Genomic DNA, 71933 nt, shown 5'->3' on the forward strand with positions numbered 1-71933 from the left:
ACTTGTGGAATTTCAAATTATTTATACATATTACAAACAATTTTATAACTATTTTAAAAAAATAGGGATTTTTAATTTTTAGTAGATTTTTTTACATTTTTAAGACACATTTTTTACTATTTTTCATGTTAAAAAAACTTTGCAGTACTGGGTTTCAGCGTTTGCAGTATCACGTTGAGAATTAACTTAAAAACTATATATGTAATTTGCTATAAAATATTTTGTTTTTAGTAATTAAATAAGTAATAAAAACCCGTTACCAACGCGTTGATCAATTCATTGTAATTGTCAACAAGTCGTTGTAACGGTTTGTGGTCAAAATAAATAAACTAAAAAAGCCACTTTCAATTACTGAATCGAAAAAAACTAAATGACAGTTTCGACATGATGAATCGGCAAGATTTGTGTTATAAATTTTTAGAGGCTAAGTGGGAAAAGAAGATTAACAGTATTGTAGATAACGAGGATGAAATTATTTTGAAGGGTTTTAATATATTGGATGAGAATAAAAGGTATTTAATGAAAAACCTTAGAAAGAAATGAAAAAAGAAAAACAGAACTAGAACAAGGTTTGAGGCTAAGTATCAGAGCTGTATGGATGGCGATGTCAAGCGGGTAGAGAATATTTAACCTGTAGATCTACCTGTTAAACCTGGTGGTTAAATAACAATATATAACAATATATAACAATATATGTATATAATAGTCATTTAGTAAATATTGACATGATAAAAATAACATTCAAGTAATGGGGTTTGCAGCATTTCATTTACATCGAATACATATAACGCATTCTATGCAAATGTAATGTGGTAAACGCCAATATTTGAATGTTATCTTTATTACGTCAATATTTAAATGACTACAGTTCTCTTCAACAAGAATGGGTAGAAAATCGTATGAAGTTATGCATCCTCAAGAGTGATTTCATAGACTGCAAAACCACTGTTTTCGAGCAAGAATGTATAACATCTAGTTAAATTCTTTTAAAGACTAGAGTATTAAAAAATAGTATACAGATATTAAGTGCTATGTATAAAAATGAGTGGATGTTCAACCTCCTGCACCCCTTCCCAAGAGATTATAATTGAGCTTCTAATCTTCAAGGGATTATGTTCTTTTTAATAAGAATTAGATAAATTGTTTTCTCTTTGTCCGATACGATCCTTAAGAAAATTCCACTTAAAGTGGAATTTTCTTCTGGATTGTGTAACAGGAAATTTTCTTGTGGATCGTATAACATGGAAAACATAGCAATGCAAATTATCCAAGAATGATTATCACAATATGTTAAGAAAACAAAGAAGTTCTTTTTTATGAGCTAAACCATATCAAAGGACAGGTTGTACTCACTTCTGTATAATTCAGATCCAGTGATCAGCCTGCTGCGACGCAGAAAAAAATTAGAATTGTATTAGTTAAACTTCTACTCATAAAAAATTTATAGCTTGTATGAACTTGTTTTGTTTCTTTGGTTTCATAATTTAAAAAAACTTTATTTTTTATTAATGAAACGCTAATAAACTCGCAATTTCAAAAATCTCTAAAACAAATAAATTAAAGTGTAAATACAAATTAACTTTAAAAAATTAGATTATAACCAAAATAATTTAATTGAAACAATTGTAAGTGAAACAATTTTTCATTTGTTTTTATAAGTTTAAAGTTGATAATAATAATTTTTGGATCTGTTAGTGTAAAAGCAAATCGAGCAATTGTTTGTGGCATTTCATTCTTTATTAACTGAAACAAACATTTTTTTTATATCTAAAAATATATAAGAATATTTATAAATCGTCGTAGGGACGCATCTGACAAAAAGGTAGGGAGGGCTATAACCCCCTCCCCAGTGCCACCTCCACGCCTATAAATATATGAAAAAGTGCTAAATTTTCTGTATTTTACAATATTAGTTACATGTTGTTAATTTACAAATATATTTACAATATTACAATAATACAATAAATAAAAAACCATCGATAATAACGACCGGCGAATATGCGTTCGAATTCGGATTATGAAGTTTACTTAAAAGAAAAGTTGACTTCGGCTTCGACTTCAAAGCCAAATTTGAAATAGAAATTCGAGCTTCAGTTAAATTCGGTAACAATTGCAAAATTTCATATAGCTTATAGTTAAATTCGAAAGTTATTAATTTTTATCAAATGAAAAAAAAGATAACAATTATAATTTATATGATAAATAGAGGTGTCTCACAGATTCGTTAACCGAAAATTCTTTTTTAAGTACGAAGTTTTGTTTATTTATAACTTTTTAATTTTATCGCTTTAAAAAATTTCCTAATGATAAAAATATTTGAGCATTTAGCATAACATTCTTCGCGGTCTTCTTCCTTTATAAAATTGAAGATCAAAACTTTTCAATGAACAACGGTAATGCACTTTTGTTATATTCTTTTAAGAACTTTATTAGTTGTAAGGATTGCATGAACTCGATTTTTCATTATTGTTGCATTTTTAGATTTTTGTTTTGGACACAAATTGTTCTTGTTTTTCATTATATTTTGAAATGGTTTGTTACGAGCTTGCTATTTAAAAAAGTAATGATTTTGGTTCATAAAAAATGGATACTTAAAATTTACTTTCATTATTTTCATAAAAGTAATTAGTTTATATATAATGTTATGCAAAATGTTTTTGACAAAAAAGTTTGTCATCCATGTACGATTTTTTTTTTTTAAGGTTTTTAATTTTCTTTAATTTATGAAAATTTTGATTAATAATATTGTAAACAACTAATATTTATATTATGCGCATATTATCAATCAAAATGCGTGATAAATCAGTTAAACTCGATATAAAAGTCCGAATTTGGCTTGGTTAAACGTGGTTTCAAAGTACAAAATTAAATTTAAATTCAGAGTTAAATTCGGAGTACATATTTGTCTTCCAGTTAAATTCTTAAATAGTCAACCTGTACACAATTTTATTAACGAATGATGATAGAATTGTGAAATGCAATAAATCTTAATTAAAATGTAACAGTTCCTTTACAATTCTTTATAGAATTTAATTAGTACAAACAGAATAGTAAACTTGTTTTTGAAGTATTATGACTTGGAGCTGATTTAGCAAACAAATAACAATGAAGCGCGAGTAAAAAAGAAAACAAAAAACGATAAAAAAAATTTAAAGAAGAAAAAGGAAAACGTTGTTTAATGGATTTGGTTGCCTTAGGTCAAGTGGAAACCTATTCAAAATAATACAAATGAGGAAAAACATAATGTTGTTGGTTACAAATTAGTAGAAAATAAAAAATCATTAAACATCTCTTTATCTAAATTATAAAACATAAAATACAGTTGAGTACTAATTTTTAATTTATTTATCTAATATAATTAATTTAGAATTAAAAAGTATTTTGACGCCTTATCGTTACAAATTAGTTGATAGTGTTACAGTCGTTTGCTTTGTATTTGAAAAAACAAAACAAAAATGCTGACGCAGAGAATATACGACAAAGTATTAGTAAAATTCTTATAAGATCTCTAAAATAGAAATTACCAGACAATACAACAAAGCATCAAAGATTTGCTTTAAATAATTTAAAAAAAAGACACTCTAAGAGTTATCCAGTTGATAAAGGTTCAGGATTTGTCGTAATTAACGAATCAGATGCTTTTAACCCAGTGGGCACGGTACGTTTGTAAAACGTTTATAAAACGTTTTTTAGACGTTTTTATAAGGTTTAAACCTAATAAAAACGTCCAAAGAACGTTTTAAAAACGTACTGTGCCCACTGGGAAGAAATTAGATGATAAAATTAAAAAATCGGTAATTATCAATTATGACTCTACACAAACCATCACAACAAAATTTCAGAAGTTTTTACGTAAGTTGAGGAAAGAAAACAAATTTGATAAAAAAAAAACTTATTTTCAATTATACCCTTTTGATTGCATTCCTTCACGACTATATGGCGTCATAAAATCTTATAAATCAGATAAAAACTTTCCAATGAGACCAGTGGTTTCCACTATCGGTACTCTGCCTTATGGTTCTTCAGAATATCTAGTTAAAATAATACAACCAACTTTGAATAAAAATAAAACAAGGTTACTGAACTCCTCTTCATTTTTCAACGAACCGAAATCCTGGGTAATTTCCCCAAATTAAATTCAAGTCTCGTTTAATGTGATAGCTTTGTACCTCTCGATTCCAATGAGAGAGCTATTCCTGTAATTTTTTTTATTAATATTATTTTTTTGTTCATTTAACAATATTTTCTGGTAAAAATGTCGTTGGTACATAATATATGAGAACACGGAAACTCGAAAGAGGATTGTAAGATCTTATCACCGAGAATCTCAATTATAATACACCGTTTAACAAAACAATAAAAAGATCAAATCAAATATTTTAAATTACATTTAGATAACACTTATAAAGAGAAACGAGATCAGAAGAGCTCGAAAATATTATCTATTGAGAAAATAACTTTTTTTAGTTTGTTTTTGAAAGTAGAAAAATTCCAACTTTGGGAAAAATCAAAACTTTTTAAAACTTTTTGGTTCCACAAAAAAGCTCCGCAATAAGATATAAAAAACCTTCCAAAATTTGTATGCGAATAATATTGATAAATAAAATTGTCATTTCTTAGATCATATTTTTTTTGGGCTTTATTGCATATAAATTTTGAAAAGATATAGGAGTTAAGTTTATCTTACATTTAAATATAAAGCAAAGAATGATAAAAACATTTAGTTGGTATATATTAAAAATATTCATTTTGAATAAAAGTGGTTTTGCATGAGTAAAACGATCTTTAAAGTTTATTAGTCTTCCTTGATGCTTCTGTTGCCGATAAAGAGAATTTAATTGACTTTTTTTAGCACTATCTCATGCGATATTTGAATAATTTAGATGGTATTGAATAAGTGAGTAATAAAGTTGAATTAATGCGTGTCTATTTACAAAACTTCTCGCTTTATATAATACTCCAATATTTTTTGAAACTTTGTTGCGCAAGGTTTCAATATGATTTATTCATGTAAGGTTTTCATCAATAAAAACACCAAGAAAAAGTATAACTTTTGATTGTTTTATTTGATTATTATCTATATATATTTTAGGCATATCATTTGGTAAAAGATATTTTTTGGATTTTGGATGAAATAGAGTCCATTTAGTTTTTCTATGTTAATTGATAACTTATTTGACTTAAACCATTTTGAAACTTTAATTAGCTCTATGTTTATGTCATTAAATAGTGTTATGATATTATTGCTAGACAGAAAAAAGTTTATGTCATCAGCAAACATTACTGTTTTTAAATTTGAGGCATTATAAAAATTATTAATATAAATGAGAAAAAGAAGTGGTCCTAGTATAGACCCTTAGGGGACACCACATGTTATATCTAGTAAATTTGTAGTAGAGGATACATCAATTTGCACATTCTGTTTACAATCGCCTAAAAAGTTCTTAAGTAATTTTAGAAAATTACCACAGATTCCATAATTTTTTGGTTTTTAATAAGAATCTCATGTTCTATCGTATCGAAGGCTTTTGATAGATCTATGAACACTGCAAGAGTAAATTGTGATTTTTCAAACGATTTTATTATTGAAATACTCAACAATGATAAAGATGATCTTGCGAATAGAACTAAGTTAACCCTTACTGATATTCACTCACTAATTGAACTCTGTCTAGGCTAATGCTACTTTTCATATAAAAAATTAGTACTTAGATGTCTTTTATGTTTTATATATTAAATAAATAAACTACCAAGTACTATAAGAAATGTCATTGAAACAATTAAATACCTCAAATTATAATCAATATGCAGACAAGCCACAAAAAAATAAAAGAGAAGAGGCAGTCCTTTATTTTCCTAAAGCATTTATTGAAAAGTTAATTGCAAAAACGACAATTAAATTATACTGCGTAGCAACATTAATGCAGGAAAGTTTTTAAGCTGTTTTTTTCTAACGTTAACCAACTGGTTTAAAAAAAGTGAATATAGCGCAGCTATGAAATGAAAAACATTAAAACACGTTTTACTTTTGTTTTATTGCATAACAAGTAAAATAACAAACAAATTTTTAAAACCCAATGCTTTTATATGTTATTAAAACATAAATTTTGCAATCAATTTTTTCTAATATTACTGTTTTATTTTATTAACATTCGGCTGTATGCGTGTGTAAAAAACAAAAAAGCTTAGGAAGACGTGGATCTAGAACCACAGACATTCCGTTTACGAAGTCAACGTCTTATGGGTGGGTAGTTCCGTGTCAAAACAACAAAAATTTAAAAAAATAACCCACTATCTCTAAATGACTTAATTTTTGCAGCAAAGATACTTAACTACGCTAAAAAGAACTCCTTAAAGTTGTTTCAAACAAATCGGAATATTTTAGAAGTTATGTTTGAAATTCAAAACTTAGTAACATTTTTACTAATCCCCTAGCAATGTCCTTAGTAATAAGTAAATGTCGATACATGCGTTGTTACCTTAACTATATTATTTCGTAATTTGAAATTTTTCACATATCATTAGATGCTAAAGCATAAAATTATACTAAGAAATAATAATTTTTTATATTTATTAATAAATCAATAAGAGTAAATCGGCGTTTTTAATAAAATTTATAAGTAAACATGCTTACTATAAGAAGAATTACAGAAAAGGTTATGATCTATATATTTCCAAACTTCATATTCTTAAAGTATATATAAATATCACAAAGAAAAAAAAAAAAAAACTGAGCTATTTTTTGACTTACTAATCTAAAAAATTTAATTTTTATTTTTGATTGAATGTATATTGAGATTGAGACAGAAGATTGATAGGTATTTATGTTTAGGCACAACCAGAAAGTAAGAGTTCTTACTTATGAGTAAAACTACAATGTGCATATTTAATAAACTCAATTAAAAATATTTAAATATTAAAAACAGGTATTTTCGCTCAGAGCTAGTCAAAAAATAAGAGGTATTTTCACTTAGGTGTAAAACTGCAATATCCATGACATACATGTCCATAAATAAACTCAATTTTAAATATCAAAACACATTAATTCTTCGAATTCCATGTTTTTATGAATTGGCAAACTTTTTAGTGAACTTCAAATATTCCTTTGTTTTTCTTTGAACGGTAAAACAAAACAAAACTAGGTAACTTTATTTAACAAAAGCAAAATATTGTCATATACATATCATAGACATAGGCAAACTGTAGATTCTACGTAATAACTAATAAAAGGAAGCAAGCAAACATCTTTTAAGATTCAAAGCCCATGTTGGTGCATAAATTAAAATTCCACATCAACTTTGCACATCACCTTGCATCTCACAATTTTTAAACTTGTAAGCAAAACTAGGCATAGTGTCATCACTGCAGTATTACATCTTAACTTCATTTCAACATACAGGAATAAATTCATGAAAGTCTCTTATTTCTGGTATTGTTTTACATTTTTAAATCGTTCAGATTGTAATAATCTTGATTCTACCAAACTTTCATTTGAAATGAAAATAAAGTTTATACCTTTGATGTTGTTAGTGCAATATGTAAACATACCATGTGAGTTTAATATTTGATTTGTAGAAATTCTCTGCAAACTAGCATTAGCTACAAGTCGTTTAACTGTTCCTCCTATACCATCACAAGGTTGCTTTCCATGGCTGGTTGCAAAGAAAACCCATTTTGCATCTATTCTAAAGTCTAATTTATGCAGACATAGGTTAAAAATATTTTTGCCATTTTTATATTGAGATGAACAGCCATCAGAAAAGAAGATCACATTTACAATGCTGAGTATCTTTTGCTTCAGATTATTGATAATTGATTTTTGTACCTCGTAAACCATTGGTACATCATGATTGTTATCATCTGATATAATGCAATATGAAGTGCAATGCAACACTTGATTTTCTTTAAAGTACACAACTGCTGGATGAAGTGTGCACTGAAGATTATTCCAATGGAAACCTTGTACTTCATCCTGCACAACAAAACTATAGTTTTCTGCAAAATCTCTTAGAATTATAACGCTATTTGATAGCAGTTCTTCTTTGAGATTTTTAAAATATTTAGATTGGCATTTAGAAATATATGAATGCGCTGTTAGCTTGACTAGTTTTTCCATCACCATATTTACATAATCTGGTATGCTTACAAGCTGTATAACTGTAAATCTGATTTACCAGTAGTAAGCCATTGGTTAAATTCTTCCTCAAACTGCCCTATTAGTTCGCATAGCTTTTCTTCTAATTTAGTTGTATTTTTTGGACATTGTGTACATCAATGTATGCATTCTTTGTTTTGCATATTACAAACAATAAATTTACATAGTTCAATCAATTTTAATGGGTAGGAGAATTAACTTCATGTTTTGATGGTAGATACAAACGCACACATAATGGGTTTCTGATGAGATTGGAAAAACACACCATTTAGGTCTTAAAATACAAAACTTTGAAAAACCTAACTTTACATGTAGATATAGAATTTTAAATTAGACAAATAACTCTTTTAAGCTTGATAAAAGTAGTCGCTTTTGCATATGAACTTTCTAACTAACACTTACAAAATCCTTTTGACCAGGCATCTGGCGAGAGTTTTCACCATCTTTATAAAAAATTTTCACTTAAGTATTTATTTGATCAGGCAGCATTTTACCTCGCTTAGTTTGTGGAACTGCAAGAAATCCTTCCTTCTTTACTAAAGATCTAGATTTTATTATTAGATACTTTGAAACACCAAAATACTCACTAGCTGCTTCAATTGACCATTCTTGTAGGCACAAAGTCAAAACTTGAATTTTGTCCCTAAGTGAACAGCATTTTTCAGGTTTATCTTTTATTAAAACTAACATTTTTTTAAACTGAACAACTTTTTTTTTAAATCAAGAATATATTCATTATCGAAAACTTCAACTTCTGCCGATGGAACTTTTAAAGAACTTGATAACTTTTCTTTGAAAACTGTTGTAATAGTTTTAATTTTTTTTTCCCAATACTCATACGATTCGCAAATGACTTTCCGTGAAGCTTGACTGGTGACACGCCAATTATACTGAGACAATTAGAAAGTTCTTGTCTGTTTTTATTTATATCAGCTTCTTGTTGAACGTTAAATACGTTTTCTTTATTTATAATTTCATTTGTGTAATCATCAGCAATATCAATGTTATCAGTATTTATTTGAGTGAAAGCTTTTCATTTGACTAAGCAATTTGTACAAAGTTTTTGACCAGGTACAATATTGAACCTGTTGTTTAAAGCTATTGTTTTTAACATGACTTCTCTGAGAGATGCTAAATTGAAAAATATAATTTAATAAAATAAAATGTGCCTAGTATTAATAAACATAAAGAACTTAAAATTATGACAAAGTAGCATTTATAAAAAACTTTATGACAAGCTTTACTAACCTTTGCACGGTCTTTTGTGAACTAACAGCAGATCACAGCATTTATTATGAAACACAGGGAACTTCTCAAGACTTGATGATGAAAACATAAGTCAATAATCAAAACAGGAGAAACACCAGACCTCAGTGCAACTAAATTTTGCTCATCTGGAGCAAAATCTTGAAAAAAGTTTATTCCAATGTGGTTTGTAAACTTTAACTTGTGACAATTTAATTTTAAAATCAACCCAACTGAGCATTGTGATGTTCCAGCCATTATAAAAATATTTAATTTCAATATTTTATTTTTCTAAAACCAACATTAAATAAACAATAATTTCTCACATGAGTATTATAACAAAACTCAAATGTTAAAACCAATTGCTCCGTTTAGTTAATTAAATGGAGCAATTGGTTTTAACATTTGAGTATTAATAATAATACCTATGCGAGAAATTATCATTTTTTTGTGAGAAATCATTTTAGTTATCTCTATATGGAGATTATAACCAAAACGGTAAATAAAAATGCAAAAATAAAATTGTAAAAATAAAACAATAATAAAATAGATATGTGCATTAAAAAAAGTAAAATAATTTTTGCTTCTTACAGATATTTATATATAAACTAATATGGTAAAAATTTAAAATGAATAGATCTATACCTTTTCTGCAATTAATCTTAAAACTAGACATATTTACTGAAATATTATTGTTAAAAAAAAACCGGTTTGCATTTCAAAGTTTTTAATAAAATAACTATAATTAATGATATAATAACTTTAAGTAATGATTTTTTATTTCTTTCTTCAAAAGATTCTATACCTATTAAATTTTGTCAACGTATGGTTAATGTAACGTAGGGTATGCTTTAACATTTTAGTGTTGCTATAGACGTTGCTAAGAGCGCGGAGAATTAAAAAAGGTGTAAAATCTCAAACTTCAAAGACTCTTAACTCTTAAAATAATGAAATGGGCTCCAAATCATTTTTGATTATTCCTAACGACACTATTATCTGCATTTGTGCCAAAAGTCAAGTATTTCTGAGATGGTGGGTTATTTCGACTTGTTGTTTTGACATGGAATTACCCTTATCCAAATACGCACATAAAAGTACGAAAACAATTAATATACTTATTTCGAAAATTAATATTCTTTTTTTATATAAAAAATAAACTTAATTAAAATTAACTAAATTAATTAACTTATTACGTAAATAATTATTGAATATTGTATTGTCATCAAGCAAGAGTATGCATGCAAAATTTGAAGAAAATCTATCTTCGGGAAGCAGTGGCGGATACAAAGGGGGTAAGGGGGTAACTAACCCCCTTCCCCTACCTTCCCTAAGAATATCAAACTTCAAAATATTATTAAAAAATTTGTAAAAGAAAAAACAAAATACAAAAAATTATTCTGCAGCTAACTATTTACTTTTTTTAAATAAAACAAATACTAAAACTGAAGCAAAACCAAAACCATTTCATAGCATTACAAAAAAAATCTATTGTTGCAATTTCAACATTTTTACAATATCGAAGAAAAACGATGAAAGTTTCGAAACATTTTAATGTTATCATCATTAATTCATTCTATTATATAATTAGATAACAATTAAAAACAGTAAAATTACTATCGTTCTATTTTGAAAAATTTCTAAAACCGTTTTTTAAAATCTTACGAAAAAAAATATTTAGATTTGGTTTTATTAGTAAATTTTTTTTATTAATTTAATTTTAATTTGTAGTATAATTTATATACGCGATGCCGTTTTTGGTAGTTAAAATTTTAATTAAAAAGCATTTATTTTTCAACAATTGAAGCTGCAACACTTCAATTTATATTACACTTATATACTCTTCAAGTTGTATTAAAGTGAGATACAAAGAATTTTTTTTTAAATAGTAACTGAATAAATTTCTTTTACTTTCTTATTTAGAAAACAAAAGTGTGGTTAATACTATTTTAAATAAATAAACGACAAATGATTTTTACTATTTTTAATGAAATTATTTTTATTAGCTACAATGTCCAACAGGGTAAAGAGGACAAGCTCTTTAGATGACCATTTTGTCAAAAGAATTAAAATTCTACCAATAGAGGACTATGCTGGTCCTATCGTTTTGCCTTTATCTTCGGTGTCATTATCCGAATGATTTAATTGTGCATTTATTGGTAGGGCTGAAAATAATCAAATTACAATGAAACTTTGTCCTTTTTCTCCAGAACCTGGACTTGGTATGGAAGCTGCTAATTTTACAAGTAAAACTAATGCAGAAATTAATAGATTCTATACCTGCGACAAAAGATGATAGCTGTTTGCCTATAGACATATGGGCATTTTTAACACGTCAGGTAACTGAACAAGATAAATACCGAATATTGAAATGCAATTGGTTTCCTAGTTCAAATTTCAAATACCCATATTCTGTGCATTGAAAGAAGAGTAAGAATGTTAATTGCTTTTTGTCCGAGAAATATATACAGAAATTCCCGTGGATAATGATTTCAGAATGCCTTTATGGAATTTTTTGTAAGTATTGCTTTCTTTTTGCAAAAGTTGGGGTAATACACGGTCAAGTGCAATTACTCAAGAGCCTTATGTTAGGTGAAAACAACGGAGCAGTCGAGAAATTACAGAAGATCCTACCAAACGCAATAAAAAGTCTATGTTACAACCATGCTTTAAACTTTTCAATTTCCAAATGTTCGTCTGTGCGAGCTGTAAGAAGTACAATTGGCACAATGAAAGAAGTAATATCATTTTTTTAAGCTTCGCCAAAGCAAACGTTCTTAAATATATAAACAAGGGAATGCTTACAAGCTTATGCGAAACGAGATGGATTGAACGGCATGATTCTGTGTTAAGTTTTAAATCTTGTTTAATAAATATAGTAGAAACACTTGATTTGATATCTCAGTGGAATGAACGGGATTTTTCAACAAAGGCCGCATTACTTAAAAATGCAATATTTGAGCCCTTATTTGTAATAACACTTTGTTCATTAGCCAATGTGTTAAATACCACAGTCTCTATAAGTGAGACTCTTTAAAAAAATTATTGGATAAGGAATATGCTAAAACTATTCTTAAACATACCATAAGGATATTAAATAAAAGACGACAAAACGAAGAAAACTTTAATGCTATATTTATGACTGCATCAAAGTTACTAGAAGACTTAGGTTTAAAAATCAAGATTCCATAAGTTACAGGAAAACAAACTAATTGCGCAAACCTCAATACCAATGATCCTCTAACTTACTATAGAGTCAATGTTTATTTGCCGTTACTTGATAGCATACTTGTAGATTTACAGTTCAGATTTTCTGATGAAACCTTGAACTCTTTTGAATTATTTATAGCAATACCTAGAAATTTATTAAATAAAACTAAGACAGAATTAACAGCATCCATAACTAATATACTGAGTTTTATGAAAGGGCTGCCCAACATAAATACTATTGAAGAGAATGTACAATTAATGAAAGTTTTTTCAGAATTTTAATTTGAAAGCTAAAATGGAAAGACACAATCAAAAAGCAACAAGACCTACTTGAATGTGCACTGGAAGCATACAAGCAATGTGATGGTAATATCTTCCCTTTAATTAAATGTATTTTGCAACTGCTTTGCACCCTTCCTGTTAGCGTTGCTTTGGAAGAACAAAGTTTCTCGGATTTAAAAAAACTTAAAATTTGGTTAAGATCCAAATAGGACAAGAACGATTAAATGGATAAGCTATGATGCATATCCAAAGAGATTGCATTATAAATGTCGAAAAGATTATTGATAGTTTTGCATCTTCGAAAACTAGAAAGCTCAGTTTTATATTGTTGTTTGTTAAATTTATAAAAGTCTTTATTAAAAAAAAGAATATACTAAACATATTATTTTGTCTTTTGTTGCGCATTACAGACAGGGTCAGACTTACCTATAGGCAGACAAGACTGCAGCCTGTGCACCATGATTTTAGCGGGCTCAATTTTTAAATGGGGTATCGTTGAAAAAAAATTGTGGTATTTAGGAGTGTTTAGGGCCCTCAAAATTTTTTCTGCCTAGGGCTCTCGACGATATGAATCCGTCCCTTATAGCAGACTAAATATTTATTTTCAACGTTTGATTTTTTTAAGATATTTAAATACAGATACATTCAATATATTTATTAGCAAACTTTTGTAAAAATATTCTAAATAATCAAATAAAAAAGTGGTTTATCTGAAGAAAAAAAAAGCAGTTTTTTTTGTTGATCAAACTACCCCCTCCCCCCTAGGACAATGACCCGGATCCGCCACTGTCAGGAAGTGACTCAAAATGTGATCGCAAGAAACCAATAGGCAGACGACGAGTTAATAAAAGCTTTGGTAAAAACTAAGTACTTTTTTCAACCATTTTGTTTTTACTGTATGTTTTAGCATTCGTTTTTACTAATATATATTTTTTTATTCCTATAAATTATCTAGTTTAATATGAATCAAAAAAGAAGTATGGGCCTGAAAATAAACGTATTAAAAAACTAAAACAGTTTTTACGTATGATTTTACGTGTTAAAACGTATGTAAAATCATCTGCAAAAGAATGTGTGATATTTTTATAAAAAAGGCAGTCAGACGCAAAATGAAAACTTATGCAAGCCTTCACTAGAACAACCGCAAGTAATTTTTCATGACGATATATCAACATCTTTTGAAAACGATATTTCCTCTGACTTATTCGCCGAAAATTTTTACATACTTCACGGGAAAAAAATAGTCGGGCGAAAAATCGTCTACATCTTTTATTGCGACTAGTAATCATCAACAAAAAGACACTCAAATAGTTGAAGAACGCTCGAAAATGCGTTGATAACACTCATTTGTGTTATCAACGCATTTTCGAGCGTTCTTCAACTATGCAAATGTCATTACGTCTACAATTAACATAAAGGCTGTTGAGCAAAAGATAATAAAGATGTCACCTGAAATCAAAACTCAATACATCTCAAAACATACTATACCAACAGAATTTCCAAAATATATTCGACCAAGTGGATGGGCGAATGTCAATTGGGCATGCTATTCTGTTGTAAAGCAAGATTTGTTTTGCGGTCCATGTGCTTTGTTTTTAAAAGAAAGAAATAATAAGGGGTCTTTGGTTAACATACCCTTTAATAATTAAAATAAGCTTTAAATATTTAATAACCCAGTCGGCATTTCTAGTATTGTAAATACTCGGAGTATTGATCACGTATAACATACCGCCGTTGATACCAGAAAAATACGCATTTAGTTTTAAGTTTCGAATTCGAGTTCAATACCACTTATTTATCAAAAATACGTATTATTTAATATTTGATCAAAATCGGATACGATATCGTACCCGATTTTGATCAAATATCAACATTTAACGGAAAAACGAAAATCTTTGCTTTAAAGCGCATGCTTAAACTGAAATTGTGAAAGCAAAATTTAAATTAAAAAGTTTTCTCTTGAGAAATTTAGTAAAAAGTTTGTCTGGAATGAAAAGTTATAGTCAGGAATACATGAAAAGTTGTATGAAGAGATATCGTACTGCTAAAGCAGTATCGCATATCTCCAATACAGTTACATTACTTTTTTGTACTAAAACTTTATCATAAAAATATTTATTACTACTTTTAAATTTATTTAGTTTTATGAAGTCCTAAATTAATATAATTCAAATATATTATAAATCCTATCATTTCATACCTTGCTTATTTTATTATGTTGATTATTATTTTATTAACATTTCTGTTATGATATTACCTTTGTTTTGTACTGTTTTATAAAATTTAGAAAAATAAATTAAAATTTCGAGCCAACACTGACATTTTATTGTTGCTAAACATTAAATTTTGTTATTAAGATTGCAGTTCTTCTATCTGTTTTTTGCTCTTTATTCAATAAGTATTTGATTTAAATTAAATATGATTATAATTTGATATTTTATTACGAGATATATGTTTTTATATATGAATATATATATGAATCTTTTTAGATTTTTTATGTTATTTTTAAATTTTTTGTTCGCGTAATTCAAGTTATATATGTTTATAGTTTGCATATATGTTTATATTATGTTCAAAGTTAAAAAGTTTTTTGATAAATATATGTATGTGGTAATATGTGTTATGTAATTGTTTTATAAATGTGTCATTAAAATAGTATAAAATGTATTTATTGTGTATATAAATATTATATGAGGTGTTTATATATGTTACATAAAGTTAAATAAATGTATTGTGTTTTATAGTTATTATATATGTTTATATAATGTTGTTTCCATGTTTTCAAAGTGTGTGACTTGGCAAACATGTTGAGCAAGATTTAGCATAAAGTTTTTATTTGTTACAAATGTTGTTACATTTGGCTTACCTTTATGTTGGTGTCTATTGTTATATCAGATATATTGATTTTCGATTCATATTTGGTGTTTTTCTTTGTATTTACTTATCCATTACACTTTTTCATTTCAGATTTATCATATGATAGATTTATGCAATATAAAAGAACAAATGTATGTAAATTTTTATGAATTTTTTCTAGGCTTTTCTAAATGTGTTTCTTATTCACATTTTATTTTACAAGCAAAGTCTGCAAGCAAATTTGAGCTGAAATATTTTTTTAGCTTTTAATGAGAATTGGCGTTATTCTTTGTTTAATTTAATTTGTTAAAATATAGTAGTTCTAACAAATAAATGTTTGTTTGTTCTTGGTTTTTTACTTATCTGTTTTCAGATTCTTATAAACTAGGCAACTCAGCTAAGCAAGTTTTGTTTTATTTTTTAGTGCTATTGGAAAGAGCTGAAAGTTATTTTTTAGAGTGATTGAAAAGAACTGAAATGTTTTTTTAGTTACTTCACACGGTGTAACTGATACTGGTTTGAGTAAGTTTACTATTTTGTTTTATTTTATATTGGATTTATTTTATATTTGATATATATTATAATAAATATATATTTTGTGTATTTAACATGGAAAACTGACTGTAATTTGTTGACACGAAAGTTTATAAACTTAAATCTGCCTATATTTCAGTATATATATATATATATATATATATATATATATATATATATATATATATATATATATATATATATATATATATATATATATATATATATATATATATATATATATATATATATATATATAATTACTTTAGAGTAAAATATACTGACTGATATTGCTTCAATTTTTTATACAAGATTGTGCATTTATTATTTTTGTTCATTAAGGTAAGAATAATTTTGTGCATTGTAGATTCTTTGTTAAATTAAAAATAATTGATGTAAATAAATATTGTTTAATATTTTTGATAAACAACTTATGTATATAAACATATAAAAAGATAATGGATTTTAATAAATCTTAAGTTTAAATAAAGTCTTTGATTAGAAAAGATCACAATTTGTAAGATTCTTTTACGATCATTTATTCAATTGTAACAATAGTAAGATTACTGGTAATATGTTTAATGATAACAGTGAAATTGAAATAGATAGTATTAGGCTCAACAAAGTTATTAATGTAAAATGCTAATAGGCAACTTGAAAATAGTTGTCAAATGAAAAAAATAGATCTAGGCAGGATGAGATTAATCGTTGTTGAAATGTAAGAAATGCAACTCGGCGTGCAGAAAACTTACTTGACAGAATTCAGTGTCAAGAAGTGTTCATGTCTGTTAATTTGATTTTACTTTAGACACTTCAGAACAAAGCAAAGTATGAGTTTAACTATTTATAGTAACAATTAACACTTTTAAATCTAAATAATTTGATTTTTTTTTTATAATTTCTATCATAATTACAAATTCTACAAAATTCTTTTTTTCATTTTTTTTTTTCTTAGTTTGTCTTCTCTTTGTCATCTTTTGATTAGTTAGCTAACTGTTGAAACATGGTTTTAATTTTGTAAATTTAGTATGATGTGAAATTTACTCTATTAATCATTAGTCAACAGTTAGAGAGAAGCTGGAGCTTAATTAAGAAATGCTGGAAATTAGCTTTTAATCAAGGTAAAAATAATTTTGTTTACTGGTAACATAATAAAATCAGTTACTACTATTTATTCCGTGCTTTTTTACATTTGTTAACATGCTGCTTTGGAAACACTTTCTTTTTCTCTCTCTCTCTCTCTCTCTTAGATGAGAGGGAGATTTAATAAAACTTATGTAATTACTGAGCTCTTATGTATTTCTTAATACCGCAAATGATAATGAGCATTTATAGGAAATATTTTACGAGTTGCTTACTATTTTATGATATAGTTGCTCAAATTGTTTAACTATAATTATCCCTTGATTGTCCAAATATTGTAATAAATAAAATCTTTTTAGTCGAAGTATTTAAGTTAATAAAATATCTTATTAAGTTCACACTAAAAAATAAAGGTAGAAATTTTTAGTTAAGGTAGAATATGTGATATACCCTTAGTAAGGTATAATTTTCTACCTTATAAGGTAGAAAATTATACCTTTAAGTTAGAAAATTGTATGACAAATAATTGTTTTCAATATAATTTTCTACCTTAAAAGGTAGAAAATTATGCCTTACTAAGGGTATATCACATATCCTACCCTAAGGTAGAAATTTCTACCTTTTTTTTTTAGTGTGTTGTGGTGTTATTTTCCAGGGTTACTATAGTAACAATGTATACATTGTGTTGTCTAGCCTTTTTATAATCTTTTTTAATTATTCTGTAGACAGAATATATGAACCTGTCATTTCGAAAAGGACATAAGTCCAAAACTTTTAGCAGTTAGTTTATAAGTTTGAATTAAAAATTTCTGTATGATTTATGTTTTTTTTTATAAAAAATAAAAAATACATAAGTTATATACGTTCTTTATTTATCTACTTCTATGTTTAATTTCTTTAGCAACCTAGACATTATTTTAATAAAAATCATATTTTTGTTGATTTTGAAAAGTTTTAGTAAATGGACTTGTGCCCTTTTCGAAATGACAGGTTCATATATTTTCTGTTATTATTATCCTAATTCTACTAACAATAAAATGCAAATAGTACTTTTGTAATTAAAAATTTTAATTTTTTTTTTAATTTCATTTTTTAGGTATTTGCAGGCTTTACTTGACTTTCCTTTTCTTGTACTTGTGTTGTGACAGATTTTAAAAAGAACTCAACTGATGTTAATGCGGTCTTTATGTCGTTACCTATAAGCAATGACGTTGCTGATACGGAGTCAAAGTTAAAATATTTATAGATAAATTTGTATTTAATATTTTAGATAATATATCAAGTTATTAATGTGTTTTTATTGTTATTAATGATTTATTATATTCTCTGGCTATCGTGTTTTATACGTGTTTAAATGCAAGTTTGATACTCAGTAGGCGTCGTATTGTATCTTTATACGCATCTGATGTCTATTTTTAATGCGCGTTTGATACGATAAAATGGCTAACATATATTCGTAAATAATGCGTATTCTGGAAAGTTTTAAATGCGCATGTGATACCAGGAAAATATCGTATAGAATATTCTCTGGTTATCGTGTTTTATACGTGTTTACAAGAGTTTTAAATGCGAGTCTGATACTCAGTAGGCGTCGTATTGTATACCTGTCTTTATACGCATTTAATGCGTATTGCTAATGCGTGTTCGATACGATAAAATGGCTAACATACATACCACATCGATACGTATTTAAACGAGTTTCTAATGCGCATTTACAACTAAATTTGCCGACTGGGAATTTAATAATTAAAATAAGCTTAAAAAAAATTAGTTCATCACAAAAATAGAGTTTATCACAAACGTTGTTTGGACTAGAGTTGTTAACCGGAATGTTTCGTACAATTCCGGAAAAATAAAATTCTTTCGGAAGGATATTGAGAAAAAGGAATTTTCTTTTTTCGTACCGAATTTTACGAAACAAAAAAAACCGCCGATGTTCATTTCGCAAATGCTTCTTACGAAATGTTGTCTTCCGCAAGTTGAATTACGAAACAAAACTATTTTGCAACATACGAAAATAGGGCTTACGGAAGTCGCACTTGCGAAATGAGCTATTTCGCTAAACGACGTTTCGGAGTCTATAACAAAATTTTGTTGGCCAAACTGATATAATTGTAAAAATTAAATTTTTTTTATACCAAAATGTTTATAATAAAATTTTATTTTCAGTATTGCAACATATGAACATTTTAAGGTTTTATTTTTTGAAATAATGATAAAAAACCAAATTTCTTTTGAAACGAAACTCTTTCGCACTGAAACTTGCGAAACAACTTCATTACGGAAAAACACTTACGAAACGCGGCATATTAAAAATATTTAAATACGTTTTATGAATCAAATACGTATGATTAGCTAGGTAACTAAAATACTAATTATTATAATAATTATTGATATGTTTCAGTTAGTAAATTTTTATAAATAAACCTAGACTTTCATAAGATATACTAAAAATGTTTTTCAATGAACAAGAGTTAAATAGTGAACATAACTTGAACAACATAAACTTTCCCATTTTGAGGGAAAAAAGAAAATTTAGAGCATGTAAGTCATTTGTTTGGGATCATGTAGATTTGCCTCAAATAGTAAATCGGTTAAAAAAAAAGGGTCGTTATCAAACTAATTTTTAATGTAAACTTGTCGTTAGCTTAACTCAAAGGCAGTTTTTCTCCTGTTCCTTTCTTTATATTCATTACTTACCCGAAGTTGTGAGAGAGCAGTTAATTAGCCCCTGAGTCAGTAAGTTAATGGAAAAAAAGAAACGGTTTTATACGAATAAAATTGCGCGATTGGGAAACAATGCTGTCGTAAAAAATCAAAAAAAAATATATAGGTCATGTAGTCAATCCTAAAAAATAACTACTCCATAAAGTACGTACGCTTTAAATTTGATCCTCCCCTCCCCCGCAATTTTCAACATCCCAACGTTATTGGAACTATACAACCGCTGAAAGTTATAAAGCTCTGGCTATTTTGGAGAGCAGTAAAAATTTAGTTGCAAGATTTTGAAGCAAAAAAGCGGGTACGTAAAATACAACCCTTTCCCGAGTCTTTGCCCCGGGAAAAAATTTAAACATAGAAGCTCACCAGAATTATACAAGCGCTGAAAGTTTTAGAGCTGTAGATAGTCTAAAAATTAGTGATAAATTGACATAAAATGTAATGGAACCAAATATTTTACTAAGTTTTTATGTATAAGAATATAAATAGTAAACCTCCATTTCTGAAAAGCCAAAGACAATAAACAACCGAATGTCGGAAGTAAACCAAAGTCGGTACTTGATAAATATTAATGCATGTAAACACTGGTATAGGGACATGTTGCGGAGGAAGCGTTGTCCTTTCCCTCAAAACTAACTTAAAGTTTCAGTTTTTTCTATTTAAATTTTAGCTGCGTAACTTTCTTAACCTTTCTAGGTCACTGTATATATATATATATATATATATATATATATATATATATATATATATATATATATATATATATATATATATATATATATATATATATATTGTCCTTTCCGTCAAACTAACTCAAATTTCAGTTTTTTTTATTTAGATTGGAGTTGCGTTAGGCCCCCCTTATATTCTGTTTCAGCAACTCCTTCCCCTCCCCCCCTCCCTCCCCCACCTTCGTCCTAACTTTCTTAATCTTTCAAGATCACTGTATATATATATATATATATATATATATATATATATATATATATATATATATATATATATATATATATATATATATATATATACACACACTAAAAAATAAAGGTAGAAATTTTTAGTTAAGGTAGGATATGAGATATACCCTTCGTAAGGTATAATTTTTTACCTTATAAGGTAGAAAATTATACCTTTAAGTTAGAAAATTGTATGACAAATAATTGTTTTTAATATAATTTTCTATCCTAAAAGGTAGAAAATTATACCTTACTAAAGGTATATCACATATCCTACCCTAAGGTAGAAATTTCTACTTTTTTTTTTAGTGTGTGTGTGTGTGTATATATATATATATATATATATATATATATATATATATATATATATATATATATATATATATATATATATATATATATATATATATAGATATATATATATAGATATATATATATATATATATATATAGATATATAGATATATATGTAAAAACTATTGAAGAATCATTTAACAACATTATTTTATTTAAATAATAAATAATAATATTTTGTTGTATAACAGTTTAATGAATACTTTCGAGTTTATTCCGTAAGCGCACATTCCGAAACGCTCCTTCCGTAAGGAACTGTTTCGCAAATATTCTTTCGAAATGATTTGTTTCGCAAGTTTCTTTTCGTAAAGAGCTATTACGGAATAATTATTATTTATTTTTTTTGTATAACGCATTACGGAAGGTGAATTTGCGAAAGAACAACTTCCGCAATAACAACTTGAAATACGGAAGATAAAAATGCAAAATTTTCGTAAGTTTTTGTTTACGGCGAACAACCCTAGTTTGGACGAATATTAAACTATTCAATCAACACTTAAAATGTTTCTTTAAGAGTTGACAGTCAGTTCAGTAAAGAATTTGCTGAACAAATCAAATGCAATACACGAATTTCAAAATGCGTAATGAAAGCTGTTATTTATTGTAGAAAACAATGTACTCTGCATGGTACGCTTGAAAATACACTGCGCAGTACGCTTGAAAATGTAGTTTAGAAATGTTGGTAACTTTCTTTAACTGTTTTATTTAATTGGAAATTCTAACAGTTTCATTCTCATTTCAGTATCATGTTTCTTGATTAGTTTGTAGCATTTGTAAAGTTGGAGCGTGTGAGAGCCAAAGATATTTTTACAGAAATTCAGCAAACTTTACATGACGACTTTAATTTGAATATTGAAAATATTAGAGACCAAGAATACTATGGTCCAGCATCAATTGCAGGTTCGTTATTAGGTGTATGAGCCCAATTTCTTAGCATTCAACCAAAAGTAATATACATCCATTGCGCGTGTTATAAACTGAATTTAGTTATTAGACATTCTTGCAAAACACCTGAAATAAGAAATGTCTTAGATATAATGGAGGAGTTACAAAATGGATGAAAAATAGCGTAAAGCAAACGGAACTTCTTAACTTGGTGTACCAAAACGAAAATTAATTTCACACATTACGTAGACCAAAGATTCCTACTAATATTTGTGTTACAAGATGGATTAAAAAATTTAGATGATTGGAAAAAGTTTTGTTTAGCTCATCCGTTTTTGATAATATTTTACGAAGTCATTTCTAAGAATCGGTGTGGCAATAATAATGAATAATCCAAATAGCTGCATAAGTGGACTGCTGAAAACAAACGTCAAACACTGCCTTTTCTGGAAGTGTTCGGGAGTTTTGATTTTATTATATCACTAGTTACACTACGTCGAACGATGTCGTGAGCCTATAGTTAAGTTGCAGGAAAAATCTAGTTATATATGCCTTTATATATACATTACATATGCCTTTAAGTGTGTTAAAACTCTAATATCAAAAATAGAAATGACGAGAATAGATGTAAATATGTTTGCCGAACGAATATATAAACATGCATCAATTCTTGCGAAACAAATCAAACGTAAAGCCAGTAATGCCATGAGTACACACAGTCCAACAATCTCATCGAGCGAATCCGCCCTTTGAAACGTTTGAAGACTATTTCAAAAGGTCTCTAATCATTCAATTTATAGATCATATATTTGTTGATTTGAAGGATAAATTTAAACCATCATATACAATTAAGTTATTGTTAAATTTTGTAGCTTCTATTATCTGCGTCAAAACTTAAGTGGAGCTATCTGAAATGATTCAAAAAGCTACGAATCATTATGTAAGTGATCTTCCTAACTCTAATTTCCTTGATAAAGAAATAACTATATGGCAAAAAATGTGACTAAGATGTCACCAGATTATCGCCCCTCAAGTGCAGCTAGTGCTCTTAAAGAATAAGTTTCCGTCAGTCAGATAAGTTTCCAAATATTTACATTTTTCTTTCCCTTTGATTTGTTCTTCCAGTCACTACCACAGAATGTGAAAGAACGGGAAGCGTAATTTGACGTCTTCATTTATACACAAGAGCAACACAAAGAAAGGAACAACTTTCTTCGTTGGTTTTAATGCACATTCACTACGATTATAACTTTGATTTAGATGTGGCCGTTAAAATGTTTGCAAAACTACATCCAAGAAGATTAGAATTTGTGTCCTTTCTTTTAACCATTTATCCATTAATTATCCATTTATTTTACCTTAAAATCAAAAATTACAAATTTAATTAAATTTACAAAGTTAGGTTCGGTGTCACTCATATAGTTAAAAACTAGTCAATGGAGTGACACCTTATTAAAATAAACAAATAAAATAAAAAAAAATTAAAACAAGGAAATAATAAAGTAAACTACATTAATACAAGTAATAAAAAAAGAAGTAATAGGAACATTAATATTAAAAAAGTTGGAATCAGAACAAAAATATAAAGGAGTGAGGCTCAGAAAAATAAAAAAAAGAGAATGAACGGATGAGATAAATGAGAAGAAAATTTAAAAGAAAACAAAAATTTTAATCACATAAGTTTAGAAGGATAGAGTGAGAGAAAAAAATGTTTGCAAAAAAATATAAAAAAGCAAAATAAAGGCAAACTTAAATAAAAATATATATATACATACACTACTACATGCAATATTAAAACCTATATTACGCATTACATAGATTCGTTAAACAGAAGTAAATATCAAGATATAGAAAAAGCAACAACAACTAAATTGACTGAGAAAAATGCAAAAAAATATCTACATTCAACATTTTTTATATACATAAATTATATACATAAATTCACGACAAAAACAATGTAAAAAATTAAAATTTTTAGTTTTCTTTTCTTTCCATAAAATTTTGGTAGAAAAAATTTTAGTTCTTTTTTATTATTTTCTATTATCGAAGACTTTTAACTTTGTTTTTATTTGTTTGGGGTTTTTTTTTACTTGTTCTTTATTTTTATTTATTTAAAACCTTTATTCTTGTTTATATACTTATCTTTTAAACTTTTATTACCAAATGTTTTTTGATTTAATTTTTCGAAGAAAAAATAAATCAAAAAAGTAAAATAATTAAGTCAAAAAAATAGATCTTTTTAGACGATTAGCAATTGTTGTAATTAATTGAATACTCATTGAGACCAAATGTTTGTTGTTTATTTATTTTTCATCAGTTACATTATATTAAAAATTGCGGCCAATTTTGTGTTTAGTTATGATATTTTAAAAAATCACATTTGAATTTTGTTTAAAAATACAGTTGGCCAAATTGCCTCTAAAACTTCCTCAGCTAAACAGATTTTACTATTATTTATAGTCAGCTGAGGAAGTTTTACTTAAAATCTTTGGACAAATATTTTTGAACATATTTCATGGAAAAATCATACTACGCTAATTAAAAGCTAAATTTCTAAAACTAAGTAAAAAAATCCCTGAAAGATATATACTACCCTTTTATGCATGGCTACTTTAACTATTGTAATATAGCTTGGGCAAGTATTTGCCTTTCAGTATAAAATAAAAAAATAAAACAAAACAAAGTCAGTAGAATTATATGTAATGTGCATAAATATGCTCACTTCAAGCCGTTACTCCAAGAAACTAAAGCTCCTAATGTCTAAAAGTTAAACCTGTTCTAAAACTTGTTGTTTATGTTTAAATATTAAAATGACATGCTTTAAAAATTCTTTAATTAGCGATTTTTAAAAATTAATCATATACTTAACGAGGTGCTCTATCCATAACTTTAATTTACCTAAGTCAACTATTAAAAAATTCGATTTAATTTGATATAGACCTAGTCTATGTAACATACATAAACTGTTTTAGAAATAAATAATAAATTGTTTTAAAAGTATAATTAAACAGTATTCGCTTGAATTAACAGACTTTTGTATTTTTAAGTAAAAAAAAAATCTATTTATAATTTTTACTTTATCGTATTTATTTATTCTATTGTTATACTTTATCGTATTTTATTGAAATTATTTATTAATTTGCTTAATATAATGAGTTTTTGTAAATTCATATCTGAGAAATTTGTAAAAATACTTTACGCCTACTATAGGATCTTGACGACAGGACTTTTGTCTTCTTCTTGTTCTCGTCGTTCTTTTTTTTATTTATATTTTGCTGATAAAACTTGTTAAATAGAAAATGTTTATAAATGACGAAATAACTATATTATTATAATAATAATAATAATAATAATAATAATAATAATAATAATAATAATAATAATAACAATAACAACAATAACAATAATAATAATAATAACAACAATAACAATAATAATAATAATAATAATAATAATAACAATAACAACAATAACAACAATAGTAATAATATCAATAATAATATAAAGTTAGGTATTTTTAATAACCAAATAAAAAGATATTCCCTTTCATGATACCTAAGTTATATTTTTCATTGGAATAATTTTATTATTTTTATTTCAGTTATTATCAACACAATTACAGCATTTTATCAATAACTTACAATTACAGTGTTATCTAGACATCTTTTCTAGACATTTTTTTTAATTTTAGTAATAAATTAAATGTTTACCATAATTTCATTTACAAGTGTAACAAATCAAACTCACACTTATATTTCACAATTATATTTAAAGTTCACTTATTGGGAATATTTTATGAATTTTGCATAAAAACTGACTATGACTACAAAAAGCTTGTTGCTGTATTCAACATGAGGTATCCATAGCAATCAAAGAAATACCTTTTTATAAATGAAACGCAGACTGCATATATTAGTACTAATGCCAAACTTTGTTAATATACTAATAATATTAAAATGTATGTATATATTTTTTTTTAAATTGGGTATTCTGTTCTACTAGGCTTTGGCCCCCATAATTTTTTAACTTTAATATAAAATATTAAATAAGTTTTTGTAAATATAATCGATAATGGAGACAGTAGCGCTATTTTTGCGGCGCCATTTTTAGAGCATTATGGGATTGACCTGGGTGTACTACCATAGTTTAAACACCCAGGTCAATTCCTTAATGCTCTAAAGATGGAGCTATATATTTATATATATATATATATATATATATATATATATATATATATATATATATATATATATATATATATATATATATATTTATAAAGTAATTGAAAAATTTTATATTCAGACATTTAATTTGTTACCTTAAATTAATTGTTACTTAATATAAACACTCATTAAGTATTTGCAATATATATATTTCTTTGCCTTCCCTGGCTTTACTTCGCTTTTCAAAATAAATAAAATTTATATATGTAAATAATTGGTAAAAACGGGCGAATTTACTAGTATAAAATATAAAGAAAAAAATTTTGACCTCTCACTGTCATTTAATAATTTGAGACTGTTTTCAGTTAATTTTCTATGAACAGTTTAATAAAGTGAGTATAATTTATCATACTTTAACTTTAATAAATGTATTAATTAATTTATATTTACATCAAACTTCAAATTATTGATATATTAATGAAGATTTACCAGATGTATCTTGATTAAATGTTGTAAAAGTAAAATAAATTAAATTTAAAAAGTAATTAAAAGTGTAATTTTCAGCATTAAAAAAAAACAGCTACCAAAACTAAAAAATATAGAAATCAGTGTGATATAGCTTTAATTCAGTTTATACACAACTTAACAACAATATACTTAAAAAAACAGTTGTGTCCACTATCTGGCCCACTCTGCAATAGTCCCTTATTGGACAAAAACAAAATTGAGGGACTTTTTTTTGGAAAGTAATTTAGTAAATTTAATTCTCAAATGTTACAAGACTAATTTTCCGTAAAGATTTTTTGTTATCGTCAATGTTGAACTGTTTACAAAAAATAATTAACTGACGTTGCATAAAGGAACAATCTTCTGCTTGATTTTTTCCTGACATAAAGCATAGGGTAGATTAGGGTAATATGAGCACCTCGGTAATATGCCAAAAGATTTAAAGAGTGAAGTTCAAGGTGCTTTGAAACTAGGGCCGTCCCGAACGGGGGTGTCCACCCCCCTACCACCATTACCAAAGCTGTTATATATGCATTTGAGTTGACACATTTAGCATTTGAGTAGGCAATTTCTAAAGTATAGTTGGCAAATGTCAAATATTAAGGACCTTATTTTTTTGGTGTTGACAAAAAACATATTCCCAATTACCCAGTGCTTTTTTATTGAAATTACCTAGTATAAAGTCCTAAAAGTGTCTTTAATTGCTTTTTGAATAAAAGCAAAATATAGTAAATATATGTAAATAAGTAATTTTTAATATTTTAACTATAATAAATATCTTTCTGTAATTTAAGTTTTATTTACAAAAATTTGTATTTTTATCGATTAAAAGTTAGAGTTAATAAAAATAACTAAAAAAAAATAACGAATTAATTTTTTAATGACAAATTTTGTTAATAACGAATCATTATACTTCACAAACTAGTTCTAATAATCAGGTTTGTATTTCTTTAATTGTTATATTTTTGAGCTAATTTTAAGTGCTCATATTATAATGTGGTCTCGGTAATATGAGCACTTTCGCTACATTTTTAAAATCTTTGTGGTTTTAAGAAAGAGTTTTAGGTGCCCAAATATCTAAGTGGATCATGAGAAGTCAACCCTAAAAATTGTTTATTCGCAAAAATTTTGGATTCAGCTTAATTATTCTTGAAAATATTCCAATTCTCGCTTAAGGTGCTCATATTACCCTAATCTACCCTAAATCAATGGAACAAAAGGAGTTATATACATTAACTGTGTTAATGTATAGTTTAAAATGGTTAATCTTTATGTGGAATTTTTTTATTTTTTGGTTTACTCGTGACGTCAAGTATTACGTTTTAAAATAACTATAGTTTTTTTTTCTTTTTCTTTTGAATAAAATCTGCATTAATCGTATAATTTTTTATTACTTTTTGCATATCGAACCATTTTTTGCATAGCCATATGCTGAAAAAAAGGTTTTTTGAATTCAAACTCAAAATCAAATTGAGGCAATTGAGTCTATTTGTAATTAATATTTAAAAAATGTTTATGTTGGAAGGATTGATTTTACTCACGGTTTTTGTTGTTTTTTTTTTGCTTTTTTGCCCTATTTCTTTTGGAATTTTGTAAACATTTAAGTTAAAAAGCAAATATCTATTACGCATAAAATTAATCATAAAGTTAATCAGTTAAGTAAAAATAAGTAGTTACATATAGTTATAATAAATACGTTAAGTAATTAAAGTTTACTAAATTTACATATTAAATAACAAAAACTAACAAGTTATTGTTATTAAATATATAATTTAAAAAGAAAGAAAAATAAGCAATCATCAAAAATCTATGCTGGAGATTTTTCATGGTTGTTTATTTTTTTATTTTTTATTCGCTTTGAACTTTATTTAAGCCCAGAATTTGTTAATTCACTTAAGTTTTCAGGAAATCTACCTTAAGATATATTATTTTAAGGATAAAAATATCAACTTGTTGTATGTTTACTTAAATCTAAATAAACTAAAAAGCGTAAGGCTTGGAAAAGTAACAACTTTTTAATAGTATTTTGGCATTATTAAATTTTTGAACTTGACATTATACATTTTAGATTTACTTTTAACTCATATTTTAAATTTTTTTCTTGTAGTAATAAGTAATTTTTGTTTCGTTCATTATCAAGTTCATTATCTATACTAGATGCATAGTAACATTCATGTAGCTTTACTTTTCTTTTTTCTTTTTTCCTTTTTTTTGTTTAGGTGGGGTTTGATCCACGGATCCTTTATTGCTGAGGCAAGTGCGCTACCACTACGCCACGGCTACTTGAAATTAATGTAGGACTTCCATAGTCTCATTAGATTTGAAGTTTTTTACAAACTTTGAACAAGATTTGAAAAGACAAAAACTTTATCTTAACGAAATTTTAAAAGTATAAAAATAATCTACGCGGTAAAATTTTATATCACAAACTGTTATTTTAAGTTTTTTTTAACACTGTTTAAATTTGTCAAATTAGCTTTAGTTTTTAGATGGTCTATTTTATCTTGTTATATAAAGCTATCCTATTTACTTACAATAAAGTTAGAAAATTTGCTATTGCTACATAAATTAAGATTTTATTTTAGTTATTTTTATTTCTTAAACAATAAAGTGTGAATTTTTTTATCTACTAAATTCATAACTTAACCTCAAAATGATTCTTTGGAATCCTTTGTAACTAAAATGGCTGCATCATTGAATAATTTACATGTTTTGAAGGCTTGTTTTGACTTCGCTCAAATCTTCCAAGATGCTCAGTCCTAAATACATAGATCCCCGTGTGGAAAGCATTTATAATATAATATAAAATATAAAATTATTTTATTCGACAAACAAAAAACACTTTTTTACGTTGCAATTGTTTTTGAACTCAATCGAACTAAATTAAGAACTATTTAATTAGTTTTCCGAATGGTGTGAAATTTTCAAAAACAAAAAACTCAACACGAATATTTATAACACAACAGTCGTATTATGCCACAAATAGTTCACATACAAAAATCGACAGTAGGAAGTATAGACTTTTCACGATTTCTTAATAACAGTATCAAGTACCATTTACTATTCAGATTTCCAATACATATTTTTATTTTTTTACATTGAATAAGCAAAGCGAATCGTATACAAGTTTTTTAAATACTATTGAACTTTGAATAGAGCAATATGTTATAATTTAAAATTCCCCTGGCAATCATAAAAAAACGACTTAAGCAAATCAAATCGCTTTTGGTTACTTAAATTCAATTGCAGTTTGATTTTTTTTTTTTTTTTAAAAAAAAAGTCCGTATCACTCTGAACTTTTTAAACATGAAAATTGTACAAAGTATATTTTAACTTCTTTCATCTAAGCGTGAACACGCACAGTTGCTAAACAGCTTTGAAATCTGTTTGTTACCTTGAGTTAACAGTTTGCTTATAATGAACCACAAAGATAGGTAAGTTTGTTAATTTGTAAAAAAAATTTGTATTTTAGCATTTATGCTTAAATGCTAAAAATTTATTAATTTTTATACGTACGTATTTTTAATGTTGCTTGATAAATTTAATCAAAAATAACAATTATAAAAACTAAAACTATCAATTATTATAAAATATAAAGTCAACAATTATAATTCACAAACCAATATAACAGTGTTTTGTATGTTTTTGTGTGAGCTTGATCTTTCTCTTTTTAAAACACAAATTTTATGAATTTTTTTCTGATCTTTTTTACTCATTTTTATTCTTACGAAGTCTAAATTATTCCACGCTAAAATAAAATATCGAAGCCTTCGCGTAAACTAAATCAAAGAAGCTTACACGTAAACATTTTTTAAAATATTTTTTTCATTCAAACATTTTAAATACCCCCGTTGCCATTATTAGAGGACTTTAAGTGTGTTGTAGATTTCATTTAGCGAACCAACGAAAAGAACATTAAAAGAATTACAGCGATAATTCCGACCTCTTTATTAATACCATAAATACAATTGTTGTTGCAAGCACAAAGCATGAATGGTATGACGAATAAAAAATGCAGTACATCCTGTGATGCTTTTTTTTTAAGTGATAAAAAAAATGAACCATTTAAAAATTTTGAGTATAAAGAAAGAATACAAGTATGCTTAATGTTTAAATTTGTTTTTAAAGCAAAACATGGATAAAAACGACACAAAAAATAATAAAAATAACGATCTATTTGCACAAAACCGAAAAAGCTGGTAACTAAATTTTTTACTCAGTGTGTGTTTGTGAGCAACTTTTAGAAAAATAAATAAACTAACAGTGAAAAACTTAGAAAAACAAAAAAAAAGTTTTTTTAAAACTAGACCAGTAGATTTTTGAAATGGTTTAAACGATAAATTTAAATTTTTGCAGGACTCCAAGAGCATCATCTGAAAAAAAGCAAAATGGTTCTAATTTAAAAATCGGAAAGGGTATAGTAGCTATTGATATATTATTTAGTCAAACAATCATTTCTGAGTTTCTTTTTTATTCTTTTTTATAACTTATTTAGATAATGGAAGGGTAAAAGTATATGTCAGAATTCGTCCTTTTTTAAAGGACGAAGGGAAGAACAATGAGATGGCTTTTGAGATTTCAGAAAATTCACAGGTAAAGTGAAAGTCGTTAATTTTCATTAGTTTCACGCGGAGTGTTTATTATACAATTTGTTAAACGCATTGCTCAGCAGGGTTTTTAAAAAGTAAAAAATAACAATTTTTAGGTTTTACATATTTGCTATTATTATTATAAGTTATTTTTATTATCAATATTAACTTGCTTGACTTTCTATTTATTTCATTATCAAATAAAGTTAAAATAAAAAATATATACTGTTTCAACATTACTTTTCAAATATATATATATATATATATATATATATATATATATATATATATATATATATATATATATATATATATATATAAACAACTTTAAAATGTATTCTACAAAATACAGTGCTCAATGTTTTTAAAAGAACAGAGCAATTATAAATTAGTAGAAAATCACTTAACAAAATTTTTTTTAATTTAACACTATGTTTCATCATTTTCTGATTGAATTTCATCATGAGTCTTTATTGATGAAACACAGTGTTAAATGAAAAAAATTTATGTTAAATGATTTTCTACTAATTTATATATATATATATATATATATATATATATATATATATATATATATATATATATATATATATATATATATATATATATATTAGTTGAAAGTCGCAGCAGATGAAAGAGGTTTTCCTGAAAAAAACTACAACTTTGATCACATTTTTCATCCTAACAAAACAAATGAGGAGGTTTTATTTTATATAAACTTTATATTTGACTTTAATTTGTTTATATGATTTAAGAAATTATATAAATTAACTAAAATTAAAAATTATTTAATTAACAGGTGGAGATTAATTGTAATTAACAGGTTGAGATTATTTGAATTAAAAATTGTTTAGGTATGCAAAGTACTCACAGAGCCTCTCATGCAGGCTGCAACAAATGGATTTAATGGCACGCTTATGGCATATGGTCAAACTGGCTCAGGTAGTTATTTAGAAAATGATATATGCGTAAGAGTAATTAAAATCTGTTTTACTTCAGTTTAACATTTCAGGTAAAACTTATTCGCTTATGTCGGACACCGGAATAACAAGAAGCTTAATTGATCGTTGTTTTGAGCATATACAAAAAGATTTGAAGCATTCTTATAAGGTATTTTTCAAATAAAAATTAACAATTTGAAAAGAGAGTAAATTTTTATTAAATATTTCCGAATGTTTTTATGTCGTATTTCAATGTACCAAATATTCATTTTTACCGCGTATTTGCAAGCTATATATCGCCTATTACGTTTTTCTCTCTTTCTTTTTTTAATTATTTAAACTGAATTTATCTCCTCACGGCGGAGGGTCAACTACAGTCAAGAAAGCATTTTTTATACAGTTGACTCTCGATATATCAAACTCTCAGGGAACCGGGCAGAAAGTTCAAGATATTGAGAGTTCGAGATATAGAGAGGATTTTGGCTCAAACGAGTGAGCAAGGGACTGGAAATAAAGTTCGAGATAGCGAGAGTCAACGGTAGCTCCAAATCACAAACCTTTACAAAGCAGCTGCGCAATAAAAATGCTAGTTTATATAAAATAAACATATTTTTTTATTGCTGTAATAAAAAAGTTGAGATTTCTTGTTAGGTAAACGTGTCCTACTTACAAATCTACCAAGAAAAAATATATGATCTTTTAAATAATCATGGAAAAGGTGAACTAGCAATAAGAGAAAATCCAAAAACCGGTATGTAAAAAAAATCTTTTTTGTTGTTGTAAAATATTTTCTGAAGATTCTTTATTTTTGATATTTTTGTATTCTTTAAATCAATATATTCAACATAATGCTGATTCAGCTAATTTAAGGAGTTTATGTTGAAAATATGACGGAATATGTTGCCAGAAGTCCCGCGGAAGTTATTGAGTTAATAGATAGCGGGAAAAAAAGATTAGTGTTTGCGGAAACCAAGATGAACAGAACGTCTAGTAGGTAGGCATATAATTGTTTCAAATTACTATTTTTTAATGTATTTTTTTCTTATTCTTATTTGCTCGTTTACACAAACACTCATGTTGTTGCTCATTTACTTATAATATATTCGTCTAACTTTATATTGGTTATCCACACGCACGTAATATTGATTTGTTTTCTTAAGTATGTTCATAAAGAGTGACGTTTAATAAAATACATATAGATCTCACGCAGTGCTGCAAATGACAATTGAAAGACAACTTAATGAAGATTTAAAAGAAAAAGAAAATCCAAGTGAGATAATTAATATAATTGCGCTTATTTTATTTCTTAGTTTATTTATTATACTTTTTTTAATTTGCTGATTTTAATCGGCTTGATTTATTAGGCTGATTTAATTAGCTACGTTTCTTAAGATATAAACTTTTTTTAACAAAAACTGATTTTATTTAGAAGAAATAATGACACCACTGCAGCCTTGTGTAAGTAGTTTTTTCTCTTGATGAACAATTTTAAATTTTGAAAACGCAAGACCATAATTTTATGATAAATTTAAATTTTTTGTAAGATTGGGGAAGAGGTAACGCTACTAATCAGGCCCGTAGGAACAAAAATTATATTGGAGGGAGAGGGGGGAGGGGGCAATACTACTGGGTAGGTCAAATACTTTAAAGGTGAATCAGCATAAAACCTTATGATTTTGCTTGCAATGTATGATAAAGGGAACTTTGCTTTACATTCTACTTGATTTAAAAGACAGAAAAGGTAAATCCACAGCTTTTTATGTTTGGGTGAATTTGCTAACATGTTTAAGTTGACATTGAATATCGTATTTGGAGAAGCGTCCAAAAACGTTTAAGCATGTTTCTTTCCAATCAATAAACCCTTTCGCAACTTCAACCATATTGATTGCGTCAGTCATGAATATTTTATAACATAATATGATTCAAGCGTTTTTTAGTTGTTGCTGATCTTTCACTTACGGCATTAGTTGCAGACATAACCAGGAAAAGCTTTGCCAAAATAACCACTTGAGGCATAAAGCACCTTTCACCCGCACTTAAGTTTTGTAAAAATGAAATTAATTCGTTCGCACTAACTGGCTGTTTCTTTCAGGTCACTGACGACTGTTTCTTTTATGTAGAACCTAAGATTTTGCAAATGAGCAATTAATTCATCTTTTCTAAAATCATTTTCAAATACCTCAAAAACGACATCGAGTTCTCTGTTACAGGATTCGCCGTTAAGTGCATTCATGAAAACTTGTTAAATATTTTGGTAAACAACCCAATCATGCTGATCAAAACGAGTTGTTATCGTTTAGCTAAATTATTAAGAGCTTCGTAATAAATCTTTTGATATATCTCCTTCAATGTTTTAGGATAGTACGTATTACCAGTATAATAACTTTCAATTCTAGCAGGACGTCTTTTTTTCCTTGGAATAAAAGGATCTTAAAGCTACCATCGTAATTGCAAGAGTTTGACAAGTTTCCAAAATCCCTCAAATGACTGATCATTTCTAATTGACGTCAGTGTTTTCACCGTATTAGAAGTTATCTGTTATCTGTTTGTATTAAAATCATTTTTCCCAAAAGACAACCAAAAAGAAAATCGAATTGCAGCATGTATATCATAACACCGCGGATACTCGCTATCATAAGCAGTTTCCTTTACATTTTCCAACGACCACTCCTATAAATCCATCAGCTCATCGTAATTTTCAATCATTGCTTGGCATGATTCTCCACGAATAGTCCAGCGAGTTTGACTGAAATTTATTAGAAATGAAATTCATTACAAATGATAGCCTCAACATTACCGTACTCTGTTGGAGCCTTCAAAACACGCAATGTTGCCTCTTTATGCAAATGAGAAATCTCATGAGCGCTATATTTATTTATGGCTTTTTTCCAATTAAACAATCCTTTAATGGTGAAAGCAGATTGCTTTTTAGAGGAAGAGATAGTATTTAAACGAATAGCTTTAATGCACGTCATGCAATACGCTGAATCAGTAAAAACGTCATAATAAAGCCTTGGATAGGTTTTGAACACTTAACTGAGAAACGGCGTATTACACCATTAAATCTCCTTTTGGGAAATGTAAAGTCTTTTGGCTGGTAAGATCAGTTAATATACTCAATCTGTCTTCTAAAACGCTATTTGATTCAATAGCATAAACTTTAGAGCTAAAATTCTCATTTTTCACATTAGCTTCTTTTGAAGAAGATGAGCTAAAGTGGGAAGAAAGTTAATTTAATTACGCTTTACATTTATGCTTGCTTTTCATTATTTTGCTTTTCCGTCCCTGACAAATACACAGACTACAGATTTTTGGATTATTTCTACCAGCACAGAAAAGAAGATAAATGACAAAATGAAATATTGATTAAGTGAGCACAAACCTTTTTTTAAACCAAGTAAGTTTTGTCTGTTTTAACTTCTTATCCATTTTACAATTTTACTTACCCACTTAAACCAACTTAAATACTCTATTACAATATTCACGTCTTACAACAATGCAATAAAATCTTTAACGTTGTGTTAGTAATATTGTAAAGGAGTTATTAATTTTGCTTTATTTGTTGAAAAGGTATCCTTGCGTAAAATAAATAATTCCAATTTTTTCTCAAAGAAACTTACGCCAAAAATACTGATAACAAATTAGGTCTCTTCTATTCTTTTTTTTCTTTTGATTTCTTAATTTGTAATCGCTTGCTTTTTCTAAAAACTAACTTCAAAGTTATCTATTTTCAAAATAAATAACAAATGCCCCTGCAGCCCCCCCTCCTCCCCGGTTGCTACGGGCCTGCTAATTACGTATCTTGGCTGCTTAGTAGATTAGAGAAACAAGTTTTGTAAATTTTCATCTTTATTAAAACCACTTTACTCTTTTTGTTTTAAATTCTTTATAAAATATTTAAATCGTTTAAAGTATATTATTAGTATTTACCACTTTTATCAGCTAACACTTTTTTGTTTTAGTTTTTAATCATTTATAAATTGATATTGCAATAAAAAAATAATAATATTTTCTATTTTGTTAGTTAATTATAGTTTTAATTACGTTAATCGCGATAGATAGTTTTCCATTAACTTTACACTTAGCAATATTTTTTTTGGTACTAAGGTGCTCCTTCCGAAACCCGGCGGAAAAAAAAAATGAATTTCAATTAATATTAAGAAATAATTATATATCCTTTTAAAGTTTAGAATAATTTAGTAAGCAATTGTTATATTAAAACAAATACTTACAAATCAAAAGATTCGTAAGTACTTATCTGTGTAGAGTTTTTTTTGGTAAAATATCTTTCAGGCTATTACGATGATATTCAACTCCTCAGATAAATTATTTCTGGAAACAAATTTATAGAACCAATAAATTTAAAACAGTTAAAAAGTTCAAAACCTAACCAATCAAATTTAAATTAAAAATTAATTTATTTTGAAAAAATTTATTTTTAGGACTCATCTTTTAGTTTGGATCTAGATTTACTTGGAAAAGGTGTTATTATTAAAGGAAAAATACACATGTAAGCATTTGATACTAAACATTTAAAATGCAATTTGCGCAAAAAACAAATAAATATTAAAAGTTGTTATTTAGATGTGATTTAGCAGGCAGTGAAAGGATTAAACGCACCGGTGTATCAGGCGAAAGATTGAACGAGGCTCAACATATAAATTCATCGCTCTTGGAGTTAGGGTAAAACGTAGATTTGATTTTTTACTTACAAAATGTTTTATATAATAACTTTTTTTTTTTCCCTTTACTTTTTTTCCAGAAAAAAAAAAAATGCTACTTATCAGTAGTCGTCGTCAAATTATAATCTTGCTCGAAACATTTGTTTGTGAAAGCATTGTTTTCTCTAACAATGCGTCAGCGGAGAATTAAGAGGCCTTTTTTGTGTTTCCAAAAAAATTGAATTTTAGATTTTAGTATGTAAAAACTTTCTGCCAAAAAGTCCTACTAAATACCTGAATATTTTTAAATGTTCTATTATTTTTGTAACCAGATTTATTGTAAACACACTCCACTGGTTGACGGATATTTATTTATAATAAATATAAAAAATACAAAATGTGGAAGACAGCCACTTGGCTCTCAGCTGATGAATAGCCATACACGTTTTATATTTGCAAAAAACTCATATATATTAAAACGGCGTTATTTTAATGTTGGGCAACAAGAATATTTACTTAAATAGTTTTAAAAAAATAATTTTTTTTCAAGTAATGTGATTGCTGCATTAGCTGATGAAAGTGCATCGCACATTCCTTTTCGAAATTCTATACTTACTCGATTACTACAAGAAAGTTTGGGAGGAAATTGTAAAACAAGTTTAGTGGTAAATTGATATTTAAATTTTACGACTGCATTTTTGTTGTACATTAAATAATAGTTATTATGTTGCTCTTATATTAAGGTTTGCATTTCACCTGCTTTTCAAGATTTACAAGAAACAAAATGCACTTTAAACTTTGGACAACGTGCAATGAAAGTTAAAAATACTGCTTATGTAAATATGGAAGTTGATTTCAAAAGTCTTTCTGATCAACTTCTTAAAAAACTTGAAGCAAAAGGTTAATATATATATATATATATATATATATATATATATATATATATATATATATATATATATATATATATATATATATATATATATATATATATATATATATATATATATATATATATATATATATATATATGTATATATATATCTTATGTAATGTGTAATTATTGCTGCGTGGGCATAATTTGAAAAACTAGTTTTTTCTATTTTTTTTTTAGACGAAGAAATTGATTTAATTCGCCGGCAGTGTAATGAAGAAATACAACTTAAGTGTAGCCATTTGCAAGAAGAAATATTAAGAACAAAACTAGATCACCGTGAAGAAATGAAACTGCACAAGAAAAATTTTGAAGATAAGGTTTACTTGAATTAATTTACTTAAATTAAATTACAATTGTTGTGACCATAAACATTCCGGTTTTCTGGTCTTTTTTTATGAAAAAAAATATTTATTGCCGTTATAGTGTCAACTTTTTGTCATTTTTGTTAATGTCGATTGACGTTTTGAATTTCAAAATGTTGAAAATGAAAACCGCCGCGATAGTGGCTCGTATTTTCATCCTCTGTTACTATTTCAATGAAATATTCGGAAGCATTTTTTTATTATTGCTATTATACTTTTATTGCTTTTACATAATATGTGTCCCCCTACTTAAGGGGGACACATTGACTAAATACACAAAAATAATCATTCGAGTATTGTTTTTATATAGTTCTGACTAATCAAATCAAAGTTAAATAATAGTGTCAAGATGTTGCTTTTTTTCCCCCTTTTTTCTTACCAATTATGCTTATTGGAATCAAACCACGAATCTCTAATCACTTCGCCAAGGCTGCTAAATGGTTTTGTTTTTTTATTTTTGTTTTAGGTACCCTAAGAAGATCTAACTGTCTAGTAGCTCTAAAAATGTTTCAAAATAAACTTTTCGTTTTTTTCGTTAAATCTAATTAGTGTAATTGATTTCTACTTGAAAATAAAAATAGGATTTATTCCCATTTAAATCTAGTATAAAAAATAATTTTTTTATAAAAAAATGATTAAATTTTATTTCATATACTATTTCAGTATTTATTAGCTGTCAAGCTTTAACACCTTCAACAAAGCCTTTAAAATAATACAGTTAGAAAATAGTTTTATAGAAAAAATAGTTTTGAAAAAATTTTTAACGACAAAAAAAAACTTTTTTATCTATTTAGACAACAGCGTTAAATAAAGAAATTACAGCTTTGGAGGAAAAACTATCTTTAAAAAAAAATGAAGTTGTAAGGTATGAAGACTACATATTAAGCTTGAATGATCAAATGGAAAATGAAAAACGTTTGGTTATAGCTGGAATTGAAGTTGATTCGGCACTAGAAGGCTTCTGTATGCCACAACATGTTAAAGTTTTAAAAAAAAAAGACATTGGAGGTTTTTTTGAAATTATTCGAATTTTAATACAACATATTAAAGAGATTGAAACAATACTTTCTAGCCAACCCAGTATAATGGTTTCCGCGCTGGAACGTCTGAAACGAAGTTTAATTGCCGTTAAAAATGAAACCAACCTTTTAACTGAAAAAAAAGATGTATTACTTCAGAAACTATTTGATGGAAAGGAAAATTTAAATGGTTTACTCAAAATCGTATCTGCATTTGATGAATCTTATAGAGGTATGAGTTTCCTGTTTTTTAATATTGATATTTTTAAAATAGTTTATAGGCACTGATGTGATGAAACGTTTGCTCCGAATGAAGAGTTTATTTTCTGCCCCACCAGTTTGTTTAAAAAAATAATAACAGATGTACTTACGAGTTTTAAAAACAAATATTTGCATAATATTCGCATTTGTTTTCATTTTCATTATTAATTCTTTTAACACTTAATATTTTAACACTACCGGGAGAGGTAATAATAAAAGAATTCGGTCATAAGTTAATTTAAACAAAGTTGTAACAAAATTAAAAAATGCAAAATTCTAGACTTAGCAACTAATGCGTTTATCAAGAAATAAATTGTTTTGATTTTTTTTGTAGAGCTTCATCAGTTGGTTTACAAATATTTTCTTAAAAGCTATCTTCAGAAAATAATCGCATTTGCTCAACATTTTTCTTACCGAATTGAATACTCTATTTTATCAAAGTTCAACAAGAGTTTATCAAACGAAATTGCTCAAATAAAATGTAATTCCACTTTAGAAAGTCATAATGAAGTAAATGAAAAAAGTACAAAAGATTCTTTTACTAAACATGGGGACAAAACAAATTTCACTATGAGAGATGTGGAAGTACAAACAATCGAATGCCCTAAAAAAACTACTAACAGTGTTGGTATACAAGTCAGTAAAAAAGATATTAAATCGGTAACTGCAAATCCCTTAAGCTGTGTCCCTTTCTCTGTTACAACATCTGAAAATACAAGTTATAATAACGTTAACACTTTGAACGTATTGGAGCCAGTTACCTTTTTGTCACCTAAAAGAGTACTTACTACAACAGTGGAAAACCAAGAAAAAATAGTCACAGAGATTGCAACGGAAGATATACTAGATAACCCACTGTCTATAGAAGATACAAAATCTATATTTTTAAATTTTTCTTCCACACTTGATAGAATTGAGGGTCTTGTTCAGAGTGATCGGAAAACAAAGTTGGATTCTTTAAAGTCAAAGCTTAACATGTATTCGTCTAAACCGAACTCCGGCAAACCGTCTTTATTAGGTTTTGGAGAATCTTCAGTTACTGGCAATAATTCTAAATCTTATACTGAATCTTTTAACTTATACATGAAAAATCGCAATTATGAGGATGATATGACAAAAAATTACCGAGAAGAAACAAATGGTGACTTAAGAAAACTCGTTTCAATTGAAATGGAAAGCAAAGCATTGCAAAATAATTGCAAAGCTTTAGAAATTGAAATTGAACAGGTTCGTAAAGATAATCATGAGTACTTGCAACTTTTGCAAGATTTATCTCACATTAATGTATTTACTAATCATTTATCTGATGTCAAGAAACAGATACAGCAAAAATGTGACCGAAAACCGCAAGCTACACAAACCGATGATACATTTGATAAGAAAGAACCAAATAAATTTAACAACAGTCAAAAAATTACAGCCCACATCAAGCCACTTCAAAGCAACAATAGGTCTTATTCTCCTGGTAGTTTTATTAATTTATCATATGACATGAGCGAAAATGATACCTTGACAAACATTTCTACTGTTTTTGAAATATCTGACCAAACTTACTTACATAAAAATCAAAATGGGAATTCTAGAAGAGCTTGGGATATAAAATCTCCACCTAGAGATAGTCTTTCACCGATACCAAATAATGAAATCGAATTTAAACAAGCAGCACCCCCATATCTGCAAAATGTATTTTCTAGACTGCGGAATAAAAGTACTGATGAATACAAGCCTCCCCGAGCCCGTCCTACAACTTGGTATGGTACTAACCATTATGATGAAAACCTTTTAAAAGACAATAGTTTAAATTTAGATGAATATGACTTTGAAATTAACAGCAAAAATAGTTGGCTTCGAAATGGACGAAACACAAACGTATAAAAAATTGCTGTTAAACTAACAGCCGTAGCTTTAACAAACAGAGCTTGGTTCTTCTAGGTCCAATATAAATATTAAATTACTTCCCTTATTTGTTATTCTACTCTTTAGAGTTAACAAGTATTGTAACAATAAATAGATTTTAAATTATTTTAAACACTTGTATAATAATGTATTTAGTACTTTTATTTAAAAACATTTTGAAATAAATTTGTTACAATTACCTTTACAAAATGAAGTGCATACATTAGAGTAGATTAAGGTAATATGTGCACCTTAAGCGAAAATTAGAACATTTTCAAAAATAATTATGCTGAATCCAAAGTTTTTGCGAATAAACAATTTTTAGGGATCAATACTCATGATCCACATATATATTTGGGTAACCGAAGTTTTTTATTAAAAACACAGTGGTTTTAAAAAAGTAGCAAAAGTGCTCATATTACCACGACCATTTGGTAATATAAGCACTTTAAATTAGCTCAAAAAAGTAACATTATTTAAGTAAAAAAATACCAACCTGACAATTAGAACTAATTTTTGGAATATAATGATTCGTTCTTAACAAAACTTATTAAAAGATTAAATTTTAAGTCACTTTTTGTGGAAACAATACTACTATGTTTTCTGCAAATAAAAAAAAAAAGTTAGTTTGTTATTTTTTTGATTATATTAACTCAAACCTTTGAACAATTAAAATTCAAATTTTTGAATTAATTTACAGAATTTAATTAAATTACAGAAAAACATTTAGTATTGTAAAAATAATAAAATATTTTACTATGTTTTGTATTTATTAAAAAAGCAATTAAAACCGCTGCTATTTTAGGACTTTAAACTAGGTAATTTCAATGAAAAACACTGGGTAGTTTGAGCATGGTCTTATTACACAAAAATAGCATCTTTAAATAAAATCAAAACTAAATGTTTCCAAAAAAAACAAAAATTTTGTGCCACAGATTTATTCATGCGTGATGATATTATTTTAAAAACGCAAAAAATTTAACAGCGTTTTAATTGGATAATAGTCGCTAATTACTGCATATAAATTTACGCTAATTGTACTGATTCCTGTTATCACCACATAAAGTCGATTCAAAAAATACAAAGCAATTTTAACTTCACTTCTTACATCTAAGAAATCTTTAAGTATGCTCATATTACCTAGGTGCTCATATTACCCTAATCTACCCTAATAATAAAATTTAACCGACTCAAAGTGGGTCAAAGTGACATTATCAATCCACCCCAAAAAAAAAATTATTACTATTACTTTTTTCTTAGAAACATTCTTAGAAAATTATATTCAAAAATATAATTAGCAAAAAACTAGTTTTAAATTTTATAACATTATTTTGCAAACTTTCCATTTTTCAAAAATTTCGTTATCTATTAATCAAATGAACAAGAAGGATAATTTTTTGTTATTGTTATAAAGTGCGCAAATAAAGAAATTAGATACACATAATAAACGATAAAACAGGTCTAGCTTTTGTTTGTTTTGTTTTTTGCGACCGCATTTTTCCGTTAAATCTATTTAAAAGATCCTAAACACTTTATTGTAGCTTCTTGATGATTTTTAGATAACATTCCTATAGGAATTAAACCTAAAATGTTACTCTTTCCTTATAATGAAAGTTAAAATGAATGTTACTTTTTCATTATAATGAGAGAGTTAATAGTTTAATATCTTCATAAGCACAAATCATTATTTTATAAATTAATTGGATCGTAGAATGTTATGTGTACAGGTCTAAGTCAACATTATCAGGCGTGGACTGGGGCTGCAAATCCTACCGGGAAGGGAAGTGAGAGGGGCGGCAAATGGGTTAGCGCGGTGGTATTTAGCTATTATAAGTTAAAACATTCATTTATAGGAAGTGTTTTTTTAATTTGATATGAGCAAGTAAAATAATGGTAGACTTCAAAAGTTCAAAGTTCATTCAGGCTTACATTCATGTTACTTATGCATGAAATAATTAATACACATGATAATACTGTAGACATTGAAAATAATATTAATAATAACGTGATAAATTTTGTTGTGATAAATTAACTAAATTTATTTAATAAATATCCGTTCACATCTCACTTGTGAGAATAAAAGTGTTAATAGATATTCGTAAGTCAGAAACAGATTTGAATAGGCGGCTGCATTCAATTCAATCCAACTTTAAGACTGAGTTCGTTTCTTCTATATCAACGTCACAAGGGCTCTCTGAAAATTTATCTCGTTGTGTTTTTGAGAGCCAATCAAAGTTTTTAGCAAAGTTATGCAATTAATGCCGTAATCTGTCAGAACCAGATTAGTTAGCTAAGAAATTTTTGCAAGACAGTTTTCTGATATACCATTTTCAACAATTTCTTTAAAACTTCTTGGATCTAAACATGCAGTGTCTCTAATGATATACCTTTTAATCAAGAAACATTTATCTATGCTTGTAATAACCTAATCAATTACTCTACGAAAAACTTCCACTCTAAAACGATCAAGAGGATTCTCTGGTATGTCATCAAAGACAAGTTCCCCTACCATACTTTTCTTTTGATGAACTCGTTCAATACGCTACTCTATTTCTAGCATCAAGGAGGGTGTTGGTTTCTTCAACAAATGCAATTGTATAATGGACATCTTCGATAGATATTGTCTGCAGTTTTTGTTTTGCTGACTTCATTATATTCTAAAGGCTTAAGCAATCCAGACGTCTTGTTATCAAATATTTCGAAGCTTGTCACAAAATAGTGTACACTCGTAGAAGCAGAAAGGCTGTAAAAAGCTCCTTGAATCAACACTATTTGTTATGCTGTACTGTGGCTTTGAATGTTAATTTTGCATCAAATTTTGACTACATCTTTATGCAATTAAAAATTTGCAAAAGAGCAGAGAAAAATTTCCACTTGTGAAGCATTATAGGTTCAAAAAATTCGTTCAAGCACCACTGTTTTGACCAGGGGCGTGTTTCATCAATTTTTTGCTGTCTTTTCAGTTTTGCTGATCTAACCCCTTGCCCAATAAGAACATCCGTTCAAGTATTCATTCGTTTGCAAGAACTGTAAGTAAGTTATTGTACTCTGCAAGAGACCAGTTAAATTTTTGACAGCTTTAACGTTTTCCATAATATTTGTTGCATAAAAATACAGGACGTAGGCGTAACACCACATGTATGCAGCATTTGGTAAAAATTCGTTTATGTAACGTTAAACTTCATGAAATTCACCATGAATTTTTGCTGTTCAATTAAAGGATTCACCCACAGTTCTTTCCATTTTTAAACCATTGCGTTCGAGCTCTGATTTCAATAGTTGGTATAGTTCTACACCTTTTGCATCTATATTTTTTCTTACAGCAAGCAATCGCTCTTTCACGCCAATTTTTAACAGAAACATCGAACTCTACTATCAAAAATATTAGTTCCAAGAAGATCCTAAGACCGATAGATTTATCGTTCAAACAGTAGAGAGATTCACCCCGATTACCTCTGTATAGAAAAGCTTCCCAATGAAAACGACTGCTGCAAAAATTCTTTTTAGTACTTCAATATTTTTTAATACTTGCGCTTTCTGCTTTTCCACTAGACCTTTGTTAATTAAAGTGATTTAGATTCTTCATGATCTTCATAAACCAAAGAATCAATCTTTGGTTTAGGAACTTTTTAAGTCCATGAGTTAAACTAGAATCTTCTTTCAAAAATGCCATGCATGCATTACAGCAAAGTGCCATGACATGATTCTATTCATTACTTGCGATTAAAGTATTATGAATTTGCACATAAAGCAACAACACATAATGGTTTTATAGTTGTTATTCATATACAACATATGTTAATAATATAGTGTCGTGGAGGTGGGCGCGTACCAAGAAATTTCCCGGTTTCCTAGTGGACCAGTCCATGCCTGAACATCATGACCGCATTATCACGATGTTGGTTGAGAAATTGTGGGGCTGAATAAAATGCGAGCTGTGTTACTATCACTTGAGGTAACTACCCCCAACTACTTTTGATTGGTCTGTGACTTTGCCCTTTTTTTTTTTTGATAATTAAACTCGAACCTTAACTTTCCTCAATTTCACAGTTTTTATTTCACGGTGACTAGTAACAACGGTTTCGAATTTCTACAAATAACGTGTTCTCTCAAGTTTCTCCAAATAATTTGTTTTTAAACAAATTATTTGGAGAAACAATAAGCTTAAGGTGGCACGCTACTGAATGCAGATTTTTTTTATTATTCAGGTTTTTTTTTAATTATTTTAGTAGGGTTTTTTTTTTAATTATTCTAAATTTTTATAATTTTTTTGAGGAAAAGAAATTTATATTAAAACAAAATTAAAAAAAATTAAAAATCATAAAAAATTTTTTTTGTTGAAAAAAAATTAATTGCATTTGTTGAAAAAAAATTTAAAAGTTTTCCAAGTATACTTTATCCTACTTGGCCGTTTTTTTAATAAAATTATTGTTAAAAAAATTGCATTTTCTAATAAAGTCCCTTTGTATTTATATAAAATACCAAAAATTTTAGCACTTTAAACTACAATATTTTATTTTTTAATTTGCATAAAAAAAGAGTGAAAAGAAGTATTATATCGTAATAAATGAATGTTTTATAATTAAGTTCGAATTACGAGAAAATGTGTTTTAATGTTTCAAAAAGACATTTTGCCAAAAAAACGAAAATAAGAAAAGAAATTTATAAAAAGAACATTTAAGTTTTCAAAATGCACCAGGGATGTAACTATCACTTGTTTCTTATACTTGCTGATCATACATGAAACCATTTTTAACTTATTTTTATTTATTTGTATTTTACTTTTAATCGTTGACTTTGACATCATCTGTCAAATTCTGGTTTTGTTAATTAAGCTAAAGTACTTTAAAAATTCTAATACACCATTAACACCGTTCTTATTATGTAGCACTGCTGAGTATGTTTCCATTTCAATCGTAGATTTACAAACAAATGTAAGACTTTTGAAGAATTGCCATGTCATGAAAGTTTTGCATAGAACTTATACATTTTTCTGTTAGATTGCTTCTACCTGATAAGGGACTTTTAGTACCTTTGTGTTCTGTGACTAAATTTCTAAGTTATGTGCCCAATCGTTTTTGCACATGAGCTACACATTCAAGTTTTATTGGAGAGATGTCAAAATACTGGTAAGGATTTCCACATCACTCCAATAAAACATAACAACATTTTTATAAGCTGTTTATAAGATGTTATATGCTGTTTATAAAATAATGAGATGCTAGTTTTTTTAATTTTAACAACGCCAACCCATTTTAATTTTAATCTTAAATAAATTTCGGTTACTTTTATTTTCTTGTTTATTTAAAAACAATTTCAGTTAAATTAAAATCAATTTTAAAATAATTTGATAAAAAATGAGAAAAAAATTACAATATAGGAGACTAACATTACCAGACCAAAAACACTCTTGTTCTTAAATTAAGTTTTGAAGTATGACTTTTAAAAGTCTGCTTATAAAACATTAAAATCAAGTTTGAGGTATTTTTTGTTTTGAATTCAATTAAACTCAAAGGTTTGGTTGTTGCTAAGGCGTCTTTATGGAAATTTTTTATTATGTCATCTACTATAATGCCATTAGATCAATTTTTATATTATTTGAGAATAATATAAGAATTTTTTCATTAAATGTTGCATTAAATGTTGCTGGAATGATTGTGAAATCAGAATACCGAAATTAAGTGTTGCAGGAATTTTAATGAAATATACCACATGGGCGAAACACTTTTTTAAATTTCCAAATCAGGGGATAAAATGAGGTAAAATGTTATCTGCTAAAAAATTTTTAAAAATTAACAACTCAAAATTTTGTATTTAAAAAATATTGCTTTTCATCACTTAATTAACGTTGTTTCTCTTCTTTTGCTAATGAGCATTAGAATATGTTTAAGTATTATTTAATGCTTTTATTAAAAGTAAAAAAGTACATTTTACTTTAAATATGAGCATTAGTATATTTAAATTATCTAAAACATACAAGTATAGCTTTATAATAAGAAATCAAAGGGATATTTTTTTGTATAATTATTATAATGAACATTTTGAACAGCCGTGGCGCTGTGGTAGTGCAATTGCCTCAGAAACTAAGGATTCGTGGTTGAAACCCCACCTCTGGCCAAGTTTTGCGACACCGTAAGGACTTCTTGGGGCACATAAAAAAAAAAAAAAAAACATGTTGAGTGGATACCAGCAAATTTTGGTATTGAGTTGCTTCAAGCTGGAGTAGTTTATATGAAAGTAAGAGTAAACTCAAAATTACAGAAATCTAAAGTTAGTTAAAAAGAGTTAGTTGCTATCTTATTTGAAAAATAGGTTTGAAAAATCAGCATAAATAAACCGCTATAAAGTCGTCATTTTTTGTAGAATTACAAAGAAATGCGTCATTAAAAATAAGTAAACATAAACAAAACTTTTCTGCATTAAGATAAAGTTTTCAAGGTATAAAGGTTAATCTTTTTTTTTATATAACTTTAAAACAAAAATATCTTGAATTTTTTTTTAACTCTAAACACAAATAAGTTGCGACATATGTGGGGAAATATTTTCCACCAACACTCATTTTAAAAATTCATTAGCTATAACTCATTTAGTCTAAGAGCTGGTTACATAAAAAAGCAAGGTATAAGGTACATGAAATATGAACATCTAGAGAGGTGCCATTAGCGCTCCCGAACACCAACTGGCCAGTCTGCCAGCGCGATTAGGAAGATTAAGGTGGGGTCGGACGGTCAAAGATGACAAATTATAAATAGAAAAAAATGATAACGCTCATGGGTAAAAATTATTGATAAGTGAAGTATTTGTTGCTAGGAGACGCGGAAAATTATTGGCAGACAATTCCGTGGAAGAGAAATGGCCGGCAGGCGTCAACAAAGTGGTGTTATCTTTGAAGCAAAAAAAATGATAAGCCTCATGACTAAAATTTTTTTTAAATTATCAGTAAACTGTTGAGGAAGCTGTGTGTTGAATGGCAGACAAAAAAATAAAAGACAACATCAAGGCAGACGTATTGAAGAGCACGGTCTTGATAGATATATTTTCGTACGATGGGCTACTGCAGTATGTTATTCTGATATTTCTATGCAAACATTACTTTTTTCCTTTAATTGTTAAAAATCAAATGATTAATTTGTTGATTAAATTGTTAATACTTAAAGCGGTTAATGATTTCTATTTTACAAAATTCGAATGAAGTATTAGTAAAATGAGTTGTGAGAAAAAGTGTGTATTTTGTAACGAAATTGGTGCAAGTAAATCACGCTCTTTAGCGATAGCATTTTGGAAAAATGCAATGACATTTTAAAAGTTCGCATCTTTTGCAAATTGAAAGATAAAGAAGTTATTCTACCGACAACTTCAGATGAAATCCACGGTACTCTACCGACAACTTCAGATGAAATCCACGGTACTCTACCGACAACTTCAGATGAAATCTACGGTATTCTACCGACAACTTCAGATGAAATCCACGGTATTCTACCGACAACTTCAGACGAAATCCACGGTATTCTACTGACAACTTCAGATGAAATCCACGGTATTCTACCAAAAACTTCAGATGAAATCTACGGGTACCATTTCATATTTCACGGCGATTAAGAAAACGTATGTTGATAAATAAAATGAATTGGTGAAATCAAAGCATTCTAAAAGTACAATACCAGAGCCTGATGCTAGTAAGTACGAAAATTATATGACTTTTCAGTACATTGTACATAAATAATAAAACTGATTGATTGTTTATTCTGTGAGTAGATAACATCGAACCGATTGTTTCATTATCTATGAGTCAACATATACGGTCTTGTCAGCTCAGCACGAGTTGTGTAGGTAAGAATCATCATATGTTTATATAACATGTTTTTTACTGATAAATAATTTATAACTGATAAATAATAATAAAACTGATGAATTGGTATTGTTTATTTTATGTATATAATAATGAACCGATTGCCTCATCATCTGAGAGTCAAGATACACTGTCATGTCACACAGCACGAGTTGTGCAGATAAATATCATATAATATTTTTACACTGAAATTACTGTATAGCAATATACGCCGAGAAAGCAACGAAGAGAGGCGCCATGTGCCCGACTTGGTGCGCGCATACTTTTCAATATAATATTACGTTCTCTCTTTAAGTTAAGTTAAATAACTAATTATTTTTTATTTTACAGAAAATATTGAAGAGTCAAACAATAACATGTCAAAGTTATCTTTGCGCGAAAATAGAGTAGATTGTATTTTTTGAGATAAAGCGCGTAAAATGCATAATTGTAAAGTAGTCCCCATTATTAAAACTGCGTCGGAAATATTATTCGAGAAAATCGTTACGAATGCCGCTGCTCTAAATGATACACAAATGAAACAAAATATTGAAGTTGCACGATTACAGGATTTAATTTATTACCACAACTCATGTAAACTAAATTATTTCAAAGCACATATCTTAGCTCAGACTACTCAAAATTTAGAATGGCACGCTTTACGAGAAGTTCATAATTTAGTTGAGAATGAGATTTATAGTTTGGTTACAAAAGACACAATAGGTAATAGACATTGCTTCTCGTTTAATTATCTTGTCGAATATGCCAAAAATGCGTTATATAAGTTGCGTGCAGAAAATTATGAGCCATATGAATCAACTTTAACAAACAGTTATTTCGGTCTCAGATATTATAGAGAAACCTCTTTTTTAAATTTATAATCTTTCCTTAAAAAACGGCATTTTTCCTGACCAACTAAAATTAGCAAAAATAATTCCGATATACAAAGGCGGTGATGACTCAATAAAATGTAACTACAGACCAATTTCCATACTTTCTTGTTTTTCCAAAATACTAGAGCGTATTATGCACAACAGACTGTACAATTATCTTGAAAAAAACAACATTCTTTATCATAAACAGTTTGGATTTCGCAACAACCATTCCACGGAATATGCAGTAATTGATCTTGCCAACCAAATTTTAAATGGTTTTGATAACGACAGTTACACACTCGGAATTTTTCTAGATCTATCAAAAGCATTTGATACTGTCAACCACAATATTCTAATTTATAAACTACACAATTATGGAGTAGTTCACTCCAATTTAAAGTGGCTGCAATGTTATTTACAAAATCGTAAACAAGGAGTACCATATGACTTAACATGTTCCCCATTTGAATCAATAAATTGCGGAGTTCCCCAAGGATCAATACTTGGACCCCTGCTGTTTTTAATTTATATTAATGATATTTATTTGTCTTCAAAAATACTTAATTATATTATTTTTGCTGATGACACAAATGTTTTCTTTTCTGACTCAAATTTAAAAAATATTTTTTATATTGTAAACACAGAATTAATATATCTTAATGAGTGGTTTGAAGCAAATAAACTTTCATTAAATATTGAAAAAACGAAATATATTTTGTTTGCTAAGTCATCTAAATCCGAGAACATTCCACTCAAATTACCTAAACTAACAATTATCAATATTAAAATAAAAAGAGTTTTTTCAATGAAAATACTCGGAATAATTTTCGATGAGAATTTAAATTGGAAAAGCCAAATAATGCTAGTCGAGAACAAAGTTTCAAAGACCATGGGGATTATGTACAAGACAAAACATCTTTTAAATAATGTATGTTTAAAAAATTTATACTTTTCATTTATACATAGTCATATTAACTATTGTAATATTGCCTGGGCAAACAATCATTTATCTTTCCTAAAAATTATTTATACAAAACAAAAGCAAGCAAGTAGATTAGTTTTGGGCGCAAGTAGATACGAAAGTGCCGAGCCGTTACTCAAGGAAATAAATGCTCTAAATGTATACAAACTAAATATATACCATAACTTGTTATTTATGTTTAAACTTCAAAATGAAATGATTCCAAAATATTTTTTTAAAAGTTTCACTCGAATTAATCATAAACATGAAACAAGACATTCAATGAGTAATTACTACATCCCACTAACATCACTCAAAAAATCTGACTTCTCGACTATATGCCGGGGACCACGCTTGTGGAATTCGGTTCTTGACGAAAATATGAAAAAAATAAAATCTATTGCTACATTTAAAAGAACTATAAAAAACACTTACTAAATTTTAACATTACGTACATTCTCTCATTTTTTTAAAAAAAAAATCGAAATAATTTTGTGTTTTTAATTTTTTATGTACTTTATTTAATTTTAATATTGTATTGAATATGTATATGCATATGAAGCGAATTAAATTTTTTTTTTTTTGTTTATTGTCTTTAATATGTATACGAATATGTACAGATTTGTAATTTTTTATTTGTTATTTTATATTTTAACTTTATCTTAAATTTCTTCTTTTTTTAACTTTAAGTTCTTTTTTTAACTTTAAGTTCTTTTTTAACCTTCTAAAATTTCTAACCAAATTTTTTTTTTTTTTTTTAAACTTATTAGTTTCACTCTTTTATGTAATATTGGAAGATGTAAAATTTAATTGTATTTTTTTTGTATTACACAAAGGGGCTTGATGATAAGTCATTTTGACTTCTACTTGCCCCAGTCAGCTTGTAATTATATATATTTGTTTAAATTTATAGATAACATTGTAAAATGTGTAAAATGACGATATAAATAGAAATTCTAATTGTTTTTTTTCGAAATCCCTGATGATGTTTCTAAGTTCTTCCGGTCAATAATTTGCGGTAATGATCCGAAATCAATAAAAAGTTGTTACTGCAGTAGAAAAGTGAAGTTGATCGCTCAAGACGTTATTTATGCAGTAAATAATGGAAGAATTAAAACTTCGAAGCATTTAACGGAATGACATTAAAAAGCATAACAAGTAGTAGAAAAGCCATTCTTAATAAATACGGGCACTGCTGCAGTTACAACACTATAGAGAAACTGGAAACTGAAGCTACTTTTGCTTCTTGTAGCAAATCGGTTATTTGTCTAGAAGATGTTTACTTATCGCCAAATTATTGTACAGGTGTAGCCTTCGACAACTACGATTGATACGTAAAAACTTGTAATTGTAGCGATACGTTGCATGACACTGTCGGTATAATATATCAAAACGAGGACACTAAAATTTGCAATGTGCGCACACGCAAAACAGGATGTACTGGATATGAACCTCCCATAAAAATTAGACTTACGTTTGACGCTATATGCCCGGAGATCCAAAACTAGTTGAAAAAATGCATCAAAACTCCAAAACTAGTTGAAATATTAGTGACTATTGTTAGCAAACTGCGTAGAGTTCATAACAGTAATTACCCGTTTTACGAAAAGCTAGATAGAATGTAGGTTTTATCTCATTACTTTAAAATTGCAAACACACCAATGTGGGTTGGTTTTAATAGTAAAATCGTAGTTGATAACTCGAAAAAACAAAAAGTATCGTACCTTACTCCAATTAATCGTTCGCCAACTGATATTTCCGTAGCATTTGAAACAATGCGTCAAAGTCAGAAAATTGCGGAAGGGTTGCAACAAAAATATATCCAACTTACTTACAATTTAGCGATAGCCAAAGTTTCTTATCAAATACAATAAGTGGAGTGCCCTCAGCTCAACAATTTATTTATTCATCTTGGTGTCTTTCATGTAATGATGACATACTTTAAAGCTGTTCGCAAATTTATAGATGAGTGCGGGCTCACTTGCATTATGGTATAAAGTGGATTAATAGCTTCTGGCTCTGTCAATGGATTCATCAGCGGAAAATATTTTAATCGATGTAAGCGTTTATCCTTTAGTGTCGCTAGGATTACAAGTTTTATTGTTTCAAGATTTTTTAACCAAGCAAAATATCACTGTAGAATTAAATGTATTCGAAGCTGTAAAAGAAATTCAGTCGCATAAAATTTCAAATTCGGAAATTTCTAATTCAACTCTTAATAAATTCCTAACAGAATTTTTTAATTATAAAAGAAAATCATTAAATGGAGATTTTGGAAAAATACCACCGTATTACGTGATGTACATTAATTTTGTTGACTATTACCTAATGTTTATGCAAAGCATCTGAATGGGTAACTTTGAACTGTTCAAAGAAGTTATTCCTAAAATGGCAAATTTATTTTTTATGTCAATCAAGTAAATTATTCTCGGTGGTTAGTAACATACTACAACAATTTATTAAAAGTTGAGGAAACACATCCAGGCTTAGAAAATTTCGTAACGGGTTTTTCGGTGTCAAAAGAACGAATAAATCTTTCTCTAGAAGTCCTGTAGATTTGACTATCGAACAAACAATCAATGCCGATGGTGCAAGAAGATTGACCGGAATAACGCATATGACAAATTCTATTAATGCTCGTCAAAGATGGTCCAAAAGTCACAGTATACGCTCAACACTAACAACACACACGTATGAGGAAACAAGTTTAAAAAGAGCTCAAGATATTACCGGAGATTTGGAAAAACATCAAATAGAAAACGGTTCAGTTCAGATGCAAAAATTTTATTAATGTATTGAAAGAAAATTTTGATCCATTTAATAGCGAAAATATGAAAACTAATTTTTTATATAATGTTGGCACAGGACGGGCAGCTTCCGAAGAAGTCTACAATTTCTTATTAAATGCAGAAAAAAATGGAAATTTATTGAGAGAGACATTTATTTCTGGGTGCGCAGAATCACCGAAGAGATTTGAAGCGACCATCAAACAAAAAAAATACTGAATTTTGCAAATTCAACCATGAAGAAAAAAGAAAAAATTAATTATAAAGTACAAGAGGAGAGATTACAGCGCGATTTATTTGGCCGCATGTTAGCTATTTCAATGAACGAAAATACTAACGTTGAATAGATTCTCACTTTTCCATTAATACCGGTTCCGATGTCATTGTGCCCTTAGACGGGTCGATATGTAAGACTGATAAATCGGTTTTACTGAAGCTTTTAGAAAATGATACAAAAAGTGTAGCTCCGACACACACGGACGTTTGTTTAATAGACGGTTTTTATCTAACAAATACTATGAAAGATGTACCAAAAACGTTTAAACATATATCTAAAAACAAACTCCAGATGGTAACAGCAAATAATAAAGCTCGAGAAATACACGTGATTTTTGATAGATATTTCAAACCGTCCATTAAAGGTTACAAAAGATCTCTCCGAGGCGGTAACTGTGATGAGCGTATGTATTTCTGCACCTGATCAAACAAGACCCGCAGATTTTGTCAAAGAGCTTAGAAATAGCAATTTCAAGGAAGCTCTTGTGCGTTTTTTAATTGTCCATCGGCAGAGTAGTGAAATAATGCCATTTTTTGAAAATAAAAAAGTCTTACTGAACTTCGATAAGTGTTACGAGTATGAAGTTCAAAATGTTTTATTTTCGATAAATGATATGTACACGCTAGAAGCTCATGAAGAAGCTGATACCAAAATAGTTTCCCGCGTGTAATATTGCGGAGGAAGCTAACATTAAAATAAAATGTTCCAACATGGACATACTTATTACAAAGATTGTGGAGCCACGCTTACAAGAAAATTCCAAGTAATAAAGTACCAAAAGACTACGGAAGGGAAACCAATCGACTCTAAATACCAGTTCCAATGGTTCGATGGGCCTCAGATACCATCTACCGTTAAAGACGTTATCATCGATGAAGAACAGCCTGAAGATACAAATATTTCCACACGCTTTTATTTTTGTATTTTTTAATACTCATTTTTAATTTTTAATTTTATTTTTCAGCAGATGTTAACGAAAGCGAATGTGAGGATGATATCGATTGCGAAAGCGAAGACGATATGCAGTACGATGAATCCAACGCCAATAGCGAAGTAGAATATTTTGACAATTTATTTGTATTTATTTCTTAATAAAAAAAATTGTTTTAATGGTAAACACATTTTTTAGTACGTGTATAATAGAGGAATTGTTAACTCATTGTCCTTACAATATAATTAAGAAAATAATAAATCTTAGCAATACACCGTACGTAACTATATAAGTCGTTAATACAAGACCGCGCCCTTCAATACAGTCTGCCTCAATGTTGTCTTTTATTTTTTCGTCTGCCATTTAACACGCAGTTTCCTCAACAGTTTACTGATAACTCTGAAAAAAGTTTTGTCATGAGGCTTATCATTTTTTTTGCTTCAAAGATAACACCACTTTGTTGACATCTGCCGACCATTTCTCTTCCACGGAATCGTCCGCGTCTCGTAGTAATAAATACTTTACTTATCAATAATTTTTATCCATGAGCATTATCATTTTTTTCTGTTTATAATTTGTCATCTTTGACCGTGCGCCCCCGCCGTAATCTTCCGAATCGCGCTGGAAGACTGGCTACTCGCTGTTCGTGAGCGCTAATGGCACCTCTCTAGATATTCATATTTCATGTACCTTATACCTTGGTTTTTATGTAGCCAGCTCTCCGTCTAATTCTAGTTTATGTTTCATAATGAACTATATGAAAAAAAAAATTAAAATATGAGAATCGGGAAGACTAGCAACTTTCAAATTTTGCACATTACAGTTTTATGGTCAATAAAGGTACTCCCGCTTGGAGCATTTGATTTTAGAAGAAAAAAAAGTTGAAACTCCCTGGTCTCTATATATCTAACTTTGTTGTTATGAACATATAAGCATTACTAAACATTGTTGCTTGTATTAGTTCACTACACCAAAATATACCATCATAAGGACGCTTCAAAAGAAGTACACATTTTTTTTTCTACTTTAAGCTGAAACAATAGCTGGTGCAAGATTTTTTTCAATGGGAGGAAAGCAAATGGGTATGATTGAAGATGGCTCAACCTTTCGTTGAGCCATCTTCAATTTTTAGGTTTTTTTGCCGTCAGTCTACTGACCCATCAAAGTCTCCTTTTTATTCTCGTAAGAATGTTTCCAAACAACAGAACTTTCTTTTTGCCGTATTCCATGTAAAGCCATAATAATATAAGAAAATTTGTAGTTTAAATAACTGATACTATAAAATAGTCACAAATAAATAACATCTATTCGAGATAAAAATTATAAGAAACTCGAATAAATGAAACTAAGCAGCAATACGTCTAAATATCTAATTGCAATATTCAAAAATTGCAATTTTTTTTTTTTTAATTTTAATTTTAATTATATATTTCGTCGTTAATAGTATTTACAATAACAATGTTCATGAATAAAAAACAATATATGACAGGGGCAAAAAGAAGACTATAGTTGCCTTATCACTAAGCCCCGTAATAAATATACCGTAAATTACAATGCTAATAAAAACCGTAAAAGTTACATATGCTATAAATTATTTTTTTTATTAACGCTTAAGTTTACTTTACTAACTAAAAAGACCAACAATAAAGAAGAAAAAACAAACAAACAAACAAACAAACAAACAAAAAAACAAAAACAAAAAAAAGACAAAACAAAACAAAAACAATAAACAGAAACAAGACTAGAGACAAGATTATTTATCATATTTATGTATTAGAATAGACAATCTTAGTAATAAACAATTATTAATACTAAATCATTAATAATAGTACTCTCATTTTAAACGCTTCAGAAGAAATTTAGTTCATTGTCGTTTGGTAAAAGATTTTGCTTAAGTTTAGTTTTAAATTGATTAAGCGAAGAAAGTGGTTTAAGATCATTATTTAAAAGTGTATTCCAGAGTTTAGGTCCTCGGTTTGTGATTGAGTATTTAGTGGCAGAATAGTAGGTTTTGGATTGAGTATAGTTATTATTTGAAAATCTTGTGCTGTATATGTGATTTATTTTTTTAAATAAAGAGTTGAATAAATATGGTGCCATTTTTTTATCAAGTTTAAACATAAATATAAGAACATGATAGAGATTTAAATTATAAACATTTAGAATATTAAGTTTACTAAAAAGTATTTTTGAATGAGAGAAGCGATTTTCATTTGTAATAATCCTAATGGCGTGTTTTTGTTTACATAGAAGTTTACTTAGCTTTGTAACATTGGTGCTGCACCAAGCAATGTTAGCATAGTTTAGGTAACAGTGTATAAATGAAAAGTATATGTATTTAAGAGAAGATTGGTTTAAGACCTGTTTAGCTTTATACAGTATACCAATATTTTTAGAAACCTTATTCTCAACAACACTTATATGTTCTCTCCATGTAACATTTTCATCGAGTATTACGCCCAAAAACTTTGACGATATTTCCCTTTTTATTATATTTTTATCAATAAAAAGATTTGGAAGTTTAAGTGGAATATTTTCTTTTTTATGAACACGATGGAATAATGTGTATTTAGTTTTAGTAATGTTTAAAGATAATTTATTGGCTTTAAACCATTGGGTTAGGTTATCAAGTTCTTTGTTAACTGTTAAAAATAAAATATTAATGTCTTCATGAGAATAAAACAAATTCGTATCATCGGCGAATAAAGTTGTGTTTAAAATATTAGAAAATTTATATAAGTCATTGACATAAATTAGAAACAAAAGGGGCCCTAGAACTGATCCCTGGGGAACACCGCATGTAATAATCATATTATCCGTTTTACCACCATCGTAAGAAATATATTGCTTTCTATTAGACAAGTAACTTTTAAACCAAGCCAAGTTAGAATTTTTGATGCCATAGAACTCGAGTTTGGACAAAAGAATTAAATGATCGACAGTATCAAAGGCTTTACTTAGATCTATGAAAACACCTAAAGTATATTTTTTTTCATTGAAACCTTTAAATATATCGTGGACAAGATGTAAGATTGCGTGATCAGTAGAATGACCAGATTTAAAACCAAATTGTTTATTGTACAAAATATTATTTTGGATTAAGAAAGAATAGAGTCTATTATACATAATTCGTTCAAGAACTTTTGAAATACATGTAAGAACAGAGATCGGCCTATAATTAGTAACGTCACTAGGATCGCCTGATTTGAAAATTGGGACCACCCTAGCAATTTTTATTTTTTCTGGAAAAACTCCCTCTTTTAAAGATAAGTTGAAGATACACAAAAGCGGGATTGTAATCAGTTTTATTGAATTTATAATGATGTTACCACTTATATTGTTGACGCCTATACTTTTTTGGGGCTTAATCGAAGAGACTGCGCATAGTAATTCTTCTTCAGTTAGATTATCATTAGGCATAATATTAGTTTTATTAGAGACTTTTTATTTTTATTAGAGATTTTAATTCGATTGGAAATTGCAAGAATTTCCAATTGAACAACAACAACAAAAAAAACACCAGGAAACTACAGTATGAGAATAGTTAAATCTTAACCAAAGAAATTTAAATTTAAAAATGTTCAACCAAATACGATTTCAAAAAAAAGTAAAAAAAATCTCAAGATGCTGTAAGATATTTTTTGTTTTATGCCTAAAAAGTCAAAGCCCGAGATTAAACGCATAATCCCGGGATTGTTAAGAACCGTTGGGACTACCAATCCTAATTTTGACTTTACCTCACTTAAAAGCTTTAGGGGCTTATTAATTATAAATGGATATTAAAACTCGTATAACTTTGGTTTCTTGATAACAATAACGCTTTGAGTAAGTAAATACACAAAATAGAAAATTACATGAATTGAAATAACATTGAATCATGCACATATTTAAAAATCCTACATAAATATTGAGTCTAGTATAAATAGTAAAAAAGAATAAAATTTTGCATTTGAAAGCCGTAAAAAAGAAAAAAAAAACAAAACAAAATACTAAAAAATTTGTAAAACTATTTATATAATCTAGTCACTAGAAATTATTATTTTGGCAAGAAGGATAAATAAGTTTTGTTTTACGGCATCGTGAACAATTTAAAAAATGTACAGCGCGTATATGTCAATAAGCCATCGAACAGCAAATCTTTAGGGTTTGTATAAAAATACAAAAAGATCAAAGTAATATATGAAATCTGATGTTTTAGATTCAGATAGATAACATCTGCTCTCTGGAGTAGGAATCTGCTGTTACATACTTCTGTGAAAATAAACGTCGGATCTTAAAATTTGATTTACCTAGTTAGTTAAGCGTTATTTTTTTCTCAGAACCTTTTATCTAAAAAGTATAAAATCATTATCTAACGGTTTATACGTTTGTTAACATATTTCTTGCCTTTAGTTATGTACTGTTATGACTTTGGTAAGTTGAGGGAGTTATGTCTTTAGTAATGTATTTTATTAATTGTTGTCTGTATGCTTTTAGATTTTTCTTATGTAGACACAACTTGTAATCGTTCACGATTAAAGTAAAACAGAAAGTCAAAACTCTGGTGACTAAAGCAATGAAAAAGAAAAAGAACGATCAATCAAGCAAAAGAAAACTAAAAAAAAGAAAGAGAAAACAACCAAAGAAATATTTTTAAAAATACCGTGAAAGCATTTAAAAAAACGAAACAAAAACAAAACATTAAATTTTAACATTGAGTAATTTATAGACATAAAATGTATTGTTAACAAATACTTCTTTAAAAAACCTTTGAAATGAAGAGTCACGCTTGATTGCGTCACAAAATCTTGGTACTTTATAAAGTGGATTCAAGTCATGACCGTTTTCAATATCTAGATTTTTTGTCAGCGTACAAGAAGACGACGAATAGCATATGCTATTTTCAAGAATAATATAGTTAGTCCCGTGTTTGCGCAAAATTCGATAAACATCAATAGGAGTTCTTCGGGCGTATATTTGATAAAGCTAAACAAATCAAATTTGAATATATATATATATATATATATATATATATATATATATATATATATATATATATATATATATATATATATATATATATATATACACACACACATAAATTAATAATGATAGTATAAACAAATAAAAATCAAACAAATATAGATAAATTATTTGGATAGTAAATTATTTTAAAATTGATAAAGTTTATACAAAGTATATAACAAAAAGTATATAAATGAAATAAAATTTAATAATAAAAAAAAAGAAAATATTATTTTGAAAATAATATTCAAAAAGAAATAAAAAATTATAAAAATAACAGAGCATAAAATCATTTTAAAATTAAAAAAGATTTATTAGAAAGTTTGCACATACTTGAAAATATAATAGGTTAATATAATTTATCTTCATATTAGGTGATTTGAATTTAGATTGTTTTCTATACCACATCAATAACAACATTAAAAGATTTTAAAATGGCATATTTGAATATATTGTATTTCCTTTGATTAGTAAACCGAGAAGAGTTACCTAATCAAGTGCCTCTTTAATTGATAATATTTAAAGCACTGATATTTTAAACGAATCCTTAATAAAGGCATAACTAAAAATAACATACCTGATCATTTTTCTATTTTCTTTTCTATAAATATAGATAAATAATTACTATTCATTGAAAAACGAGTTTTTTAAAAGCATAATTCTACAAATGATACAGCTTTTTTTAAAACACCTCAAGATGGTTGTTACGTATTTTGAAAAAAACACAATAAAAAAATTTATAGGAGAAACACTTTGTAAAGCGTTTTTTGAAACTAATGATTTTTATGAATTTCTTCATTATTCTTCAAAAATATTTATTCAATAACGTTTGTGAAAAAAATCAACTTTGATTTTTTTACGTTTGAAAAAAAACCTGATGGATTACCTTCTTTTAAAGAGCAGTTAGCTTTAATTGATTGGAGCTTTATTATCTCTTCTGATGAAACAGTTTTAAACTAATAAAACTTTGTATGATATTTACAACACTAATTTCCCTAAAATTAATTTAAATCTCAAAGCGAAAAGTGTTAAACCGTCTTGGATTAAAAACAGTTTTCGGAAGACTTCTAAAACCAAACAAAAGTTACACATTAAATTCTTAAAATATAAAACAAACGAAAATAGGGCTACACTGTTATGGAAAAAGGTGTCCGTTTTTTTTAAAAAAAAGGTTGTTTTTGCAAATTTATGGAACTTTATATTTTTATGAACTCTAAAGATAAATTTATTAGTATTCAATAATTGACTAATGTAATAACTATGTGACTGCCGACTATAAATTATAGTTTATTAAATTTAGAAGTAAGTTAATAAACTGCGCATTTATTTTCACAAGTACAAATTGCAGAGTTTCTTTGTGTTACTTTTATTTACTTTTTTATAATGACTATAAATATAATGACTCGTAAATATAACAAACATAATACTATATTCAATACTTTTTCTAAAACCTTTTGAAAGAGTGTATGGAGGCAGTTCATGAACGAAACCCTGATCGTCAAACTTCAAAAAGGTTTAATATACTAAGAAGTAGTATCCATAATAACATAATAAAATGAATTCAAAGCATAAATAGTGCATTGGTGTACCATATTCACTGATGAGAAGCGTTTATTTTCTACTAGAATAATGGTTTTGTGTAATTCAAAATTTCCATTAGATAAACTTGATGTAAAAATTTTAGTTATTGCTTATTTAAAATTCCAAAATCATACAGTATACAGTACGATTTTTTTCAAACAATATAACTGATGATGATTAGTTTCAAATCTTAAGACATTGTAACATTTAAAACAAATGTTAAAATGAAGAAATCATTCAAGATTTCTTGAATGATTTCTTCATTGTATTATTCACGATGACCCTGGACATAAAAAAGTTGTTATGACACATGAAATGAGGTACCCTGAAAAAATAATTCTCCTCTATGAGGTTTTGTGGATATGATTTAGGAGAAATTTTGCTACCATACACAGTTTTTAAGTTATTTATCTAAAAGACATGGTTAAAACATGTTTAAATGATTTCTCAATTTAATAGAACCAAACTTGGCTGGTTTTATAAAGTCAGTTTTGAGAATATTTAGACAATTTTCCCTCACATTTGAACAATAATGTTAATAATGTTTGTAAAAAACATAAATGGAGGTAGTGATGTGAAAAAATAACTCAAAATTGAACAAGGAAAATCTATTCGAGCAGATTATGATAGTGAAACAAAAATAGCATCTGAAAGATAAAGTGAAGTTGACTTAATGCTAGACAAGAGGATGTTTTCTATTTATATTAACTCTTGCTGTTTATTTTTTTTTCTTAAAAACTAATTTTTATTGCTTGTATCTATATTTTATATTAATCAAAATATTACATGCTTTATCAAAATTGGTACAAAGTTTTTTATATTTTATTTTTTTATTTTTATATCTTTTCTATCTTAGTTCTCGTGCAACTTTGTTTAAGGATATAATTGATGGAAAGCCACAAAAGATTGAACTTCTGACTAATACAAATTGAGAGAAAGAGCTGTTAAGACATCCAATATCTCTATTGAGATATTGGATGTCAGTACAATTTTAAGTAAATGAAAAAGTAACTTTAGTTACTTTTTCATTTATTTAAATAGTTTTTTTTGTTGTTGATGAAATTAAATTATATTTAAAAATGTTTATTTATTTTTAGAGAATCATTTATCGTGCGTAAAAAGTGGATACTTATTTGTTTTAACAATTTATTTCAAGTTCGTTAGTCAGCACAACAGTGTTTATTTGTAAAAAAACTGGTAAAGTCGTCAGCAGCACTTACAAAATACAAAACAATAAAACTTGCATAACAACTTTATTTTAAATAGTTAAAGTGTTCTTAGCTTATGATATTTGTTATAGCATAACATTTACTTGTATATTTATAGTCTTAAAGTATTTGAGTTCCTCAAGAATCGATATTAGGACCTCTCCTATTTCGAATATATATCAATGATCTATCCAAAGCTTGTAACCTAATGACAAATATATTTGCTAATGATTCTAACTTATTTCTCTCTAATAACTTATTTCTCTCTCACAATGACATTATGACACTTTTTAGCAACATGAACATTGAAGTTGTCAAAATTTCTGAATGGTTCATATTAAACAAACTATCATACAATATTGATACAACTAAATGGATGCTTTCCCTATAATTAAAAAGCACCTGTTGCCTAGTAAATTGTCTTTTCTAATATGATTATTAAGAGTTTAAGTGACAAGAAAAATCTTTCCAACAAAAATCTTACATGGTAAACCACATTGCAAACTTGTGCAGTAAAATTTTGAAGAGTATAGGTATTTTAAACAAAACATAAAGCTATCTTAATAAATGTGCATTAATTATATTAATTGTTAATTTATTTTGATACTAATAATACAGCCAGGGGTAGCACTAACTAAACTGTCTAGGTTTATTTTTATTAGTTTTTATTAGTTTTATAATAATAGGCAACAAAAGCATGTACCTTATAAATTTCAAGGACCATTTTGCTCAGACCAAGTCTCTTTCATATGAAGTCAAAGCTCTCAATATATATGAACTAAATGTTTTTAATATTCTTTGTTTTATGTGTAAATGTAAAACCCATTAATCAACTGTTTCTTTTTGTAACTTGTACTTACAAAGAAATAGAAATAAAAATTTTTTAAGGAATGATAGTTTATTTTGATAACCATTTTCTGAAACTAATTTTGGAAAATTATATATTTCAATTCATAGACTATTTTTATAAATAATATATTTTTATGAAATTATATATTTAAATGCTACTAAAGATTTTTCTCAAGAACATAATTTTTATTCCTTTTAACGAAATCATAAAAAGCTCATTTTTTCAATTTAAAATATACTAGTATACATTTAAATAGTTGAAAATACCATTTTCTTTTCTTTTTCTTTTATATCAACAGTTATTTAATATGAATTTAATATCTATAATCAACTATGTAATTAATACTTTATTATAACTTTTTTAAATTTAAATATTAATGTATTTTTTATTAAAAAATATTTATTTAACATTTTATTGTTAGCAGCTCTCCGTGATAAGACCTAATGTTCTTCTTTGAGTTTTTGTAATAATATCTAATGTTCTTCTTTGAATTTCTGTGTTCTTTATTTAATGTTCTTCTTTGAATTTCTGTGTTCTTTATTTAATGTTCTTCTTTGAATTTCTGTGTTCTTTATTTAATGTTCTTCTTTGAATTTCTGTGTTCTTTATTTACTTGTTACTATTTTTCTTTTCTTTTTAACAGAATCTTTATTTCTAATTATTTCTTTTTTTACATTTGTATATAAATATTTCTAATATACATATTAAAAAAAAGGCAGAAAGTAACAAAACTTACATAATAACAGCTCATGTAACATAAGTAGCTGTGAAAATTTTATTTGTTATATTGAATATATGTTTAGATATACTTAATAAACAATTTTTAAATTTTAACACTGCACATAAAAAATTTTTTTTTTTGAATAAAGTTATCATTGATAAATTTTCTTACTTCTAAATCATCATATGACATAGAAGTAAGAAGTATCTTATGGCACTTAATATAAAGTTTTCTTCAAAATTTTTTTGTCTCATTGACTAATGTTTTAAAGCAACATAAGTTTTAAAAAAGTAAAAAAAGTTAAAAAAGGTATACAAAAAAAATGTAGGAAGCCATTTTTAAGAATAAACAAAACAGATTATTAAACCTCTTTTGTACGCTGTCTGAGAAATTTATTTTCGTAATGTGGATGATTAGTAATTGGACGACTTGTACAAAGTTTTACACCAGCTAATAACTGCATAGTACCAGTAAATGAAGATTCAGGAGGAGTAGAAGTGCTAAACAAGTAATATACTGATAAGTTATGAACAAAATAAAAAAAACTAATATACAATAAGTTTTTTCTTTTACAAATGATTTTGAAATTAAATATTTTGAAAAATGGTTAAAATAAATGAAAATATATAACTTTACTTTATCCAATTCATAAGAGCAACAGTGTCTGGATCATTGAACTGAAATAAATTTGACAACTCTTCTTTCATCCCAGGTAGTTTCTAAATATTTATAAAAAAGAATAATAAAAATATTACTTTATTTATTTTATATACATTAACCTTTCTTTAATATATATTTTGTAGATTAGACTGAATAGTCATGCTACTACTAAAAAGAATAAAAGGTTTATGAAATCTTCTTTACCCGAAATATCATTTTTATGTCAGTTTAAATTTTCCTTCACCAAGACTTTCACCGCAGCTAAAAAGCTGCACCTGCCCTAACATCAGTTTAACCTCATGATCATGTGACCTGCCCCTAACATTTTAACCTCACGATCAGAACAATATTTACATATTTTTAGTTGAATTTTTATTTTAAATTGGTTTAAAATATTTTATAAATTGCTAATTGCCATTTTACAGTTTTCCTTGTTCATTTCTTATATTTTGAAATAAGAATTTAGAATTAGAAACTCCTTTTTCAGAAAAAAAGAACTAATAATTAAAAAAAAAAAAAACTTTTTTAAAAAAAATATTAGATTAAATATTATATTAATAAAAAAAAACGACCATTGCATTTTTCAATTACTTTAATGAAGCAGTGAAGTAATGAAATTTATCAAATAATATAACTGAATAATAATAATAAAAAAAATTAGATTAACAAACCTTCTGTACTAATAGTGCAAGAATAATAATGGGTGCAGAATGGTTGATAAGCCAGATCTAAAAATACCTTAATTCTCATTAAATAAGTTAAGAACCACGAGCAAACTTTAATAATAAACTTGCTTCAAATACTTTTAATACTATTCAAATTATGTTTTACATTTACAAGTGCTATACACTTTTTCAACTTGTTTATCCAGACAGCAACCTTACTTACCAAGATTTATATTTTGGAGTTACATATTTGAGATAATTATAACAATAATTTAAAATTATTATAAAAAAAAAGCAAACAAAATTTATTATCAATTTATACATTAATAGGAATAAAAAACAAACAATAGTTATTATGTCCTAATTCTTTTTCATGCATTGCATCATGTATAGCCGATGTTCCGCTGCGATGTATAAATGTTATATATCAACAACGTGCATATGTGCTGTACAACTATGTAAATATTTGCTTTACAATTTATCTTATTCTTTTATTAATTATTATCTTATTAATTCTTCTTTAAGAAAATACTTGAATATATTTAAGTCATCCATATCCTCAAATAAAATTATTATTAAAACATGATTAGGGTGTTACTGAAAAAAAAAAAAAAAAAAAGCAAGCCAGCATCTTTATGTTTTATATCTGCTGACTTGATGCTCATGTTGTTGGACTTGATTATTCCATCATGAATTATTTGTAGAAGAAATGTTTTGCAACTCTAAAAAAATTCACAACTGTTCTTGTGATGTGTGCTGGCCAATACAAAAATTGCAAGCATTTTTCAAATTTAGGCCATCATACTAAAGATTTTTAGAAGCAATGCAAATATAATTTCTTTATGACATCACAGAGAAAATCATTGTGTGATGGAAATAGTGGAACAGTTAAAGACCTTTTTTTCAGTGCTAGTCAATGAAAGCCCAATCAATATATAAATTCTGATTGCTAAAAAAATGTTCAATTTTTCTAAAGATAACATATTTGGCATCCACTTCTTGTTTATAAAAGATGAAGATATTTTTTCAATGTTAACTCATCTTTCTAAAGCCAAGAAAGCCACTACAGACAAGGAGGCTACTTAATTGTGGTTATGATCCTCTTACAAAATTAATACAAAAAAAAAAAATAATAATAATAAAACCAACAAACCCTAATAATAAACTCCAATAATAATCAGCAAGTATAAATAAAAATGCTAAATTCACAGAGAACTAAAAATAATTATTAAAAGTAAAGAACTTGGACATAAAAAACAATATACCAGAAACTGCTAATGAAAAAAATAAAACTGAAAGCAATGTTAGAAAAAAAAAGAAAGAATGCAACCAAAACTTTATAGTGTTAACAGTAACAAACTGACTTAGCAACATCAAAGGAAGAAAATACAATAGGAATAAAGTCATAAATCAAGGCCTATATTGGATTAGACATATGTGCGTCGAGAATATCTGATTTTAGACTTTACTCTTATTACTAATTCTTTATATATACACTTGCTAATCTTTATATAATATATACACTAAGGTCCACTTAGTTACCAGTATTCCTATTATCTAAGAATTTTTTAAGATGACAAAAATGCACTACTCTAACATAAAAAACACATTTGATGATGAATACCATATTTCATATTATATTTAAAAAAATATTTCAATATAATATAAACTGATATTATTAACATATTTGGTATTCAAGCTATAATATTCAAAGCAAAAAAAACTAAAAAAAACAACAAATTAAAAAAATAAATAACTTTTGAATTAAAAAACAACAACACAAAAACAAAGAAAATAGTAATTGTTGCTTTTAAATGTTTTTTGTTTCTTTGAAAAATACTTAAGGTTTCAATAAAAATAATAATACTCGAGGTTCTAATAAAAATAATAATACTTAAGGTTTTAATAAAAATAATAATACTTAAGGTTTTAATAAAAATAATAATACTTAAGGTTCTAATAAAAATAATAATAGTTAAGGTTTTAATAAAAATAATAATACTTAAGGTTTTAATAAAAATTATAATACTTAAGGTTTTAATAAAAATTATAATACTTAAGGTTCTAATAAAAATAATACTTGAGGTTTTAATAAAAATAATAATACTTAAGGTTTTAATAAAAATAATAATACTTGAAGTTCTAATAAAAATAATAATATTTAAGGTTTTAATAAAAATAATAATACTTGAAGTTCTAATAAAAATAATAATATTTAAGGTTTTAATAAAAAGTAAAAAATACATACAAAAACATTGTTGACTTTAAACTTTTCTAACAACCATTTCCAAGCTTTTTCGTTGCAGAACAGACCAGCTGCTACAACAGTCATATGTGGAAACCATAAAAATTTCATTCTCTGTGTTGACAATGCCAAAACAGCATAAAATATATTAAGAATAACATTGAAAACAATCTCAGGATGATTGTACAAAACACCTGGGGCTCCCCTAAAAAATTGATTTTAAAATTAATTTAAAAATTCGGCTAAATAAAAAAACTCTAAATTCTTTTAAAACAATTGTTAGTGCTAAAACTATTCTGCAATAATTTTTCAAAACAATTTTTATTAAATAAGATTATATATATATTTAGATAAAAAATTCATTTGAAGTAATTTATTAAAAGACAGAAAGATAAAAAACAAAAAGAAAGTGCACAAAAGAACTCAAGAAAGTAAAACTTAAGAAAGAAGAACAATAAATAAATTTGGAAATGATTACAGATAATAATTAAATTACTTCTCTATTGATTTAACTTTGATATAATAAACATAATAAACTATCAACTTTATAACAAACTAACAACATTATACTAACAAATAATAAGTACATTAAAAAAATGTATTTTACAAGTGGAAAAAAAACACATTAACAAACCCCATACATATTGATACCTTAAAGCACCAAAGTGCTATGTCCGCCTAGTTTTAAAATCGAGATATAAGTATCCATGAACTTGTTGTAAAAAGCAAAATCTTTCAATTGTAAGATTGTACTTGGTAAAAAAAAAACAATTTTGTATTACTTTATTTTAGTTTAAACAATTATGATTAATTACATATTAATTCCCATTAAATAAAAATTCACAGTTATTTACTTTACTTCGTTTATGATACACAATATTCATACCGATTCAAAAAAAAACAAAAACATCAGTTTCTTAGTAATAACAGCTTTAGAAAACATTAAAACTTCTTTTTACGTTTACCAGAAATTTCAAAAGTGGACATATATCAAGGTATCAATATATCACCATATTAAAAATCATAAAAATTGAAAAAAGAATACATAAAGTTAAGTCATTTTAAACAAAAGAAAATAAAAAAAAAAGAGAAAGCTTTGCAATCCTACTTCATCATAAGTACTAAATCAGCAGTTCTTTGATCAAAACTGATCAAAGAAGTACTGAATTATTATCTGGATTCTCCATTATTTTCTGACTGTCTTGAATTGAGGAAAAAATTGCAAAAACAGTTCAAGTAGTGAAGCTAAGCCTTTGCTAAAACGCCAAAATAAATTCTTAAGAGGTTTCTGACCCCTCTATCAACACCAACTGCTGGAGATATACTAATCAATAATGGAAATAGACTTGAACCAAAAAATCTCAAAAACCTTGTTTTGTAGAGAAAGCCAGTTATTAACTTTTTTATCATCATTTATGATGACAATTAATTTATGTCATCATTTTAATCAACTCAGCTGAACATTTAAATAATGTTAAAATTGAACTTTTAACATATAAAAACATTTTTTATACATTTCGTAAAATTATTTTGATTCTGGCCAAAATTTTAGAATAAGTTTTGGTAAAAACCAAAAATTTAATTTCAATTGTAAAATTGTTCAAAGAAAATTTTGGTTGATTTTGGCTTTACCATATTTTCTGTTTTAATTAATCATTAGCTCAATGAATAAACCTTTACTTTTATAATGGGCATGATACCTTTTTGAAAAGATTTTAGCCATGATAAGTTGATTAACTTCATCTTACACATGGTTTTAGTGATTCTTTTAAAAAGGGTAAAAAACCAGAAATGTTTCCTTACTTCAAAATTGTAAAAAATAAATAAATAAATCGTTTTAATCCAAAATATCCATAAATCTCATGCTGTTTTCAAAGTGTACTTCATCCTTTATATAAATATTTTTTGACATTTCAATATAAACATCTAAAATTAAAAATTTTAGATGTTTATATTGAAATGTCAAAAAATCCAAATATTTTTTAAATTATTTGGCTTATCAATTAAAATACTTGGCTTATCAAATAGAATGTCATTTTACTTTTTAATCTGTCAAATTAATAATTCTGTAAAAAATAAATTTATGATTCACCAATTAGAAAAAAAATATAAATTAATTTTCAAAATACTTGAAAAAATGATAAATATTAGAAAAACAATAAAAAAAGGAATAAACTAACCTCAGTGACTCAATATAAGATACCATCAAACATACTAAAGCAATAATCATGCATATAAAATAAACAGGAAACAAATAAACCAATCCATCTGTTAACTCAGAGAATGGCATAAAATCAAACCCCCCATTGCACAAATACAACCGCACATCAAAATCCCTAAAAATAAAAATTTTTAACACTAATTCTTTTTTAGTGTAAATAAATGGTGAATATGTTTAAATTGCATTTGCTGATAAAAATTTTTTTATCTCACCATTGCAGTTACTTATGTATAAGTGCTTTTATTTACTTACATAATAGAATAATCCTGATAACCAAACTTTGTCATCACAAACTTATAGACATGAGTGTCTGATTCAACTTTTGCTAATTTCTAAAAAAAAAAAAACATACCTTTTACTGCATACTTAGGTAAACATGGCATATGTTGTTTACACATAATACAAGCTTTTAACTAAAAATTATTATAACAAGAAATCTTGAATAGAATATGAAAAACATGATACCATTATTTGATATTTTCTTTTTATATCTAAAACGATATTAGGATTAAACATTTTCTATAAATGCGCAAGTTGTTTTCAGGAACTTTTTTTTAAAAATAAATTTATTTGAACAAAACATTTTAGTCTACTAAAATTCTCTTATTCAAATAATTTTGTGATTGAAATTATAAAAAAGAAAAAATTTAAAAGAATTTTAATGCTCAATAATTTAATTGTAGCGGGATAATTTAATTGCACTGGCTTCTGAAATACACAGTGGCATAGCGAAGATCATTCCTGAAAGTTAAACGTATATCTAGCTACAGTAACAATATCAGTTTTAAAACAGTGCAAAAATAGAAACATTCTATTGCAAACTTTAAACCAAAAATTTAATTATAAAAAATTTAAATTAAAAAAAAAAAAATTTTTACTTTTGTTTAAGGAAACTTTTTTCCTAAAAAAAATAATTTTAGCATATATTTAAATTAAAGGAAATATAATTTGATTAATGAGACCAAATTTTTTTGTATTTTGCATTTTAGTAGTATATAGGCTTGATGGCAAATACTGATGATTACTAGTATCAATTAAAAAAATAGAAACCCTGATTTGCATCTATATTTTGAAATATCTTCCCAGAGTTTTTCCTTATAGCAATTATGTTTTGAATTCTTCTCCACCTCTTTTTTTAGGCCTGGAAATATTGTGTGATTTAATGTATTTTGCTATATTTTTCATTCTAGTGCTTCTGATTTGAAATATTGAACAGAATGTTTCTGCACAAACTTTTACTAAGTTGTTGACACTTGATATGTTTAATCAAAAGTTCTAGTTATTTTAATTTTTTCTAGTTGTTTAAAGATGCATCGAACCTTGAGTTGATTTTAAGTAAAATTATCAAATAATGCTTTAATTCTATTGCTTGATAGATTCAGAGCTTAACAAACTTTGTTAACATGTTTAAAAGAGATTAACGGTTATCTACCACATGATGAAATGATGTCACATTTATTCTTATTTTTTTTTCAATTTTTGGAATTTCTACTTTTTTTATCCTTTT

The 71933-nt window shown here is 27.0% G+C and overlaps 2 protein-coding genes and 2 long non-coding RNA genes across 12 annotated transcripts in view; 2 read left to right on the forward strand and 2 right to left on the reverse strand.

Annotated features, from left to right (window-relative positions):
* Positions 1-14775: 14775 nt before the first annotated feature.
* Positions 14776-18652, forward strand: LOC136078148 (uncharacterized). The gene is made up of 4 exons (XR_010637568.1): positions 14776-15897; positions 16170-16267; positions 16549-16621; positions 18459-18652. It is a non-coding gene; the product is annotated as an uncharacterized LOC136078148 (long non-coding RNA).
* Positions 18653-21523: 2871 nt separating this feature from the next.
* LOC136078149 (uncharacterized) lies at positions 21524-30745 on the reverse strand. Its single transcript, XR_010637569.1, has 2 exons — positions 30568-30745; positions 21524-23635 (listed from the first exon to the last, which is right to left on the reverse strand). It is a non-coding gene; the product is annotated as an uncharacterized LOC136078149 (long non-coding RNA).
* Positions 30110-41823, forward strand: LOC100211316 (kinesin-like protein klp-20). 6 transcript variants are annotated; one of them, XM_065793198.1, is made up of 19 exons: positions 30136-30381; positions 30844-30943; positions 31076-31146; positions 31304-31362; positions 31443-31540; positions 32151-32237; positions 32391-32478; positions 32549-32646; positions 33129-33228; positions 33348-33471; positions 33677-33747; positions 33907-33935; positions 36920-36987; positions 37062-37160; positions 37689-37803; positions 37882-38038; positions 38253-38392; positions 39232-39688; positions 40052-41823. In XM_065793198.1, the coding sequence occupies exons 2-19, from the start codon at positions 30941-30943 to the stop codon at positions 41590-41592; spliced, it is 3405 nt and encodes a 1134-aa protein (XP_065649270.1). In that variant the 5' UTR covers positions 30136-30381; positions 30844-30940; the 3' UTR covers positions 41593-41823. The 6 variants fall into 6 exon arrangements, with proteins under 6 accessions (XP_065649273.1, XP_065649270.1, XP_065649272.1 ...); XM_065793199.1 differs by having other exon boundaries at positions 30270-30381; positions 30833-30943; XM_065793200.1 differs by lacking the exon at positions 30844-30943 and having other exon boundaries at positions 30166-30381.
* A 17293-nt stretch (positions 41824-59116) lies between these two features.
* LOC100198867 (protein C-mannosyl-transferase DPY19L3) overlaps positions 59117-71933 on the reverse strand; it is a 48275-nt gene continuing 35458 nt past the window's right edge. For 2 of the 4 annotated variants that reach the window (XM_065793204.1, XM_065793203.1), the window contains 7 exons: positions 70679-70758; positions 70386-70541; positions 68209-68410; positions 65967-66023; positions 65272-65354; positions 65003-65135; positions 59117-60236 (listed from right to left, as the gene is read on the reverse strand). In XM_065793204.1, the coding sequence (XP_065649276.1) occupies positions 59952-60236; positions 65003-65135; positions 65272-65354; positions 65967-66023; positions 68209-68410; positions 70386-70541; positions 70679-70758 (996 nt within the window). In that variant the 3' untranslated portion in view covers positions 59117-59951. Of the gene's footprint in view, positions 60237-60852; positions 60877-65002; positions 65136-65271; positions 65355-65966; positions 66024-68208; positions 68411-70385; positions 70542-70678; positions 70759-71933 lie in introns of all 4 variants that reach the window. The other 2 variants (XM_065793206.1, XM_065793205.1) reach the window with 2 other exon arrangements.

Source organism: Hydra vulgaris, chromosome 03, assembly GCF_038396675.1.
Source record: "Hydra vulgaris chromosome 03, alternate assembly HydraT2T_AEP".
Lineage (NCBI taxonomy): Eukaryota > Metazoa > Cnidaria > Hydrozoa > Anthoathecata > Hydridae > Hydra > Hydra vulgaris.

Bases quoted from the DNA above. Each gene is read 5' to 3' on its own strand.
- LOC100211316 (XM_065793198.1), top strand. The intron at 33,748-33,906 runs GTGAGATAATTA...GATTTTATTTAG, and splicing joins AAAAGAAAAAGAAAATCCAA to AAGAAATAATGACACCACTG. The intron at 38,393-39,231 runs GTTTACTTGAAT...TTATCTATTTAG, and splicing joins AGAAAAATTTTGAAGATAAG to ACAACAGCGTTAAATAAAGA.